The sequence below is a fragment of the Schistocerca serialis genome, chromosome 9 (genome assembly GCF_023864345.2).
Source record: "Schistocerca serialis cubense isolate TAMUIC-IGC-003099 chromosome 9, iqSchSeri2.2, whole genome shotgun sequence".
NCBI classification, from domain to species: domain Eukaryota; kingdom Metazoa; phylum Arthropoda; class Insecta; order Orthoptera; family Acrididae; genus Schistocerca; species Schistocerca serialis.
In genome coordinates, this window is record NC_064646.1 from 394,871,171 (window position 1) to 394,943,259 (window position 72,089).

At 43.3% G+C, this 72,089-nt stretch overlaps 2 non-coding genes across 2 annotated transcripts; both read right to left on the minus strand.

The window, feature by feature from the left end:
* Nucleotides 1-27,675: 27,675 nt before the first annotated feature.
* Trnal-caa (transfer RNA leucine (anticodon CAA)) lies at nucleotides 27,676-27,750 on the minus strand. The gene has a single exon. It is a non-coding gene; the product is annotated as a tRNA-Leu (tRNA).
* A 527-nt stretch (nucleotides 27,751-28,277) lies between these two features.
* Nucleotides 28,278-28,352, minus strand: Trnal-caa (transfer RNA leucine (anticodon CAA)). Its single transcript has one exon. It is a non-coding gene; the product is annotated as a tRNA-Leu (tRNA).
* Between the last annotated feature and the right edge of the window lie 43,737 nt (nucleotides 28,353-72,089).

The following is a 72,089-nucleotide window of genomic DNA, read 5'->3' on the forward strand; positions in this document are numbered from 1 at the left end:
GAGACTTGGATCCCTCCACTACAGATCAGGTGCCAACTACAGCTACTCAATTGTGCTACACACATTTGCACCTCCCCTAAGCATCCAAGCTACAATGACCTTTTTTCTAGTAGGGAAAAAATTGGAAATTTCTGGTAAGGTCCTATGGGACCAAACTGCTCAGGTCATCGTTTCCTAGGCTTACACACTACTTAATCTAACTTAAAGTAGGACAACACACACACCATGCACGAGGAAGGACTCGAACCTCCGACTGGGGGAGTCATGCAAGCGGTGGCAAGGTGCCACAGACTGCACGTCTAACTCGTGAGGATTCTAGTCGGGAGATCCACCTCCTACAGCAGAGACATAGAACTTGGGTCACAATTGCAGTTCAACTACAGTGTCTCGGCTCCGAATTCCAATTGTCCCCAATGTCGCCTATTGTCAGGAAGCAACTGTGTATGCCCCTTAGCACCTACCCCCACCTTGGATCTGTCTCAGTTTATCCTTCAGACCGAAAGATTCAGTTGACCCCTTGGTTTTTCGTTACCTGTCCTTGGCTGCCCTCCATGCATTTTCGGGTTTGGCTCAACAATCGATGGATGAACCAGTTTAGCATATACACATGCAAGGTGCAGCGAACTATGCTCCCTGCCGAATGGATGCAGCGTCTTCACTGATGAATTGGTGACCATGAAACGAGCCCTTCGACATGCTCATTCCTGCACTAGTAAGATTTTTCTAACCTGAAGCGAGTCTTTGAGTGGGCTTCAGACTATGGACCAGTGCTACTCATGCTATCCATTAGACAGGACTATCCAGGATCTTCTTTCTGACCTCCATCAAGCTGGACGGCCGGTTGTCATTGTTTGGACCCCTGGACATGTTGAGATCTCACGGAATGAACATGCCAATTGGTTGGTAAAGTTAGCTACTATGTTGCCGATTTTGGAAATGAGAGTCCCCGAACAGGACCTTCAGTCGACTCTAGACCATCAATTGCTGGAAGTCTGCAACTTGGAATGGTCCAAGATAGACTCCCCAAACAAACTGATGGCGATAAAGGATAGCATGTATCAGTCTTTCTTTCACAGTTTTCACAGGGAATCCACTGCCCTGATTGGCTACACATTGGCCACAATTGCCTGACCCATGGCCACATTCTCTGAACTGAGGACCCACTTTACTGCCAATGTGGTGTCCATCTGATGGTGGCCTGCATCCTACTAAACTTCCCAAATTTTGGCTGCTTTGCAGCGCTATCTTAAATTTCCTGACACAGTAACTCTGGAGGATGGCACCAAAGAGACTGACCTGGTTTTACATATCACATGCGAAGGTGGATCCTACTCATCTCTGTAAGATGGGGCATTTTCGCCACATTGACTGTCTGAGGGGTTGGATGGACACCAACCTGCTGTAGTCGAGAGGATCCATGGCGGCCCTTGCCCAGTGGCCCAGCCCAGATGCTACCCTTCCCATCTTTTTATTCTGCTTATTCTTTTATATTTGCCAGTTTTAATGTTTTGTCTTTCCTAAAATGTTATCATCTTGTCTGTGTTGCCGCGCGGGATTAGCCGAGCGGTCTGAGCGCTGCAGTCATGGACTGTGCGTTTGGTCCCAGCGGAGGTTCAAGTCCTCCCTCGGGCATGGGTGTGTGTGTGTTTGTCCTTAGGATAATTTAGGTTAAGTAGTGTGTAAGCTTAGGGACCTTAGCAGTTAAGTCCCACAAGATTTCACACACATCTGAACATTTTTTTGTCTGTGTTGCTCGTTTTCATGGGGTAACGGAGGGCGAGGTAGTCCTGGTTGGATGCAGAGGGTGTCTCTCCCATCCCATACCATGCCCTGGAGACCTTAAACTGCGTCCTGGGCAGAGTGGCTTTCCCATCCTGCTCTCTCTCTCACTCCTCTCCCACTTCTCCTTGTTTTTATCTCTACCTTATTGTATCTTTGTTACAGTAATAACTGGGAATTCTGATGGGAAGATCAGGTATTGGGTCACCCTAATAGAAGGGCTGGGGTGCCCACATAACTACTTCAGCGTTCATCGTCTTCAGTATATAACTCGCCTTCATTAAAGTCAAACGAGTTTTAAAGACATTGAACAGTAAAACTGACCAAGCAGACTTTAGAAAAATGACATTTAAATAGCTGCTACCAATTATGAGCCACTAACCATTGACTATACTCCAAAAGTACAGAATTTTGAAAACAATTAACCACAGTTATCAAAACTCACTGAGCTGTTCTCTGAACTAAATTACCTTTAAACAGCTGCCATTAATTATGAATCAACTGTCATTCAGTAGAAGGCAAAATACACGATTTTAAAAACTATTAACATTCACTGAATACACACCTACAGTTAAACAATGTTCACTAAACAGATTTTAAGCAAATAACTTTTAACCAGCTGCTATTAATTATGAGCCCACTGTTATTTAGCAGACAGCAAAATACAGAATTTTAAAAACAATTAACTGTCACTGAAAAGGCAGTTACAGTTATCCAAAATTCAGTGATCAGTTTTTCACCAAATTACTTTTAAACAGCCGCTATTAATTATGAGTGATGGTTGCATAAACCCTACAGAGGAGTGACAGGGGAGGGAAAGAGCAAGAATTAAGGACATGCACAGAATTTACCTAACTTGGAAACGATGGCCGCCGACCTTCCATTTCTTAAGTCTGCAGGAGACCAGACCTTCACTAGCGTCGAACTGGCCAAACAATCGCAAGTCGCTGGTGTGTTTTCCAAAATACCATGCTCACTCATGAAAACCACTTCGCAGGAAAGGCAATAACCGACAATCGAACCACCCTCGGCACCCTCACAGGAGCCGATTAGTTGTCTCACGTACCATCCAGAACTCCAAAACTCTCGCCGCCGCCCCCCCCCCCCCCCCTACTTCCCCGACCGAATCACGCACCCTCAATGCCCAAAACCTTCCTGCTTCTTGGCTTTTGTCTCCACTGATGGCGCCACCAAAGTACCTACAAAGTTATCCAGACAAAGACCGTCGAAGAAGCCGAAATCGATAGAAGGCTGAGCCTACACAGCTCAACCTCAGCCACTGTAACTCAATGATACCCCGCTGAGGTTTGGCACAATGGGTAGAGAGTAAAGATGGGGCTAGCTACCGGCTTTAACTTAATTAACATGTAGTCTAGAGATCTTCCCATTCAACTGATCACAGAACAAGATATTAATTGAAATGATAAATCTTAGAATTTTACAGGGGCCTATTAAATGGTGAGCCAGTTTAAGAGCAGGGACTGCTCCAGCCCTGGCTCTGACGCTAAATCTACACACAAACACATGCTCTCCGACCTTCCCCTTGTGCTCACTCCTGCCAGAATTGTAACTAAGTGCCTCATGCCTATGTGCGAGCTCTATATCACGCCTCACTCTCTCCCAGCTACGTTGGGTGTTTGGGAGTGACCCGCTCAGGGAGCAAATTGTCAGTGGCCCAAAGATGACTTTTTTTTTTTTTTTTGTCATCAGTCTGCTGACTGGTTTGATGCGGCCCGCCACGAATTCCTTTCCTGTGCTAACCTCTTAATCTCAGAGTAGCACTTGCAACTTACGTCCTCAATTATTTGCTTGACGTATTCCAATCTCTGTCTTCCTCTACAGTTTTTGCCCTCTACAGCTCCCTCTAGTACCATGGAAGTCATTCCCTCATGTCTTAGCAGATGTCGTATCATCCTGTCCCTTCTCCTTATCAGCGTTTTCCACATATTCCTTTCCTCTCCGATTCTGCGTAGAACCTCCTCATTCCTTACCTTATCAGTCCACCTAATTTTCAACATTATAGCACCACATCTCAAATCCTTCGATTCTCTTCTGTTCCGGTTTTCCCACAGTCCATGTTTCACTACCATACAATGCTGTACTCCAGACGCCATCCTCAGAAATTTCTTCCTCAAACTAAGGCCGGTATTTGATATTAGTAGACTTCTCTTGGCCAGAAACGCCTTTTTTGCCATAGCGAGTCTGCTTTTGATGTCCTCCTTGCTCCATCCGTCATTGGTTATTTTACTGCCTAGGTAGCAGAATTCCTTAACTTCATTGACTTCGTGACCATCAATCCTGATGTTAAGTTTCTCGCTGTTCTCATTTCTACTACTTCTCATTACCTTCGCCTTTCTCCGATTTACTCTCAAACCATACTGTGTACTCATTAGACTGTTCATTCAGTTCAGCAGATCATTTAATTCTTCTTCACTTTCACTCAGGATAGCAATGTCATCAGCGAATCGTATCATTGATATCCTTTCACCTTGTATTTTAATTCCACTCCTGAACCATTCTTTTATTTCCATCATTGCTTCCTGGATGTACAGATTGAAGAGTAGGGGCGAAAGGCTACAGCCTCGTCTTACACCCTTCTTAATACGAGCACTTCGTTCTTGATCGTCCACTCTTATTATTCCCTCTTGGTTGTTGTACATATTGTATATGACCCGTCTCTCCCTATAGCTTACCCCTACTTTTTTCAGAATCTCGAACAGCGTGCACCATTTTAAATTGTCGAACGCTTTTTCCAGGTCGACAAATCCTATGAAAGTGTCTTGATTTTTCTTTAGCCTTGCTTCCATTATTAGCCGTAACGTCAGAATTGCCTCTCTCGTCCCTTTACTTTTCCTAAAGCCAAACTGATCGTCACCTAGCGCATTCTCAATTTTCTTTTCCATTCTTCTGTATATTATTCTTGTAAGCAGCTTCGATGCATGAGCTGTTAAGCTGATTGTGCGATAATTCTAGCACTTGTCAGCTCTTGCCGTCTTCGGAATTGTGTGGATGATGTTTTCCGAAAGTCAGATGGTATATCGCCAGACTCATATATTCTACACACCAACGTGAATAGTCGTTTTGTTGCCACTTCCCCCAATGGTTTTAGAAATTCTGATGGAATGTTATCTATCCCTTCTGCCTTATTTGACCGTAAGTCCTCCAAAGCTCTTTTAAATTCCGATTGTAATACTGGATCCCCTAAATCGACTCCTGTTTCTTCTTCTATCACATCAGACAAATCTTCACCCTCATAGAGGCTTTCAATGTATTCTTTCCACCTATCTGCTCTCTCCTCTGCATTTAACAGTGGAATTCCCGTTGCACTCTTAATGTTACCACCGTTGCTTTTAATGTCATCAAAGGTTGTTTTGACTTTCCTGTATGCTGAGTCCGTCCTTCCGACAATCATATCTTTTTCTATGTCTTCACATTTTTCCTGCAGCCATTTCGTCTTAGCTTCCCTGCACTTCCTATTTATTTCATTCATCAGCGACCTGTATTTCTGTATTCCTGATTTTCCCGGAACATGCTTGTACTTCCTCCTTTCATCAATCAACTGAAGTATGTCTTCTGTTACCCATGGTTTCTTCGCAGCTACCTTCTTTGTACCTATGTTTTCCTTCCCAACTTCTGTGATGGCCCTTTTTAGAGATGTCCATTCCTCTTCAACTGTACTGCCTACTGCGCTATTCCTTATTGCTGTATCTATAGCGTTAGAGAACTTCAAACGTATCTCGTCATTCCTTAGTACTTCCGTATCCCACTTCTTTGCGTATTGATTCTTCCTGACTATTGTCTTGAACTTCAGCCTACTCTTCATCACTACTATATTGTGATCTGAGTCTATATCTGCTCCTGGGTACGCCTTACAATCCAATATCTGATTTCGTAATCTCTGTCTGACCATGATGTAATCTAATTGAAATCTTCCCGTATCTCCCGGCCTTTTCTAAGTATACCTCTTCCTCTTGTGATTCTTGAACAGGGTATTCGCTATTACGAGCTGAAACTTGTTACAGAACTCAATTAGTCTTTCTCCTCTTTCATTCCTTGTCCCAAGCCCATATTCTGCTGTAACCTTTTCTTCTACTCCTTCCCCTACAACTACATTCCAATCGCCCATGACTATTAGATTTTCGTCCCTTTTTACATACTGCATTACCCTTTCAATATCCTCATACACTTTCTCTATCTGTTCATCTTCAGCTTGCAACGTCGGCATGTATCCTGAACTATCGTTGTCGGTGTTGGTCTGCTGTCGATTCTGATTAGAACAACCTGGTCACTGAACTGTTCACAGTAACACACCCTTTGCCCTACCATCCTATTCATAACGAATCCTACATCTGTTATACCATTTTCTGCTGCTGTTGATATTACCCGATACTCATCTGACCAGAAATCCTTGTCTTCCTTCCACTTCACTTCACTGACCCCTACTATATCTAGATTGAGCCTTTGCATTTCCCTTTTCAGATTTTCTAGTTTCCCTACCACGTTCAAGCTTCTGACATTCCACGCCCCGACTCGTAGAACGTTATCCTTTCGTTGATTATTCAATCTTTTTCTCATGGTAACCTCCCCCTTGGCAGTCCCCTCCCGGATCCGAATGGGGGACTATTTCGGAATCTTTTGCCAATGGAGAGACCAACATGACACTTCTTCAATTACAGGCAACATGTCCTGTGGATACACGTTACGTGTCTTTAATGCAGTGGTTTCCATTGCCTTCTGCATCCTCATGTCGTCGATCATTGCTGATTCTTCCGCCTTTAGGGGCAATTTCCCACCCCTAGGACAAGATAGTGCCCTGAACCTCTATCCGCTCCTCGGCCCTCTTTGACAAGGCCGTTGGCAGAATGAGGCTGACTTCTTATGCCGGAAGTCTTCGGCCGGCAATGCTGATTATTTATCAAAATTTAGGCAGTGGCGGGAATCGAACCTGGGTCTAGGGGTAGCGTCTTTGATTCATAATCAAAAGATTACATAAGGGAGATTTAATCGGATAGGCCAGGATTACTGAGGCTGGAGTGACATTGATGGCCTCATACTGGGTGGTATAAAAAACAAAATAACAAGACTTGACCATGGAATAGGTAGGCCCAGGCGTTTTTGGGGCCTAGCATGAAATATTATCAATGTGACCTTCAAATTACTATGAATGCTGTCAGCAAAGGGGCGGCTGGGGGTATTAAGGAGTAGTGATAACATGTCTAACGCCATGATCGAAACAAAATCTCCGGAATTCCCTAGATGCAAAAGCCAGATCATTATCATTTACTAGGGTGCTTGATGGTCCAAAGATGGCAAAGATTTTGGTAAGAAGTTGTACAGATATACCACTAGCGAAACCGCAGCTAAAACGGGAATAACCGTCCACAACCACCAAAATGTAACGGTCCCCCCTCCCCTCGCTGGGTACGTGGAAGGGATCCTAGGTAGTCCACAAAGAGATGTTCCATGGATCTGTTCTCAGGAGTAAGCTCTAGAAGACCCTTGTTTGCATAACTTACAGTCTCCAATTAACTGACGTACATACACACACATTGACGTTCAGGCCACATGTTGTCTAATTTTGGTAAAAGTCTTATAGAATCTAGATGACTGCCCACCACGGAGCTATGAAAATACCTAAAAACAGCAGAAACCAATACCTGAGGCAAACAAATTTAAGATAGAATATCATTATTGAGAACATACCCGTCTATGTGCTCGCTTTTGAAAAGCCTCTCTTTATTGAGATAATATGGGAATCTTCTTCCTGTCTACCCTTGAGATCTCAAAAGAGTTCAGGAACTTCAGTTAGAACAGCGCCGCACAAGGCAAGTTTTCCACCATCCACAGCATTTTGCAGGGAGCCGCAGTCTTCATACGTGGGACTTAAAGCGTCGGCTACGCTGTTGTCTGGACCCTGTATACGATAAACTTTTAAACGAAATTAGAAGATGCGGACTGCTGAACAAGTTTTAAAAACAGTCAACAGTAAAACTGATTGAGCAAACTTAAGAAAAATCACTTTTAAACAGCTTCCACTAACTATGAGCAACCAATAATTTTAAAATCGATTAACTACATTAGCAGAATTCACTGAGGAATTAATTAAATTACCTTTAAACAGCTAACATTAATTATGACCTCACTTTCACAGAATATACAGCAAAGGTACAGAATTTAAAAATAGTTAACAGCCACTGAATAGTTAGCTACTGTTAACCAAAATTCGTTTATCAGATTTTAAACAAATAGTCTTACACGGCAGTTATTAAATATAAACCCACTGTTACTCAATAGAGATCAAAATACAGAATGAAAACAAACAATTAACAGTCACTGAATAAGCAGTTACAATTAGCCAAAATTGATGATTAGACTTACGCAAATGAGCTTCAAACAGCAGCTGTTAGTTATGGAACCACTGCCTTTCAGTAGAGAGCAAAATACAGACTTTTAAAAAGAATTAACATTCACTGTGTAAGCAGCTACAGTTAGCCAAAATTCACTGATCAGATTTTAAGCAAACGACTTATAAACAAGTGTCATTAATTATGAACCCACCGTTATTTAGTAGACAGCAAAACACAGAATTTAAAAAAAATCAACAGTCACCGAATATGCAGTTACAGTTATCCAAAATTCACTGGCCAGGTTTAAAGATAATGACTTATAAACAGCGGCCATTAATTATGAGCACACTATCATCCAGAAGACAGCAAAATACAGACTTTTTAAATCAATTAACAGTCGCTGAATAGGCAGCTACATTTAGCCAAAATTCAGTGATCAGTCCTTAACCGAATGACTTTTATATAGCTGCAATTAATTATAAGTGGTGGTTGAATAAACACAATAAGTGAAGGGGGGAAGAGTGATAGGTACGGACATACACCGAAGTTACTTGACTTGGACAGGATAGCTGCTGTCCTTCTACTTCTTAAGCCTGAAAGATACCGGACTGCCTTCACTAGCGTCGTACCGGTCAAATAACTTCCAAGTCGCTGGTGTGTTTTCTAAAATATCATGACCATCCACGGAAACTGCTTCACAGTGCAGGCTATAACTGACCGTCAAACCAGGCTCAGTGCCTTCACAGGAACCGATTTGTTCTCTCATGTACCATCCAGGACACAAAACCTCTCACACACCCCGCCAACTCGCTCCGCACACCACACACTCTATGCCCAAAACCTTCCTGCTTCGTGGCTTTTGTCCCCACAGATGCCGCCACCAGCGTACCTCCAAAGTTATCCAGACAAAGATCGTCAACGAGGGACAAAATCGACAGAAGTTCTACCCCGCACAGCTCACTCAGGATTTGTTCAAAAATGGTGCAAATGGGTCTGAGCACTATGGGACTTAACTTCTGAGGTCATCAGTCCCCTAGAACTTAGAACAACTTAAACCTAACTAACCTAAGGACAGCACACACATCCATGCCCGTGGCAGGATTCGAACCTGCGAGCGCAGCGGTCGCGCGCTTCCAGACTGTAGCTTTTAGAGCTGCGCGGCCAACAGGGACGGCCTCAGGACTTGTCATCCATATCCCTCTCCTGAGGATTATTCCTGGTTCGATACATATAGGATGAAGGGACTGATGACCTCGCAGTTTGATCCCCTTAACTCCAAACAACCAACTCTTAAAAATGTTGTTTTTAGAAGGATTATTTTTCGTTTCCGATGGTTCAAGGCCTGGGACATGTCCATCTGCTTATTGGTGAGGGGTATCTGCCTCCACAAACGGTATCTAACTTTTAGTTCTTGCCTATCGTGACGACTTTTTTCTAGAAATTTTCCAATGACGTGCTTTGAATACCCACCATAATGAACTTCCAGTTCTCGGATGCTGTGAGTCATTGAAAGTCCCCTGCAGAAGTAATTAGCCATGTTGCCTCTATAGCCGTTCATAATTGCGAAAGTATTGCTGGTGCAGGATTTTGAGCATGAACTGACCTCTCGATTATGTCCTATAAATGTTTGATGGGATTCAAGTTGGGCGATCCGGCTGGCCTACTCATTCGCTCGAATTGTTCAGAATGCTCTTTAAGCCAATCGCGAACAAATGTGGCCCTGCGACATGCGCATTGTCATACAGAAAAATTCCATTGGTGTTTGGGAACCTGAAGTCCAAGAATGGCTGCAAATGGTCTCCAAGTTCCGAGCATAACTATTTCCAGTCAATGATGGGTTCAGTCGGAGCAGAAGATCTAGTCCATTCCAAGTAAACAAAGCCCACATCATTATGGAGTCACCACCAGCTTGCACAGTGCCTTGCTGACAACATGGGTCCACGACTATGTGGGACCTGCGCCACAGCTGGTCGTTCGCATCTGCCGCAAGGGAAACACCTAGGGATCGGCCTGGGGCAACCCGTCACACCACAATTCGCCGGCCGATGCTTGAGCTGAAACAGCAACCTCTGGCAACGTGGAGTCTACCACTAATGACAGCAGATTCCGCTGCGGCCTACATAGCAACCTGCCGTCACTGAGGCCATAGAGCTACGAAATATCTATTGAACAATAAATTGGGTAAGAATTAATCTTGTTTTATTGGCATCTGGCTACGCCACACAGATCCTCAGGCCACGTACCCTGACAAAGCATTAGGAATTCCTGTCCAGGAGTGGGCGACAACTATGTTTGTTATTTAATCTAGTTACGTGTTATATCTCACCACGTTACTGTTTTAGTGGCTAACATGTCAGTCCGTTGTTACTTATGTTAATTCACTCATTTATTACTTTCGTTGTTACTTGTATTACTTAGTTCATTTATTACTTGCTTTATCATTGCAAGAGTTCTTCGGCTATGAAAATTTTTCTGTCATGGTAGGTGTTTCCTGTTGCTATTGTTCATACTACTAATATCATATATAATTCGAATAATAATAATAGTGTTAGTTCCAGCACACGAGTAGGCGACCCCTGCAGTTATTATTTTATCTGGTTGTATTCTACATCTCGCTTTGTACTGTTATAGTGGTTACATGATCAGTTAGTTGTTATTTATTTTACTTTTGTCCGTTTATTTCTTTCGTTCTTACTTATTTTACTTTGTTCATTTATTATTTTCGTTGTCACTTATGTTACTTTATTCATGTTTTACTTTCTTTGTCATTTCAAGGACTCTTTGGATGTGAAAATTTTCCTATGATGTTGGAAGGTTGCGCTTGTTCATTCTAATAATTTCTTTATATATATATATATATATATATATATATATATATATATATATATATATATATATATATTGTAGGAAAACTAATGAACAACAAAAAAATAAAAATAATTATGAAAGATTAGGGTATAATGTTCTTTCAGCATCATCAGATATGGAGCACAAGGCAGGATTGGGCAAGGGTGGAAAAGGATGATGGCCGTGGGCTTTTAAAGGAACCATCCCGACTTGTGCCTTGAATAATTCCGAAAGATTATATAAAACCAAAATCTTTATCGCCAAACAGGAATTTGAGCTGTGCTCATCCTGAATACGAATCTACAGCCTTAACCGATGTGCTTGATCACTCCATCAGCTGTTGTGGCTTAGTTAGGACGGGGAGGGAGTAGTAGTTTATGGAGCTCATGAGAGTGTGTCGTTCGCTTAGTTTGTTAGTCCACAGCGAAGTCATTTTTCCGATTCTCTCTCAATAGCTCTACAGATCTTCCTACCATAGTAAAAATTAGTGATTAGAGATCATTCAGAGTAATTCTTTATATTTTCAATGATTGCTTTTGTTCTGTGTATAATAATCGTAAAAGGGACAGACCATGGTAAAGTGTTGGAGGATTTCTTTGTTTCAAAAAAGGCTTGCTACAATTTACCGATGGGCAAATGTTGACAAAATTGCTTTCTATTGTCTACTATGCGGGTTTATCGATTCGTGAAAGGTTTAGCAAGGGCAAGCTGAATCTTTCATGCTGTGCCCTTTGCGTCGCTTAGGTTTGTTGATGCTTACACTCGATTCAAAGTGGGCGGTTTCCCTGGTGACGACCCGTGTGCCATGAGCTGGAAAATCAATTTCGACGACATTGAAAGCGTGCCAGGACGCTGCACATAGATGGGATCCTAGCGCGCTGGTTTCTTCTCCTTTCCTACATTGTTACACAACACCTGGGCAAATGTAGTGGCTCACAAAAGTTTATTCTAAAAACTATGCAGCAAATGTGAGCGATTTTGTTTATTCGTTTACTGCACATCGTGGAATACTTAGACTATAGATAACATGTCCCTGTCTCTGCCATGTTGAGCTTTGAAACCAACATCAAATTCGCGTGATGAGTTTCTGTTAGTATGCGCCATGTGAAGTGGAGCGGACAGTTGCAATTCTCTTATTTGTAGCTGAAATCAAGCATTGACTATAACAGTTAAACCTGTTGTGTTGCTGTTACACATTTAGTAGTAGAGTAAAACTAATTTCTTCGAAATTTCTAAATATTAATGCGATGGTTATCGTTTTTACGCGTGACCAGCGGGAACATTGTAATGAGAGTTCTTCTTATTATTCAGTGAATATTTTTCTTGCGCCGTGAATTTTTCGGTTCACCGCTTCCACAGGAGTAGAAGACAAAATATCAGGTTAGCAGGAAGCATTAGTTTTCTGATGAATCTTCAACAGCACGTGTGAAATGTCCAATAATGCTTTCATAAGAAATCAATCCTTAAGTTATGTGTTATGACTTTTATTTCATCCAGTATAGATACCGAAACAATATCAACATAAGAATGTTAGAAAACGTTGATTAAGGAAAAAGTTACTGTAGTGAATTAGATATTAATAATCAACTGTCTAACAATCATCATTCAGCGAGTTTTGTATCTAAGGCCCAACATACATTCTAACATTCAAAAAATGTGTTAGAGAACATTTTAACATTCGTAAAATAACTTTACCTATGGAAAGGTATATTACTTGCTTTCACACGTCTCTCGATACAACCAAACGCTGCACGAGATTTCACAAGATTTTTAACATTGTGATAAAGTAACATTTATTGAAAATACTACAGTAAAGATAAGATTAAACAGAACAGTAATCCAGAAGTTACCTAGAAACTGATGTCATCACTAGACGGATGATATATATATTCGTTTCAAGATAAGGACATCACGGGCAGATGACCTAATATGGTTTAGTCTTTTAATTCTTTTCCGTTTACTCTCTTCTTAAATGCGGCCACATCTAATACAGCTAATAAATGCCTATTTATAAGCTAATTCTAACTTGGTAACTCGTGTGTTGCGGTATTTAATTCGTCTACATCCAACCAATTCTACGTATAATTCCTGTCACACTGTTTACGTATGATATTCTGTTGAGCAACATTTTGTTCTTCCCATAAATTTCATTTCCGCGCTTTTTACTTAGGAAAAAGCTCTTTTTGATATGTTCTGGAGTCACTCAAATTGAGAAGCGCTAGTAGAGCCACTGTTTTGCCTCGTTCCTTGTCTGTTCTTATTTTTTTATGTATTGAGGATTTTGCCACATATAATTTCGAATCTAATCATTTCCACATCTAAATCAAAATTAATATTGTGTAGGCCACTTTGGCAACCCAAAAAACTACAATACAGTACTCGTTCCAGAACCATGTGGTTCACATAAAATCTCGTTTACGTCGGGATATTTACCCTCAGGAGCCGTCACCTTAAAATTTTAGAGATCTCAGTAACGCAGTCTTTACACAGACGTTAAAATTCATAAAATGCAGATTCTAAGTCATCTCCATTTTCCAGTAGTTTTTTATCATATCATCAATCATTATTTTTCCCTACATCTATTATAATATTTTATTCTTTCTGAGCCTTTTTTCCTTGTGATTAGTTACTGGGATTGTCCCTATTCGCTATATTTGTTTGAAATTTGAAATGGCACTCAGAAATGTGTGACTGTGGACTTATCAAGAATCCCAAGCACGTAATAGTAGTTTGCCTGATTATGCCAGATGCTGTGAAGCAAGTTTCTTCGAAAGATTTATGTAACATCCTGAGAGGTCCACAGCTATGTTAAAGAGTGGACACAACGGCGCGTATAGTTTCAAAAATAGAACCCAGAAACTTACTTGTTTGGCCTCTTGTCAGTCATTTACATTGGTCTGTACGTAAATGTTAGCAATACATATTTAGATGTTTTGTACAGAGTTATTATTAGGTTGGCGCATAAGGCGGTAGGGTTTTTTTCTTAAGTAATGAACACAACAGATGCACATGTAACAGAGAATTTAGTCATCAACAATATTTTGTCCTCCGCCATTTACAACAATGTGTCAGCGCTGTAGTAACTTAGCTGGGCCGCGACAGCGGAAATTGCGTGGTTTTGAGGAGAAAAACTCGTCAAGCCATGTTCGGAGCATATTTTCATGCGAAAGGATGTTCCTTGAAGGTTGTTAGATAGAGAGCGGAAAAGGTGAAAATCTGAGGGAGCAAGATAGGTGAATAAGGTGGGAACGGAATGACTTCCCCAACCCAACTGCCGTATAGCGCTTTTTGTCAGTCTAGCAGAATGCGGGCGGTCGTTATCGTGGAATAGCATCACTTCACGCATTCTTCCTGGTCGTTGTTCTTAGACTACGTCTGCAAGACGTGTCAGTTGTTGACAGTAAATGTCATCAGTGATGGTTTCATCTCGGGAAAACAATTCGCAGTACATCAAACCATCGCTGTTCCAGCAATGGCATAATACTATCTTTTCCGGATGCATACAAGTATTCGTATAGGGAGTTGCTGCTTCGTTTGGGCTCAGTCATTTCTTTCCTTTCCTTACGTTAGCACAGAGACACAGTTTGTCATCACCAACAACGATACAGGATGGGAATGGTCGGTGTCGTTCACGAGCCAATTGATGGCGCGCAGGCAGAGGTGCTTGTACGACCATCCGCCGATTTTTGTTATTTTGGCTTAGGGCACGCGATATCCACACACCCGATTTTTGAACCTTCCCCATTGCATGCAAATGTCGCACGACTGTGGAATGATCACAGTTCATCAAAATTGCTAGTTCTCAAGTAAAGTGACATGGATCATTGTGTTCCGATTTCTCCACTTGGCATTCTATGTTCTAGCGTTCAAAGTTCCACTCATTATCTCCAAATGACAAAAATGACAATATGTAAAATCAAATAGCAACAGTGAACTACAAATGAATGGGAAATTCATTGAGAAGCCCCACATGTCCATTTTTTGACAGAATTGCATTATCTACGATTTTGTACTTTAAATATGCAACCCGATCGTGGTATAGGGAAACCCCATACGTTCTAGCATTTTTTGTATTGTTATGCAGCAATTGTGTTACCTTAACTGAAGATAAACACCGTAAGTACAAAAGATATGGGCTTTCTCAAAATTTTAAATTGTCAGTACTGTTTTAAACAGAGAGAATAGGCGATATTGCCTCTTACTCTTTGGTTTAATGAGTTTAAGTTGTTATTTGTGGAAAATGTCAGACAGCAGTGATGCTAATTACAAACGTCAGGGAGTATTGAAAAAAGAAAGAATGCACTGGTGCTTCCGGAACATATAGCCATAAAACCAGCAAAAGTGAAAAATGGAACATAGACAAATTGGAAAGAGAATAGACTTCAACCAAAATATAACGGTTATGGCTGTTATGGCTGCAGGTAAGTTATAACTTGAAGCTCGGTATTGCTGCAAAATTAAAGTTTAAGTAATTCTGTTTCTAGGTGTCGGATGAAACGGACAACAACTAAGATAACGCAGAGCAGCGAGATAAAATTATCCACTAAATTTATTGGCTTCCAGACAAAAAAATGCAGTATGAATTCTTTCAAGGAAGTTAATCCAGTGGCAAGAAAGAAGCCTAGAAGTGATAAGGAAATAGGGAGGAAGCAACCAAAATGACAGTCACACACTTATTGGTTTCAGGTTTGTAAAACTGCCTTCCAAAGTATTTTTGGTGTCAGCAGTGACCGAAAAAGGCGCCTATGCAGTCTGTTGACAGTCGGTAAATCTCCACAAGATAACAGGGGAAAATTTCGTCCTGAAAATGTGAAACCAGTGGCTTTAATAGCGCTAATAAAAAAAAATCACATCAACTCACTGTTAGTCAGGAAAGCACATTATACCAACGTAGAATGGAATTACCTTGGCCCTAAACTTCACACGAAGATTATGTGACAGATGTTCGAAAACATTAAACTGTATATTCAAGTTAACTATCAATTTTATTTGAAAATTTTCTGTGTACATTTGAATTTAAAATTTGGACAACCACAAGTGGATACGTGTTGCACACGCGAAGAGCTCGATGTAAAAATCGAAAGTCCGCCTCTGAGTGATGCTGCTAAAAGGGCAGAAATAGCTGAGTTAACAGTGCGCAAGAAGTGTGCTGGTAAGTTATTCAAGAAATTTCATGCAGCTAAAATGAAAATAAACCTATTCTACACATTGCAGACCTCGCGTTTGATTTTATGCAGAACCTAAATTAGCTTCAGATACGTTTTACTCACGTCACATTTCGGAGAAGTCTTTAACGTCCACGACTTACAGAATGGAAGAGCCAGGTTTTATCTCTATCATGAAGAAATAGCACAAAAAATCCCCAATAAAGTCTGTTCATTTCTTTTCGATTATATAAATGCAAATGTTGGACAAGATGTTAAACACCTTCTTTTGTTATCCGACTCTTGTGGAGCCCAAAATACAAACCATACAGTGGTGAGATTTTGTTCAATGCTTGTAGCACAGGGAGGATTTCAGTTCATCAACCGTCGCTTTCCAATAAGAGGCCACTCTCACCTTATTTGTGCGATAGAGATTTCAGCATCCTGGAAAGGAAAATCAGAAAAGTGGACAGGATATATTTGCTGAAAGAATATGCAGAATTAATAATAGAATCGAACACAAAGATGAATTTTGAAGAGAAAATATCAAAAACAGAAGAGGTGCTAAATTTTCAGAAATGGTGCACGAAGTTATACCGAAAGAATGCTAGTTCAGTTGAAACTCAAGGTAGGGCTACACATAGAAATAACAAACAGCACTTACGTGTAACATAATTCATTAAGTTCACGTATCCACATAAAACTCTTGGTGTTGTTAAATTTAGGCCTTGATGGGGCAGAAGAGCACACGTTCCAACTGGCTGTTTAGTCAGGCTTATCAACGTCATGTGCCCATAAACGAGAAGAAGATGCATGACCTAAAGTCATTTCTACCATTCCTACCAAAAGAAGACACCATCAAGAATTTCTATTCTGACATATAGAACTGACCAAAAGGTATCAAAAAATGAACCATGTTGTTGCTGTTGTGGTCTTCAGTCCTGAGACTGGTTTGATGCAGCTCTCCATGCTACTCTATCCTGTGCAAGCTTCTTCATCTCCCAGTACCTACTGCAACCTACATCCTTCTGAATCTGCTTAGTGTATTCATCTCTTGGTCTCCCTCTACGATTTTTACCCTCCACTCTCCCCTCCAATGCTAAATTTGTGATCCCTTGATGCCTCAAAACATGTCCTACCAACCGATCCCTTCTTCTAGTCAAGTTGTGCCACAAACTTCTCTTCTCCCCAATCCTATTCAATACCTCCTCATTAGTTACGTGATCTACCCACCTTATCTTCAGCATTATTCTGTAGCACCACATTTCGAAAGCTTCTATTCTCTTCTTGTCCACACTAGTTATCGTCCATGTTTCACTTCCATACATGGCTACACTCCATACAAGTACTTTCAGAAACGACTTCCTGACACTTAAATCTATACTCGATGTTAACAAATTTCTCTTCTTCAGAAACGATTTCCTTGCCATTGCCAGTCTACATTTTATATCCTCTCTACTTCGACCATCATCAGTTGTTTTACTCCCTAAATAGCAAAACTCCTTTACTACTTCAAGTGTCTCATTTCCTAATCTAATTCCCTCAGCATCGCCCGATTTAATTTGACTACATTCCATTATCCTCGTTTTGCTTTTGTTGATGTTCATCTTATATCCTCCTTTCAAGACACTGTCCATTCCGTTCAACTGCTCTTCCAAGTCTTTTGCTGTCTCTGACAGAATTACAATGTCATCGGCGAACCTCAAAGTTTTTACTTCTTCTCCATGAATTTTAATGCCTACTCCGAATTTTTCTTTTGTTTCCTTTACTGCTTGCTCAATATACAGATTAAATAACATCGGGGAGAGGCTACAACCCTGTCTCACTCCTTTCCCAACCACTGCTTCTCTTTCATGCCTCTCGACTCTTACAACTGCCACCTGGTGTCTGTACAAATTGTAAATGGCCTTTCGCTCCCTGTATTTTACCCTTGCCACCTTCAGAATTTGAAAGAGAGTATTCCAGTCAACATTGTCCAAAGCTTTCTCTAAGTCTACAAATGCTAGAAACGTAGGTTTGCCTTTTCTTAATCTTTCTTCTAAGATAAGTCCTAAGGTTAGTATTGCCTCACGTGTTCCAACATTTCTACGGAATCCAAACTGATCTTCCCCGAGGTCCGCTTCTACCAGTTTTTCAATTCGTCTGTAAAGAATTCGCGTTAGTATTTTGCAGCTGTGACTTATTAAACTGATTGTTCGGTAATTTTCACATCTGTCAACACCTGCTTTCTTTGGGATTGGAATTATTATATTCTTCTTGAAGTCTGAGGGTATTTCGCCTGTCTCATACGTCTTGCTCACCAGATGGCAGAGTTTTGTCATGACTGGCTCTCCCAAGGCCATCAGTAGTTCTAATGGAATATTGTCTACTCCCGGGGCCTTGTTTGGACTCAGGTCTTTCAGTGCTCTGTCAAACTCTTCACGCAGTATCTTATCTCCCATTTCGTCTTCATCTACATCCTCTTCCATTTTCATAATACTGTCCTCAAGTACTTCGCCCTTGTATAAACCCTCTATATAGTCCTTCCACCTTTCTGCCTTACCTTCTTTGCTTAGAACTGGGTTGCCATCTGAGCTCTTCATATTCATACAAGTGGTTCTCTTCTCTCCAAAGGTCTCTTTAATTTTCCTGTAGGCAGTATCTATCTTACCCCTAGTGAGACAAGCCTCTACATCCTTACATTTGTCCTCTAGCCATCCCTGCTGAGCCATTTTGCACTTCCTGTCGATTTCATTTTAGAGACGTTTGTATTCCTTTTTGCCTGCTTCATTTACTGCATTTTTATATTTTCTCCTTTCATCAATTAAATTCAATATTTCTTCTGTTACCCAAGGATTTCTATTAGCCCTCGCCTTTTTACGTACTTGATCCTCTGCTGCCTTCACTACTTCATCCCTCAGAGCTACCCATTCTTCTTCTACTGTATTTCTTTCCCCAATTCCTGTCAATTGTTCCCTTATGCTCTCCCTGAAACTCTCTACAACCTCTCGTTCTTTCAGTTTATCCAGGTCCCATATCCTTAAATTCCCACCTTTTTGCAGTTTCTTCAGTTTCGATCTGCAGATCATAACCAATAGATTGTGGTCAGAATCCACATCTGCCCCTGGAAATGTCTTACAATTTAAAACCTGGTTCCTAAATCTCTGCCTTACCATTATATAATCTATCTGATACCTTTTAGTATCTCCAGGATTCTTCCAGGTATACAACCTTCTTTTATGATTCTTGAACCAAGTGTTAGCTATGATTAGGTTATGCTCTGTGCAAAATTCTACAAGGCGGCTTCCTCTTTCATTTCTTCCCCCCAATCCATATTCACTTACTATGTTTCCTTCTCTCCCTTTTCCTACTGACGAATTCCAGTCACCCATGACTATTGAATTTTCGTCTCCCTTCACTACCTGAACAATTTCTTTTATCTCGTCATACATTTCATCAATTTCTTCATCATCTGCAGAGCTATTTGGCATATAAACTTGTACTACTGTAGTAGGCATGGGCTTTGTGTCTATCTTGGCCACAATAATGCGTTCACTATGCTGTTTGTAGTAGCTAACCCGCACTCCTATTTTTTTATTCAGTATTAAACCTACTCCTGCATTACCCCTATTTGATTTTGTATTTATAACCCTGTAATCACCTGACCAAATGTCTTGTTCCTCCTGCCACCGAATCATGTGAGAAGTATAACGCCAAAGAGAATGAAGAATAGCCATAATTTATTTCATTTTTGTTTATATTACCCAATAAAGTATGAGTTAAATACTGATTAATGTTTATTTATCAGAAAATAGTGAGAAAATCCACATGTTCTCTAATTAAATTGTAATATAACATCAAAAAAAGATATTAAGATTGCCTACAGAGCATTGGCATTCATCACTACTTTAACGAAAAATGAGAAGAAAAATGAAATTTCGGTATAATTTTAAGACCTGGAGTGTTTTTTTTCTGTCTCTCCTGAAAAGTTTAGTTTCTTGGACATGTGGGGTATCTCAGTATTCCCAATCAAATAAGAAATGACATTCTATGGATAAGAACTTATGCACCAACCTAACATAAGTACTGTGTAGAATTTACTGCCAGAATTACGAACAAAGTAGCGGCAACTCGCACGGACTTCCGAAGACTCGAGTGCTACCAGAACACACATCAAATAGTGTGTGCCGAGCAGAGTACTGTAGTTACTTAGGTTAGAAGTCACAAGAAGGGACTAGCAAGACTAGACGTTTCTCAGAGACAGCTGTGAAACCTTGAAGTGTGCAGGATATAGATAAAATAGTATACAAATAAAGGTTTAGTTTCTTGTCTTTATACCCATTTCATTTCATGTCATTTTATTGTGCTCTTTATGCTATGTTTAACATTTTATTTTGCTATAAATAACTTTGTGATTGTAATATGTACAATAATAGGCTGTAATGTAATGTCACTTACGTGTTAAACGACATGCAACAGGGAATCTTAATGCAATAACAATAAAAATAATAAATCAAAACTACGTCTCATGAGCAAGACGGCTAACAGTGAAACAAATAATGCCCCTATATCACGCAAGCAAACCATCATGATGACATGCGTAAGGAGCAAGAAAAAGAATATATGTTGATTACAGGCACCTGCTCGTCTATGGAAAATATACACTCCTCTCACGAGAAACGCCGTTGTCCTACATATCGCACAGGTTAAAAAAATTCCGAAGATATTCACAAAGTTATGAATCGCAGTAACAGCCACTGCCAGGCATCATTAAAAAGAAAGTCGATTAATCTGTAGTCTAGTTTTCAAGTCTCATTAATCACCAGTGATAAGCTTAATTAAAAATTTGGTAGAGTTTATGAGTGTGTGGTACGAAAGAGAAACCACTGCACTTGTCTGAAAAGCTGACGTCTGGAGAACAACAAAAAATCGAAGTCTGCTCTATATGTACTTCGTTGCCGCAGAGAGCGACGGGTTAACGCTTAACAAATTAAGTTCAAAAATGGCTCTGAGCACTATGGGACTTAACATCTATGGTCATCAGTCCCCTAGAACTTAGAACTACTTAAACCTAACTAACCTAAGGACAGCACACAACACCCAGCCATCACGAGGCAGAGAAAAATCCCTGACCCCGCCGGGAATCGAACCCGGGAACCCGGGCGTGGGAAGCGAGAACGCTACCGCACGGCCACGAGATGCGGGCAACAAATTAAGTGCCTGTAGACTTCAGCTGTGGGAAAATAGCAGAAGGAAACCTTAAATAAGAAAACAATAAAGTATTTTGTCAAGAGAGATGGTAGTTTCTGCTGTTAAGGAAACTGTTCACACCTTGTAGGTAGAATTTTTTTTTACACTTTTTTGAGAAACCTAGTTCGTGTCCTTCAGACTATCTTGTAAAGCTGTATCAACCAGAGATACATCTTGTTTGTACCATGTAACGCACAGGAGGTGAAATTAAACTGCATGAAATCGAATCTACGTATGGTGTTGGCGACAGTTGTGTAGTACAGCAACGTGCATGCGTGTGGTTTTTATGCAGACTACTACATCCATTTTAGTGATTGGCTGGCTGGTTCTCAATTAGCACGTAAACAAAAACGCTTGAATGAAAACATACAGAACAAAGGATAGATGTTTTTAGGGTGTACACGATGTTTCATCTCGACTGAGGTGTCGCCGTGGAAGCGTGTTCAAGGAAAACAAGGTTCAAATGAGCGTCCGAGTACACAGATTCAGGTTTACTGCAGATCCCCTGACTCCAATCTGACCTACTGTCCCGCCTCTAAACATCTCGACGTCGATGGGACGCATTGCTCAAGTCTGTCTTTCCTTCGTTCTCTAAGGTGACATTATGAAAAGAGTTATCAACGAGTTAACCTCGTAATAGCGGGAAAGAAATTGAAAAACTGGCGTTGTATTGTTACCTGCTTTTCTTTTATTAGCCATAGAATATGATATCTCCTCCTGTACTCGGTGTTTCTGTTTCATTTGGGAACTCCACAAGCGCTCCTGTAAGCGATCGCGCCTTCCTACTCTTTCCCCCCCCCCCCCCCCTCCCCACACACACACGATTGGCTCTGTGGCGTAGCCAGAGGAAATTTACCAACGACCTCCGTCCTATACGTGAAAGCGCGCCCTGTTGTTACGGTGCGGAAACGACGCAGTAGCAGACCAAAAGCACTCTGTTGTGTAAGGCTGTACAACGCTGTTACCCTAGCGTGGCGCGTAATAGCTGCAGCTGTTGACTTGCAACGGATGTCGCGATCGCAGCTCGTCACCGGAATTAGAAATCCAAATCAGAGATGCAACAGGTCAAAGAAAGTGCATGGATGGCTCAGTTTGGACAGTCTTTTTACACCTGTAGCTTTTGCTGTGAATTTCTTGATAAATTTATAGCTATGCATGCGACTGAATGCGCACCTAATTATGTTCCAAAGTGCTGCGCATAAGAACGGGATTTTTCCGTTCCCATACCTCGGGTGCCACTGCTAATAAAAAGGTAGGGTCAAGTGTTTTGTATAATCCATGGGCTAGGGGCCATTTTTATACCCGACAGAAGCATCGTCTCAGTAGTATATCACATACGTCCTCATGCACAGGCAAACGGAACAAATCGGTCCGCGCTTTTTGTATTTGATGTGGTCTACGGTGGGCTTGATCGGACTTACGGAGGCGCCATTAGTTCATGGGTGATTCCTTGGGAAACTCCACAAAAAGGGATTTTTTACTGTATTTTTGCAGCCCCAGCAGACCAAAATCCAGTCGAGGATTCCAAGACGTCTGTGCACAGAAATGTCTAAAATTTCTACGATATATTCCTGTTATCCCAGGCTCGAACAACGGTGAAAATTTTCTTAATATCTTCATCTGTTAACAAGATACAGAGTTTCAAAGTTATCCTACTTGTGCAGGTAAACCACACACGTAAAATCCGGTGGGAGGCGAAAACGCAATTTATAAACTGACGTAGCAAGGAGAAATATGCTATAAAGTGTCTCCGTTATCATCTGGGAACGCCATGTTGTGGTACTGAAGCACATGCAGAAATGTTTTGCAAGTAAAATACGGTCTGAGGTGTAAAATTAGTTTTGCGGTATTTCAGTTTCACACAAGTAAACTATCTAAACTTTACTGACCAATACATTCCTTCTATATGAGTTTCAATGCCCTGCTGCAGCAGGGAAAAAAGGGGAACTGGCAGAAAAATGCTCCATTCGGAGCACACAAAAATGTGAATGTTCTTGTTTATTTAAAAGATTCTAACTTAAATGTGGGGCACCAGCTGCTTCATTCTACCCTCTCAGCACCTTTAAAAAATTTCCCAAAACATTTAGCATGCGAACATATCCGAGTTTTTTAATCTGATAGAGAAGACGACATTGGACAGTGGCAGAGAGACGGAAAAGTAATGAATACTGGAAGATAGTAGACACTGGTTGTGTTATAGAAAGAGCGGATGAGACAATGGCAGTCTGAGAGAAAGAGCAGGGGGGGGGGGGGGGGGTAAGATGGGACAGGAATAAAGAGAAACAGAAAGTGGAAGTGGCTAAGAGCCAGTGATACTGAGGAACAGAGACTACGTCAGTGGCAACGAGACACAGGAGACAATGACTGAGAAACACAAAGAGATAATAACAATAAGTTGGGCTGAATGAGTGAGTGTGAAAGGTCAACTGGGATTGGATTGGTACGAGTGACATACAGAAGTGGGCTAGTGGGTGTGAGTGAGCTACAGTTAGGGGAGCTTTTGGGAGTTTGAGGTGAGTTGTATGTTAAGAAAAGAGCGAAAATGTTCACACACCAATATTTTTTGGAAAAACTTTTAAAGGTGCTGAGGAAGGTAGAATGCGGCAGCTGGTACCCCACTTCTCAGTCAGGGTCTTTTACATAAACAGGAATATATTCGCATTTTTTATGCTCCGAAAGGAGCATTTTTCCGTTGGTCTTACCAAAGTTGACAAGTTGTTAACTTTACACAGTCGAGTAGTACCTGGTACACAGGGCGAATGAAAGAAGTAAACCAAAGGAATACGAAAGTATTCAGAAGCAGCAGAAATGAGATTACCGACAATATTAATATCAGATACTGGAAAAATGTAGTAGACGAAATAAAGGAATTCCGCTGCATTGGAAGCAAAATGACGCAAGACGGACGAAGCAAGGAGAGTGTAAGAAGCAGACTAGCATAAGCGATGAGGGCGTTCCTAGCTAAAAGGAAACTACTGGTGTCAGACATAGGCCTTAGCTTGAAAAAGAAATTTATGGAATGTACTCCAAGAGTACGATACGCATACAACTGAATAATGGGTTGCAGGAAGACAGTAAAAATTGAAGCGATTCAGACGTGCTGGAAATATCGGAAATTGAGTGGACCGATAATGTAAGTACCGAGGCTCTCTGTAGAATCGGCAGACAGAGGAATATATGGTAAACACTAACTAGAAATTGGGATGAGGTGATAGGCAATAAGGGCAGAAATTATAGATGGAGATGTAGAGATATTTAAGGACGCTGGATGTAATACTAGACTGAGGTGTAAAGATTGGCAAAGAGAGAAAACAGTGGAAGGTCGCATCAAATCAGAAGAAATTTGACTCAGAAAAAGAAAAAAAACGAGGAACAGAAACTGCTCTTTATCGTCCGCTCAACACACGAATGTAATAGAACATAAAATCGGTTCTACTGGTACAAAGTAGCGTTCGCTACATACTGTGCAGTCACTTGTGAGGTGTGTATGCAGATGTAACTGCAGAAGGACTATAAGAACAAGATAAGAGTGGTGAAAGCGTCTGCGCGAGCACGAGGACAATATTTTTCGTCCAGGGGTCCATTCGCGAGTGAATCCGGAGAGAGAGGACCAAGCAGTGGTATCTTGCACCCTCCACAATGCACCGTACGTAATATTTCATTCATGTATCAAGATATAAACACCTACTTCTTTCGTATATTTTTTGTGTACCAAGATGAAGCAAATGGGAAGATTCGACGCTGGTGGCACAAATAATCAAGGCAAACTTGGTTGAACATCTTCAAGAATTGTGACGTCACATTTTGCACCTACAGCCTGAAGACTAGTTTTGTGGCTAGAAATGCGTCATCGTGTGTAAATAACTTCATAATCACATACATAAGTGTAGCATTTCTTCTGCTCATCGTCTCTGTACAGCAGTTTTTGCTCACGCAGGGAAGGAAGTCAGTGCTCGCGTTACGAGTCGTGAAAGTCGGGACTCGAGGTGACGAAATTTTGTCGGTGTCAATACAAAGCCTCTGGAGATGTCCCCTTGGGACGAAAACGGGCCAGTTCGTGAGAAACAGCGGTTCGAAAAGGCGTGTTAGGTGCCTGTTTCAGATAAGACACCTATACGCCGCTGCTTTGTGGCAAGGTTCGCCGTAATGGGGCTGGTGTTCGCCCGCTTCACACGAAACTACTACTTCCAAATCGATTTTCACCGTCGCATACCAGTGCTGCCTCAGTCTACAAAGTGAAACGGAAAGTTCCTTTCGCTGTAAGCAGGGAAGATTGCGCTACTTGTAGACAGAAGCTAACAGGGACCTAGTAGCAGGGCATCTGTTTGAATTAGCAAGTATTTTCGGGCTGTACAAGCAGCTCCTGCCATACAATTTAAAGTACACATTTAAAGCCCGACAGTGGCACCAAACTTAGTGTCACGTACTTATGGATGATACAGAAAATGTTATTGAGGGTAACAAAGCAAAAGCAGTAATACTGAACTCTGTTTTCAAATCTTTCTTTAGACAGGAAAATCCTTAAATCTCGAACCACAGCAAAGATAAGGGATGTTTATAATAGTGTCAGGGGAGCTGAACCACAGCTGAAATCGCTAAAATTGCTCCAGGTTCCGACGGAATTCCTATCAGTTTCTGTATAGAACTGGCGTCCAAGTTAGCCCTCTGTTAATCACAATACACCTAGATCCCCTGAACGAAAACCCCTTGCCCTTTAGTTGGAAGGTAGCACAGGTGTCAGCATTGACCCATAAAACTTCTGTCCAGTGTCTTTGACAGCCATCTGTTGGAGAGTCTTTGCCATATTTCAAATTCAAACGTAATGATGTATCTCGAATGGAATGACTTCCTGCAAGCCAACCCAAACGGAGTTTTCAGACTCAGCTATGCAAAATTCATCTCGTAGTTTCATAATATGATGCAGTATTACTTCACTTCGGAAAGCGCTCGACTCAGTACCGCAGCACCGGTTATTAATGAAAATACCATCATGTGGAAGTATCAAATGAAATTTGTGGCACTGGATTTAAAATTTTTTAGGTAGGGAAGACACACTATGTTGCTTTGTATAGAGAGCCTATGACGGATGAGGCAGTAACTTCAGGCGTGCCCGAGGGACGTGTGTAGGGACCTTTGTTGGTCACAGATTAGTTTCACGCACGGCAGAACACCATGGAAATACAGATCTACCTGGCTGGCAGACGCACGTAGACAACTGCGAACGATCCACCGTAGAAAATAGGTACGTACTGCAACGCCGTACGTGTCGCTTCCGTAGGACCACGAAGACAAGATTAGAATAATTACAGTGGCCAGGTGCATCTAAGGGATTATTCGTCTCGCGCTACATCATAAACGGAACGCAAAGAAACATTAATAGTAGTGCAAGAACAATTGGAGGTGCCGCCTGTCAAACAATTCACAGTGATTTGCAAAGTATATGTAGACGCGTCCACTGATAATTTTCCACGTCGTATTGTACAGGGAGGATGAGGACTACTTCTACCCACTAGTATCGAATACTAATTGATTTAATTTATTTTAGCACAAGTAGTTAAGTACATACGACATGTGATCAAAAAGTAACTGGATTTTTTAAAATTTCGGGCTTTATACATCCGATTTTCAATTTTTTAAATTGTTGGTACTCATGTTCCTGATGTGTGTTTGCATTTTCAGCTGTTTTGAATATTTACTTTATTAAACTTCCTGGCAGATTAAAACTGTGTGCCCGACCGAGACTCGAACTCGGGGCCTTTGCCTTTCGCGGGCAAGTGCTCTACCAACTGAGCTACCGAAGCACGACTCACGCCCGGTACTCACAGCTTTACTTCTGCCAGTACCTCGTCTCCTACCTTCCAAACTTTACAGAAGCTCTCCTGCGAACCATGCAGAACTAGCACTCCTGAAAGAAAGGATATTGCGGAGACATGGCTTAGCCACAGCCTGGGGGATGTTTCCAGAATGAGATTTTCACTCTGCAGCGGAGTGTGCGCTGATATGAAACTTCCTGGCAGATTAAAACTGTGTGCCCGACCGAGACTCGAACTCGGGGCCTTTGCCTTTCGCGGGCAAGTGCTCTACCAACTGAGTTACCGAAGCACGACTCACGCCCGGTACTCACAGCTTTACTTCTGCCAGTACCTCGTCTCCTACCTTCCAAACTTTACAGAAGCTCTCCTGCGAACCATGCAGAACTAGCACTCCTGAAAGAAAGGATATTGCGGAGACATGGCTTAGCCACAGCCTGGGGGATGTTTCCAGAATGAGATTTTCACTCTGCAGCGGAGTGTGCGCTGATATGCAACTTCCTGGCAGATTAAAACTGTGTGCCCGACCGAGACTCGAACTCGGGGCCTTTGCCTTTTGCGGGCAAGTGCTCTACCAACTGAGCTACCGAAGCACGACTCACGCCCGGTACTCACAGCTTTACTTCTGCCAGTACCTCGTCTCCTACCTTCCAAACTTTACAGAAGCTCTCCTGCGAACCATGCAGAACTAGCACTCCTGAAAGAAAGGATATTGCGGAGACATGGCTTAGCCACAGCCTGGGGGATGTTTCCAGAATGAGATTTTCACTCTGCAGCGGAGTGTGCGCTGATATGAAACTTCCTGGCAGATTAAAACTGTGTGCCCGACCGAGACTCGAACTCGGGGCCTTTGCCTTTCGCGGGCAAGTGCTCTACCAACTGAGCTACCGAAGCACGACTCACGCCCGGTACTCACAGCTTTACTTCTGCCAGTACCTCGTCTCCTACCTTCCAAACTTTACAGAAGCTCTCCTGCGAACCATGCAGAACTAGCACTCCTGAAAGAAAGGATATTGCGGAGACATGGCTTAGCCACAGCCTGGGGGATGTTTCCAGAATGAGATTTTCACTCTGCAGCGGAGTGTGCGCCGATATGAAACTTCCTGGCAGATTAAAACTGTGTGCCCGACCGAGACTCGAACTCGGGGCCTTTGCCTTTTGCGGACAAGTGCTCTACCAACTGAGCTACCGAAGCACGACTCACGCCCGGTACTCACAGCTTTACTTCTGCCAGTACCTCGTCTCCTACCTTCCAAACTTTACAGAAGCTCACCTGCGAACCATGCAGGACTAGCACTCCTGAAAGAAAGGATATTGCGGAGACATGGCTTAGCCACAGCCTGGGGGATGTTTCCAAAATGAGATTTTCACTCTGCAGCGGAGTGTGCGCTGATATGAAACTTCCTGGCAGATTAAAACTGTGTGCCCGACCGAGACTCGAACTCGGGGCCTTTGCCTTTCGCGGGCAAGTGCTCTACCAACTGAGCTACCGAAGCACGACTCACGCCCGGTACTCGCAGCTTTACTTCTGCCAGTACCTCGTCTCCTACCTTCCAAACTTTATTGTTGATAGTTGAAAGTGTTATACATGTTTTCGAGCACTCTGCGAATTTTCACTTTCGAAAAAGATGGATCAAAGAATTTGCATTAACTTTTTGTTTCTAAAATCGAATAAAGTGTAGCCCCGCATTCTAAATGTTGACTGTGGCTTTTGGTGAATCTACTATGAGTAAGACAAAACTCTGCAAGTGGTATAAACGTTTCAAAGAGTGTCGAGAAGGCGTTGAAGACGACGACCGCCCTGGCCGCCCTAGCACGTCAATTACTGACGACAGTGCGGAAGAAGTAAAGGAAATGTTCTGGAAAATCGGCGAATCACCATCAGAGAGGTTTTCTGATGACGTCGGCATTTTTTCGGATGTTTTGGGCATGAAACGTGTAGCAGCAAACTTTGTGAGGAAGTTGCTGAATTTCAATCAATAACGACGTCACTAAGACACTGATCAGAAATTGCTGAATGAAGCCGACAACGATCCAGAATTTCTAAAGAAAATTATAACAGGTGACGAAACACGTATATACGGGTTTAACGTCGAAACTAAGACCCAATCGTTCCACAGGAACCTGCCTGGAGAGACCGAAAAAAAAAATTCGACAAGTTCGGTCACATGTGAAGGTTCTTCTCACTGTTTTCTTCGATTACAGTGGGATTGTGCACAGGAGCTCCTGCCTCGTGATCGTACGGTCAATAGACAATACTGTATGGAAGGTCCGCACCGTTTGTGTGGAGCATTCCGAAGAAAACGACCAGATTTCTGGCATAAGCACGCGCGGCAGTTACATTACGACAATGCTCCCGCTTACACTTGTGCGTTAACGAGCATTGCGCTCTCATTTAAATATATAGAGATTTTCGCGTTGTGTGGTATCGCGGGACTTGGTCTCTGAGTGGTGAGCAGCCGCGCGCTGGGTGTGAACTCTAACTTTTCTTGTAAATATCGAGGTGGAGTATTGGACTTGGGTTTCGCGATGAGACTGTGAATGATCTGTGTCAAATGGATATGCGCTCGAGTGTAATAGTAATTCTAAATACGACCACTTTCGCTATTAGTTTTCTTTCTGAATAAACATTATCCTAACCAAATCGCAACTGTGTGGCCTACATCATTTATGCTAAGTGCCCGATATTATTGTTACAGTTATTGTATGTTACATTAACTTTGTTTCATACATTTTCGCAAACTTGGCATCAGCCAGACAATTTAACCAAAGGGTCACAAGTGTCTAATTTAGGGCGTGTAATGAGGCACGTGCGGTTCAACCCTTAGACGAGTTTGAGCGAAGACAATTCGACGAAGAGGAACCGCGTGTGAGCCCGAACATCTTCTGGATGTTTGGTTGAGCACTTCAGTGCATGTTCGTAATTTTTTTTACAAAAACCAAAACCGTTATGTTGCCGCAGGCATCGTATTCGCCGGACATGGACCCTGCGACTTGTTTCTATTCCCGGGGCTGAAGAGAACGATGAAGTGACTTCGTTTTGTCACCAATGATGAGATAAAAGCAGAATCGCTGAGGAAGCTGTACACCATAAAGAAAAGTGAATTCCAGAAGTTCCAAGTTTGGAAAAAGCGCTGGCACATGTGTATTATATCTGAGGGCGACTACTTTGAAGGGAGAAAAGTTTATATTGATGAACAAATAAAGATTCTTTAAGAAAAACGACCGATTTTGAAATTTATTCTTAGTCTCCGCAACTCATGTTCTACATTCTTTGATGAGGCTTCGTGCATTAAGAACAATGTTTCTTGCTTTCAACGACTCGTGGCCACATTAATGACAATTTGCGGAGCATTGCGAGCTGTTCATAACAGCAGTTTTTACTGCATACTTTTATGTATGTTCAAAGGTGGCTACACTGAGTCACAGCGCCAGAGATTGCGCCAAAGATTATTATTCCGCCGCCTTCACTGGTGCAGTAGTAGTTCAGAGGATGTCGAAGGCAGTAGTAATTCAGAGGATGTTGAGTGAAGTAGTTGTTCTGTTGGGCGAGAGAGTAGATGCTGTTCGGTTGGTGTAGTGTATAGATGGAAGATGTTGCAATGATCACAGTGTATTTCTCGTCAATATATATTGAGGTAAAAAAAAAAAGTATTACAGATTTCTTTAATGACAATGCCTCTTGGTCACAGGTTCAGTCAACAAAGCATCTGGCTCGTGTCCATGTATTAGACTTGTAATTCTCGTTTCTATGTGCAATTATAGTATTTCTGGTTTTTCAATTAGTTCATTGTAAATGGTGTTTAAAATATCTTGTCGTATTGAGGAAGAACGTAGCCAGATACATGTACGTTGAGTCACACTACCACACACAGAACAGTTACACTTGTGCTTTGTTGTTTCGTAGCTTTTATAGTTGCAGGGGACTTATTTAATCAATTGTGTTAATGGAAATTTCTTGTCACTCTTTATTTTTATTTTATGCAGACAGATTGCGTGCTAATACTACTCAGGGCCAACCGGTTACGAGACTTCGTAACCAGACACACAGCTACTAAAGTTATTGCATTTATTCATTATTTTTTTAAATTAAGCCCCCATGCAATGTATTGATCGAAAATATATTATTGGACTGAGTTTCAGGGATATCTATTATCTTAATATCCGGGAATGACGAATGATCTGTCACTGAACCTTTGTCAACGCATGCCGTTTCTACATGATGAACGAAACTGTTACAGTTACAAATACCCAGTACGATAAAGAGATTGCCTACGTCGAATTTAGGAGCTCTGGACGCCAGTCCAGTACAATGAGAATCATCCTGTCTTCCTTATTTGATGACTTTTCATTATGCATACAATTGCATGTACCAGTACAGATACCAGGGTTAGAAAACTTTTCGCAAGTCACCCCATGCTAGCAAAGTATGTGATCTATGTGATAAGAAACAGAACACAAGAAGGCCTCGAGCACCACTTTTGTCACCTGACAAAGGAGCACAGTAAATTAAGGAAAATCGTACATACAATGATGATCTTGTTCACATATTAATATAATAAATGCGGTACTGACCAGTTTTCTGATATAATTTGTGTTTCAGTACTATTTATATTTTACAAAAAAAAAAACGTTCAAATGTTTGTGAAATCTTATGGGACTTAACTGCCAAGGTCATCAGTCCCTAAGCTTACACACGACTTAACCTAAATTATCTTAAGGACAAACACACACACCCATGCCCGAGGGAGGACTCGAACCCCCGCCGGGACAAGCCGTGCAGTCCATGACTGCAGCGCCTGAGACCACTCGGCTAATCCCGTGCGGCTTATATTTTACATTTCGTGTGTTTTAAATATCTGAATTCTTTTCTTTCGCGTGCGTTAACGTTGACATAGGAAACAAATCAAAATTTACAATGGTCTGCAAGGCAAGGAAGTGCACATCACTCCACTCCTGTTTATTGGAGCCATGCATAGCATAGCCCAGTGCGCGTCAGAATGTTATGAGAAAATAACACGAATACAAAACTGTGAGACGGAATTTCGTGAATAGCTAGAAGAAGTTACGCGATACAGGATGAAATTCTCGTCAAATAAAAGTGAAGTGGTAAGAACAACACGAGACAAGAACAGACATGACTGTAAAATTTCGGGAGGAGAGATACTGCGAAAGTGGAGAGCTGCAAGTACTTCGGTATCGTGGTCGTGTAAGATTGGAGAAACGATATAGGGAAAAATAAAAAATATAGGAATGTAGGAGGCTTTTTCAACAGCGCAAGAAGCCTAGTTCGAAAAAAAAGAGTTCCGCATTTGCAAAAGTGACTTAATCATACAAGACTCACTATGCTACACTGAAAGGGCCCGGGATCGATTCCCGGCCGCTTCGGAGATTTTCTCCGCTCGGGGACGGAGCGCTGTGCTGTACTCACGTTCATATCGTCATAATTGACATTCTACTGTTGACATGGCTGTATTGGCGCGTCGCGAATGTCAATAAATTAAAAAAAAAAATTGTACTGCGGAAACTTGGGCGGTAAGGAAGGGGATAGGAGCAGAATACAGCCCTCTGAAATGAAGTTCCTGAGGAGCAGAATTGCAGAGGAGCAGAATACAGGCCTCTGAAATGAAGTTCCTGAGCAGCAGAATTGCGGTGAAGTGAAGAAACGGAAGAGACCTACTAGAAGAGAAGCATATACAAAATACAATAGAAAGATCAAGATTGTACTAGTATGGTGAGATGAGAGCGATAGAAGGAAAAAGAGTAGCAAGTTGTTCGACAGGAGATTAGTTAGTTAGTTACGTGTTCCATTGATCAATAGCACGGAAAAACCGTTGTGATGTGGAACGAGTCAAATGCACAAGAAATGCGCACAGGAAACAAGGCTTTTTTTTACATTATAGTGTTATATATAAATATTTCTATTATCTATCCCATTTCCTTAGGTGGCACAAAATGCATATTTATTTACTCATGTTCAAGAATTCATCTATGGTATAGAAGCAGTTGTCAAGGAGGTATGATTTCAATTTGTTTTTTAAACTATTTCTCCAGATTTATTTACTCATGTTCAAGAATTCATCTATGGTATAGAAGGAGTTGTCAAGGAGGTACGATTTCAATTTGTTTTTTAAACTATTACTGCTGTCTGACAGACAGTTTATTTCATCTGGTAATTTATCAAAAAGTTTCGGGAAAAGAGACTGACTGGAAGACCTGGAGACGGATGGGAGAAAGGAACACGTGAAGATGTAGAGGGGAATGCAAAGAACCGGAGTGTGGTGGAGGAAGAGATAAAAAAATTATAGCTAAATAGAAGATCACGGAGAGACTTATGTTTCTAGCAGACCTGACACGGTGCTGGAAACCAAAATAATGATGATGTGCATGAAAGACCACCAAGTCAAAATGATTACATGCAAACATGTCGACTAAGTCAAATGAAAAGCTGGAGCAGCCAAATCAAAATTAAGCATCGGTAAAGTATTTAACTTTTTATGCAAGGGTTCCTGTTAAAGGACATATTTTTGCGCTATTCTTTATGGCTTTAGTTAATTGTCTAATTACAGTCTTTAAGTTGTAACTTGTATGATCTTGCTTATTTGTTGTCGCTGACACATTTCGCGTAAACAAGTATTTGGTTCAAATGGCTCTGAGCACTATGGGACTTAACATCTGTGGTCATCAGTCCCCTAGAACTTAGAACTACTTAAACCTAACTAACCTAAGGACATCACACACATCCATGCCCGAGGCAGGATTCGAACCTGCGACCGTAGCAGTCGCGCGGTTCCGGACTGAGCGCCTAGAACCGCTAGACCACCGCGGCCGGCAAAACAAGTATTTGGCTTTGTTTTATTTATACTTTGGGGTTTGTCGTGCTTATTCTGATTTGTATGGATATGTTAACGGGATATGTCATAAGTTAAAGTAGTACGCATGCAGAAGACGAAAAAGCAGATTAGTTTGAGACTTTGGATTCTATGTACGGCTGTGAGGATAGATATATCAGTTCCAATATCGAATTGTGCCATCTCCATTACAGCACTTGCATCTTTTTACTACGTTGTTTTATTCGTAGGAAGACGCTGTAAGTGCAGTGATAAATTTGTAGTGAAGAACGCGAATAGAGCGGCTCTAGAAATGTTCATTTATACACGAGCGGAGAGCACAAAGCTAAGTTCAGTAACGGGTGGCTAGCCGCAAGCTGACGGTGGCGTGGGGTGTTCTTGGAAGCGTGCGAAGCAATGTTGTCTGTACTACGGTCGGAATGGGCTAAGACTAACCCTGACGCCTCAGGGTGTGTACTATCAATTGATCCCATATTTTATCATCTTGTGCTATTAATTTCTTTTTCCCTATTTTCATTCAGAATCTGCTTAGTTATACGATCTACTCATCCGATCGTAAGCATTCTAATGGACCACCACGTTTTAAAAACTTCTATTCTCTTCTTGTCTAAATGGCCTATCGTTCACGTTTCACTTCCATACAAAGTTACCCTTCACAGCAATACTTCAGAAAAGACTACTTGACACTTAAATTTATATTAGATGTTATAAATTCCTCTTTTTCCGAAATTCTTTTCCTGCTATTGCCAGTCTACATTTTTTTATCTTCCCTACGTTGACAATCATGAGTTATCATCATCATCTTCGTTTCCCCTCTATCCAACATCTGATCGGGTTGGGGTATTAATAGTACTTCGCTACTTTACTCTGTCTTTCCACCATTCTTCTTCCACAATTTGGTTCCGCAACAGGTTTCTCCTCCTTAAATTCACCAAGAGTTATACAGGGTGGTCCACTGATCGTGACTGGGCCAAATATCTCACGAAATAAGCGCCAAACGAAAAAACTACAAAGAACGGAAGTTGTCTAGCTTGAAGGGGGAAACCAGATGGCGCTATGGTTGGCCCGCTAGATGGCAATGTCATAGGTCAAACGGATATCAACTGCGTTTTTTAAATAGGAACCCCCATTTTTATTACATATTCGTGTAGTACGTAAAGAAATATGAATGTTTTAGTTGGACCACTTTTTTCGCTTTGTGTTAGATGGCACTGATAGTCACAATCATATGGCTCACAATTTTAGACGAACAGTTGGTAACAGGTAGGTTTTTTTCAATTAAAATGCAGAACGTAGTTATGTTTGAACATTTTATTTCGGTTGTTCCAATGTGATACACGTACCTTTGTGAACTTATCATTTCTGAGAACGCATGTTGTTACTGTGGTGTCACCGCCAGACACCACACTTGCTAGGTGGTAGCCTTTAAATCGGCCGCGGTCCGTTAGTATACGTCGGACCCGCGTGTCGCCACTGTCAGTGATTGCAGACCGAGCGCCGCCACACGGCAGGTCTAGAGAGACGTTCTAGCACTCGCCCCAATTGTATAGCCGACTTAGCCAGAGATGGATCACTGACAACTACGCTCTCATTTGCCGAGACGATAGTTAGCATAGCCTTCAGCTACGTCATTTGCTACGACCTAGCAAGGCGCCATAGCATTTGATATTGAGATTATAACATGTACCGTCAAGAGCGATGTACACCAATTGTGGATTAAAGTTAAGTATTCCAACAGCTACGTACTTTATTTGCTAGACTCAAATCCTTTAACTGTTCCAGACCTCACGCCAATCTGCGTGAGCTTAAAAGCGTGCATTTCGGCCTCCTCTAGCAACACGGTGTTGGCTCTTCTGCCAACACATCAGTTACAGCGTGATTACCTGTAAATACCACATTAATGCAATAAATGCTCAAAATGATGTCCATCAACCTCAATGCATTTGGCAATACGTGTAACGACATTCCTATCAACAGCGAGTAGTTCGCCTTCCGTAATGTTCGCACATGCAATGACAACGCGCTGAAGCATGTTGTCAGGCGTTGTCGGTGGATCACGATAGCAAATTTCTTCAACTTTCCCCACAGAGAAAAATCCGAGGACTTCAGATCCGGTGAACGTGCGGGCCATGGTATGGTGCTTCGATGACCAATCCACCTGTCATGAAATATGCTATTCAATACCGCTTCAAACACACGCGAGCTATGTGCCAGACATCCATCATGTTGGAAGTACATCGCCATTCTGTCATGCAGTGAAACATCTTGTAGTAACATCGGTAGAACATTACGTAGGAAATCAGCATACATTGTACAATTTAGATTGCCATCGATAAAATGGGGGCCACTAATGCTTCCTCCCATAATGCCGCACCATACATTAACCCGCCAACGTCGCTGATGTTCCACTTGTCGCAGCCATCGTGGATTTTCCGTTACCCAATAGTGCATATTATGCCGGTTTACGTTACTGCTGTTGGTGAATGACGCTTCGTCGCTAAAACAGAACACGTGCAAAAAATTTGTCATCGTCCAGTAATTTCTCTTGTGCCCAGTGGCAGAACTGGACACGACGTTAAAAGTCGTCGCCATCCAATTCCTGGTGCATAGAAATATGGTACGGGTGCAGTCGATGTTGATGTAGCATTCTCAACACCGACGTTTTTGAGATTCCCGATTCTCGCGCAATTTGTCTGATACTGATGTGCGGATTAGCCACGACAGAAACTAAAACACCTACTTGGGCATCATCATTTGTTGCAGGTCGTGGTTGTCGTTTCACATGTTGCTGAATACTTCTGTATTTTAATTTAAAAAACCTACCTGTTACCTACTGTTCGTCTAAAATTGAAAGCTATATCTTTGTGACTATACAGCGCCATCTATCACAAAGCGAAAAAAGTGGTCCAACTACAACACTCATATTTCTTTACGTACTACACGAATATGTAATAAAACATGGGGGTTCCTACTTAAAAATACGCAGTTGATATCCGTTTGACCTATGGCAGCGCCATCTAGCGGGCCAACCATAGTGCCATCTGGTTTCCCCCTTCAAGCTAGACGAATTTCGTTCTTTGTAGTTTTTTCGTTTGATGCTTATTTCGTGAGATATTTGGCCCTGTCACTATCAATGGACCACCCTTTAAACTTGTTGCTAACTTAGATAATGATAATAAATACGATACATAGTAGCTTGTGGATGTATTTTAAATTTAAATTAAAAGTGTGTTTAATGGAAGAAACAAGAGAAGGCTATTTGACTTAAATATGCTGTGATAGTTCTTCCCTTTATACCTTCTGCGTGTATGCTTACATATGTTGTCTTGACAGTGATGATACTTAATTTAATGTATCGATTAGTTATGTTAATAATGTGTTTCCGTACTTAAGGTGACAGTGGAGATTGAGAGTTGATTTAAAATGTCATAGTCAACTGCATCAGGTGCGATGGCTCGGTAAAACTTCGAGCCTGTCACACCTGATGCAGCAGAAGGAGAAGAAATGTCGCATCTTCAGACAGAGTTACATGCTATGAAATGGTATAAAAACAGCTATATAGAGAGTTACATTTTCATATTGATTCGCCATTGTAGAACGTTCGCTAACTGTAACTAAGTTTGTATGTTTATCTCGTCTTCACTGCGTGTTTGTGATATATAGCGTCCAATTCCGTGTCTGTACTTGTGTCTGTGTCGTTTGCTATGTACTGCTGGCCTGTCCGATGTGGGGCCTGAATTATTCTAGAGTATGGTCTCTCCTGTTTGTGCGCCGCATATACAGGGTTATTCACGAAGATATGCAAATATTTTAATAGGTTATTCTACAAGTAAAACTAAAGAAAAAAAGTTCAGATAAACATAGGTCCGCAAATGTTTAGTTATGGAGTTACGGCTAATAAAAGATTTGCCTGAAATTTAGCAACTTCGCTAATATGTAAGCATCGCAAAACTGTACAAGGTTAAACTAAAGGACGATTTCAATTTGTTTTGTTGGTCTGGTGAATCTAATAAAACATGTCCCAGACGTGTATCTTCAGTAGTTTTCCAGAACATCAAGGAAGCTAGGATTATTATACAAGTAAATTTTTTTACTTTCCATTAATAATGTAGAAACGTTTATGTCATTGTTGGCAGTCGTTTCCTAGCCTTGAAACGAGTTAGTTTTATATATTGTTCGGTGAAAGAACATAATAACAACAGCGTATTTAAGTCAAACCACATAGTAACTGTTGTGAAACAGAGATGCCGTTCAAATTTACGACAGGGGAATACACCAATATGGTGTCTATTTATGGCAAATGTGATGGTAATACTACGGCTGTTGTTAACGAATAACGCGTACGTTATTCAATCCGGAGGATTCCGAATGCACGAACCATTAGCGGAGTATTTCGAATGTTGCGAGAGACAGATTTTCTACCTAGCGTTGCTAATCGGTACGAGCGCTCGATGCGGGAAGACGATGATGAGGATATTATTGGTTCTGTTCAAAGTAGCCCGGGTACCAGTACACGACGGTATCTCTCAACAATAAGCCATTTCAAATTCCACGGTATGGCGTACACTGAGGTACAATAATCTGTATCCTTACCACAAACAAAAAGTGCATTATTTACATCCGGGAGATCCTGCCCTCCGCTAGGTGTTGTGCAACTGGTTAAGTACTAATCGGCGGCTGCACAAATACATTTTATTTCCTGATGAAGCATAGTTTACTCGATATGGTATAAGTAATTTACATAACGAGCACATATGGTCTGAAGCAAACCCACATGCAACAGTGGAATGCAACTTCCAGCAGCAATTTAGCATAAACTTTATTGGACCATTCATTTTCCCAGGACGTCTAACTGACGAGACGTACTTACAATTTCTTCAAGAAGGGATGCCCCGCTTTCTCGAAGATGTTCCACTTGCTACGCGATTGTGAATGTATTTTCGACATGACGACGTGCCTCCACACACCGTATAAAAAATGTCGTGTGGCTTGAGCCTCCTATCAGTTAGACCGGTTACTGCACATTTAAATGCGCCTTTTCCCCAGAAATGCACTGGTCGTTGTGCTACAGGTCAGTGGACACCCAGATCGCCCGATGGACTTTTTTGTGTAGGGATGGATGAAGGACACAGTCAATACACGTGAGGCATCACTTGCTCTCATTATGAATGCAATAGGCGAAATTAAGAACTTCATACACGCGCAGCTAAATGCATTGAACTCGGTGGCAACATTTTTCAACATTTATTGTGAATGTGTTGTGAAATTGTATTTACGCTGAACAACTTCCTTGACACTGAGCTTTGTTTTTTCCGGTTTAGCATTAATTCACGTGCACTATGGTACTAATAAAAGCAGATTATCTGACCCAATCATACAGTTTCAGTTAACGTTATTACCATTAGTTTTCCAAAATTAAATTCTCTTCTGTTGAAAGCTTCGTGCAACAGTCTGCAATTTAAAAAACAGATTGGGCCAAGTAGTTAATAAATAAAAAATTTTACTATATTACGTCTTTTCTTCTCTGGGTGTTCTGGAAAACTACTGCAGATACAAGTTCAAATGGCTGTGAGCACTATGGGACTTAACTTCTGAGGTCATCAGTCCCCTAGAACTTAGAACTACTTAAACCTAACTAACCTAAGGACATCACACACATCCATGTCTGAGGCAGGATTCGAACCTGCGACCGTAGCGGTCGCGCGGTTCCAGACTGGAGCGCCTAGAACCGCTCGGCCACACCGGCCGGCGCAGTTGCAAGTTTGGGACATGTTTTCTTAGCTTCACTAGATAAATAACAACAAAATAAATGGAAATCGTGCTTTACTTTAACCTCGTATAGTTTTCCGATGGCTTCATATTAGCGAAGTTGCTAAATTTGAGGCAAAATCCTTTATTAGCCGTAGCTCCGTAACTAAACATTTGCGGACCTATGTTTATATGAACTTTTTTCTTCAGTTTTACTTGTACAATAACATATTAAAATATTTGCATGTCTTCGTGAATCACCCTGCAGTGCCCGCGATACTTCGGACCAGACTGGACTGAGGATTTCGTCGCAGACAGAACTCAACGCGTCATTGTCATTCTTAACGTAACAAAATCGGGGGGGGGGGGGGGGGGGAGTAGGGGGGGGCGTAAACCGGCCGGCGGCTGGAAACTACGAGGTGGTTATGATGTCGATGACCAAGCACTTGCAGTTGTTGTTGTTGTTGTTGCGGTCTTCAGTCCTAAGACTGGTTTGATGCAGCTCTTCATGCTACTCTACCCTGTGCAAGCTTCTTCATCTCCCAGTACTTACTGCAACCTACATCCTTCTGAATCTGCTTAGTGTATTCATCTCTTGGTCTCCCTCTACGATTTTTACCCTCCACGCTGCCCTCCAATGCTAAATTTGTGATCCCTTGATGCCTCAGAACATGTCCTACCAACCGATCCCTTCTTCTAGTCAATTTGTGTCACAAACTCCTCTTCTCCTCAATTCTATTCAATACCTTCTTATTAGTTATGTGAGCTACCCATCTAATCTTCAGCATTCTTCTGTAGCACCACATTTGGAAAGCTTCTATTCTCTTCTTGTCCAAACTATTTACCGCGCATACAAGACTACTCTCCTACAAATACTTTCAGAAACGACTTCCTGATACTTAAATCTAGTGTAAATACGGAGAAGCTTGGCGGCTGTAGACACAACAGGTGACGCCGCCTCCTGGCAGTGGGGCTCTGCTCTCGCGCTGGTCCGCAGCGGCGGCTGCTGCGCCTTTCATCGCCGGAAGTGCTGGCCGTGCCACAGGCAGCGCGATGTCCAGGAAGCGGTCACGCCCACTCCTGGAGGCTCCAGCGGGGGGCGGTTCTCACGCCAGGTGGCTGCCGCGGCCGGCGTGGGAGGCGCCTTCCGGAGCGCGGAGAATGTGCCGTCGGGGGCACGCGAGGCGAGGCGTGCCGGTCCGCCAACGCTAATGTCGCAGACCCGCCGCGGCTGTATTAGCACTCGGCGGCTGGCCTTGCCTACGTCCCGGCACGCCAGGCTGCACAGATGACGACGCCGTAGATCAGAGACATTTCGGCGCGCACCCCGCACCCTCCGCTTCTCACCGTCCTCCAACCACAACACTAGTATATTTTCGACTTCTACATCTACTTCCATACTCCGCAATCCACCATACGGTGCGTGGCGGAGGGTACCTCGTACCACAACTAGCATCTTCTCTCCCCGTTCCACTCCCAAACAGAACGAGACGAGGGAAAAATGACTGCCTATATGCCTCTGTACGAGCCATAATCTCTCTTATCTTTGTGGTCTTTCCGCGAAATGTAAGTTGGCGGCAGTAAAATTGTACTGCGGTCAGCCTCAAATGCTGGTTCTCTAAATTTCCTCAGTAGCAATTCACGAAAAGAACGCCTTCTTTCCTCTGGAGACCCCCACCCGAGTTCCTGAAGCATTTCTGTAACACTCGCGTGATGATCAAACCTACCAGTAACAAATCTAGCAGCCCGCCTCTGAATTGCTTCTATGTCCTCCCTCAGTCCGACCTGATAGGGATCCCAAACGCTCGAGCAGTACTCAAGAATAGGTAGTATTAGTATTTTATAAGCGGTCTCCTTTGCAGATGAACCACATCTTCCCAAAATTCTACCAGTGAACCGAAGACTACTATCCGCCTTCCCCACAACTACCATTACATGCTTGTCCCACTTCATATCGCTCTGCAATGTTACGCCCAAATATTTAATCGACGTGGCTGTGTCAAGCGCTATACTACTAATGGAGTATTCAAACATTACAAGATTCTTTTTCCTATTCATCTGCATTAATTTACATTTATCTATATTTAGAGTTAGCTGCCATTCTTTACACCAGTCACAAATCCTGTCCAAGTCATCTTGTATCCTCCCGCAGTCACTCAACGACACCTTCCCGTACACCACAGCATCATCAGCAAACACCCGCACATTGCTGTCCACCCTATCCAAAAGATCACTTATGTAGATAGAAAACAACAGCGGACCTACCACACTTCCCTGGGGCACTCCAGATGATACCCTCACCTCCGATGAACACTCACCATCGAGGACAGCGCACTGGGTTCTATTACTTAAGAAGTCTTCGAGCCACTCACATACTTGGGAACAAATCCCATATGCTCGTACCTTAGTTAGGGGTCTGCAGTGGGGCACCGATTCAAACGCTTTCCGGAAGTCAAGGAATATGTTATCCGTCTGATACCCTTCATCCATGGATCGCAAGATATCATGTGAAAAAAGGGCGAGTTGCGTTTCGCAGGAGCGATGCTTTCTAAAGCCGTGCTGATGCATGGACAGCAACTTCTCTGTCTCAAAGAAATTCATTATATTCAAACTGAGAATATGTTCGGCGTTTTTAATTTTTGTCAACAGAGGGATCGAACAGGAAATATGGAAACACCGTGCGAAATGAATGCTTTAAAATAAATGCAGATGCCACCCAAGCTTGTAGGTTGCGCTGCCGTATTTGGTCACGTACGGCACCTCTACAGTGACCTCAATACATTGCAAGTGTTGGCTGTGGTCAGAATAATGTTCTGTGTAGTTGTGAGTGCGTTATAAAGTACCTAAGTGAATTGGAACGTGGGCAAATTGTTGGTGCTCGTATGGTGGGTGATTCCGTAACCAAGGCAGCCGAACTGTTCTTTTTCAAACGCCACCGTATCGATCATAACATACGCACGGAAAGTGGAAAAACATCATTCGCGAAATCACAACGAGTACGAAAGTGAATGTTGAGTGATCGTGACAGAGGGTCATTGAAGACGACTGTGACGAAAAAAATAAATCAGTACAGAACTGAATGTCACACTCCCGAACCCTGTCAACACAAAAACAATACAAAGGCAGCGCCATAAGCTGAGAACTGCAGAGAGAGAGCTGGAATTCCAAAAGCCATACGTCAGTGATGCAAAACCCGTAACAGGAAAACGTGATACTGAAGCCACAAAACGCGGACTATCGACGAATGGAAGACAGTCATTTGGCTGGATGAGTCTTGTTTGTCACTGTTGCCACTTTTTGACAGAGTTTACGTCCCAAGTGTGAAACACGGTCGTGGTTCGGTGATGTTTCGGGGAGCCATATCGTGGTATCTACATCTACATCTATATGGATACTCTGCAAATCACATTTAAGTGCCTGGCAGAGGGTTCATCGAACCACCTTCACAATTCTCTATTATTCCAATCTCGTATAGCGCGCGGAAAGAACGAAGACCTATATCTTTCCGCAAGAGCTCTGATTTCCCTTATTTTATCGTGGTGATCGTTCCTCCCTATGTAGGTCGGCGTCAACAAAATATTTTCGCATTCGGAGGAGAAAGTTGGTGATTGAAATTTCGTGAGAAGATTCCGTCGCAACGAATAACACCTTTCTTTCAATGGTATCCAGTCCAAATCCTGCATAATTCCTGTGACACTCTGTCCCGTATTTCGCGACAATACAAAACGTGCTGCCTTTCTTTGAACTTTTTCGATGTACTCCGTCAGTCCCATCTGATAAGGAGCCCACACCGCGCAGTAGTATTCTAAAAGAGGACGGACAAGCGTAGTGTAGGCAGTCTCCTTAGTAGGTCTGTTACATTTTCTAAGTGTCCTGCCAATAAAACGCAGTCTTTGGTTAGCCTTCCCCACAACGTTTTCTATGTGTTCCTTCCAACTTAAGTTGTTCGTTATTGTAATACCTAGGTACCTACCTGAATTTACGGCTTTTAGGTTAGACTGATTTAATGTGTAACCGAAGTTTAACGAGTTCCCTTACACTCATGTGGATGACCTCACAGTATTCGTTATTTAGGGCCAACTGCCACTTTTCGCACCATTCAGATATCTTTTCTAAATCGTTTGGCAGTTTGTTTTGGTCTTCTAATGACTTTATTAGTCGAATAACGACAGCGTCATCTGCAAACAACCGAAGACGGCTGCTCAGATTGTCTCCAAAATCGTTAACATAGATAAGGAACAGCAAAGGGCCTATAACACTACCTTGGGGAACGCCAGAAATCACTTCTGTTTTACTGGATGACTTTCCGTCAATTACTATGACCTCCCTGACAGGAAATCACAAATCCAGTCACATAAATGAGACGATATTCCATAAGCACGCAATCTCACTACGAGCCGCTTGTGTGGTACAGTGTCAAAAGCCTTCCGGAAATGCAAATATACGGAATAGATCTGAGATCCCTTGTCAATAGCACTCAAACACTTCACGCGAATAAAGAGATAGTTGTGTTTCACAGGAACGATGTTTTCTAAACCCATGTTGACTGTGTGATACTTCATGGGCCCTACGGTTACTGTGCAACACCTCTTTGTTGCTCTGCAAGATCGCATTACTGTCAGGGATTATGCTACCATTTCCGAAATGTGGTCCATACCATGGTACAATGTTTATTCCCCAATAGTTACGATATGCTCCAAGAAGGCAGAGTCCCTGGTCACACAGCTCGCATCGCCCGGAACTGGTTTTGCAAGTAGGAGGATGAATTTTGGCGTCTCCCCTGCTCATCACAGTCACCATATATTCTTGGGGCTCTGTGGTCTTCTTCGGAGAGAAGCTTGCGTAATCACTGCCCACCTTCATCATCGTTAACTGAATTTGTCACTATTTTTCAGGAACAGTGGTAGAAGATTCTTTTGAGAATCATACAGGACCTGTATTTATCCATTCCGAGACGACTGAAGCAGTTTCCATAGAGCATATTAGGCGTGGTATGTGACTTTTTGTGTGTGTTTCCATACTTTTGTCTACCTCCTGTAACTTTGTTGCTATAGCAAATCAAGATAACTCATTATAAAAATGTAAGCAATAATGGGATTACTTAAACGAAACATTGTTGTTGTTGTTGTTGTGGTCTTCAGTCCAGAGACTGGTTTGATGCAGCTCTCCTTGCTACTCTATCCTGTGCAAGTTTCTTCATCTCCCAGTACCTACTGCAACCTACATCCTTCTGAATCTGTTTAGTGTACTCATCTCTTGGTCTCCCTCAAAGATTTTTACCCTCCACGCTGCCCTCCAATACTAAATTGGTGATCCCTCGATGCCTCAGAACGTGTCCTGCCAACCGATGCCTTCCTCTAGTCAAGTTGTGCCACAAATTTTTCTTCTCTCCAATTCTATTCAATACCTCTTCATTAGTTATGTGATGTACCCATCTAATCTTCAGCATTCTTCTGTAGCATCACATTTCGAAAGCTTCTATTCTCTTGTTGTGTAAACTATTTATCGTCCACGTTTCACTTCCATACAAGGCTACACTCCATACAAATACTTTCAGAAACGACTTCCTGACACTTAAATCTATACTCGATGTTAACCAATTTCTTCACAAGCGCTTTCCTTGCAAACGAAATATACTCTTTGAAATTCTGAAAGTATCAAGGATAAAATACAGAAAATGAAAGGCTATCCACAACTGGTACGGAAACAAGACTGTAGTTATAAGAATCGAAGGACATACAAGGAAGCAATGGTTTTGAAGCGAGCGAAGACAGGATTGTAGCCTATCACCGATGCTCTTCCATCTACACAGGGTGTTACAAAAAGGTACGGCCAAAGTTTCAGGAAACATTCCTCACACACAAATAAAGAAAAGATGTTCTGTGGACATGTGTCCCGAAACGCTTAATTTCCATGTTAGAGCTCATTTTAGTTTCGTCAGTATGTACTGTACTTCCTCGATTCACCGCCAGTTGGCCCAATTGAAGGAAGGTAATGTTGACTTCGGTGCTTGTGTCGACATGCGACTCATTGCTCTACAGTACTAGCATCAAGCACATCAGTACGTATCATCAACAGGTTAGTGTTCATCACGAACGTGGTTTTGCAGTCAGTGCAATGTTTACAAATGCGGAGTTGGCAGATGCCCATTTGATGTATGGATTAGCACGGCGCAATAGCTGTGGAGCGGTACGTTTGTATCGAGACAGATTTCCAGAACGAAGGTGTCCCGACAGGAAGACGTTCGAATCAATTGATCGGCGTCTTAGGGAGCACGGAACATTCCAGCCTATGACTCGCGACTGGGGAAGACCTAGAACGACGAGGACACCTGCAATGGACGAGACAATTCTTCGTGCAGGTACGATAACCCTAATGTCAGCGACAGAGAAGTTGCTGCTGTACAAGGTAACGTTGATCACGTCACTGTATGGAGAGTGCTACGGGAGAACCAGCTGTTTCCGTACCATGTACAGCGTGTGCAGGCACTATCAGCAGCTGATTGGCCTCCACGGGTACACTTCTGAGAATGGTTCATCCAACAATGTGTCAATCCTCATTTCAGTGCAAATATTCTCTTTACGGATGAAGCTTCATTCCAACGTGATCAAATTGTAAATTTTCACAATCAACATGTGTGGGCTGACGAGAATCCGCACGCAATTGTGCAATCACGTCATCAACATAGAGTTTCTGTGAACGTTTGGGCAGGCATTGTTGGTGATGTCTTGATTGGGCCCCATGTTCTTCCACCTACGCTCAATGGAGCACGTTATTATGATTTCATACGGGATACTCTATCAGTGCTGCTAGAATATGTGCCTTTACAAGTACGACACAACATGTGGTTCATGCACGATGGAGCTCCAGCACATTTCAGTCGAAGTGTTCGTACGCTTCTCAACAACAGATACGGTGACCGATGGATTGGTAGAGGCGGACCAATTCCATGGCCTCCACGCTCTCCAGACCTCAACCCTCTTGACTTTCATTTATGGGGGCATTTGAAAGCTCTTGTCTACGCAACCCCGTGCTCGTATTGTGGACGGCTGTGATACAATACGCCATTCTCCAGGGCTGCATCAGCGCATCAGGGATTCCATACGACGGAGGGTGGATGCATGTATCTTCGCTAACGGAGGACATTTTGAACATTTCCTGTAACAAAGTGTTTGAAGTCACGCTGGTACGTTCTGTTGCTGTGTGTTTCCATTCCATGATTAATGTGATTTGAAGAGAAGTAATAAAATGAGCTCTAACGTGGACAGTAAGCGTTTCCGGACACATGTCCACATTACACATTTTCTTTCTTTGTGTGTGAGGAATGTTTCCTGAAAGTTTGGCCGTGCATTTTTGTAACACCCTGTATTCTTGAGCCTCTGTGGTCTGCTATGGAAAGAAGGGTGCGTGATCGCTATCCGCCTTCATCATCGCTACCTGAACTTTTCACTATTTTGCGGGAAGAGTGGTATAAGATTGTTTTGAGAATCATACAGGACCTGTATTTATCCATTCCGAGACGACTGAAGCAGTTTTCGTAGAGCATATTAGGCTTGGCACTGTGACTTTTTGTGTGTGTTTCCATACTTTTGTCTACCTGCTGTACCTCTGTTGCTATAGCAAATCAAGATAACTCATAAAAATGTAAGCAATAATGGGATTACTTGAACGAAACATTGCTGTTGTTGTTATGGTCTTCAGTCCAGAGACTGGTTTGATGCAGCTCTCCGTGCTACTCTATCCTGTGCAAGCTTCTTCATCTCCCAGTACCTAGTGCAACCTACATCCTTCTGAATCTGTTTAGTGTACTCATCTCTTGGTCTCCCTCAAAGATTTTTACCCTCCACGCTGCCCTCCAATGCTAAATTTGTGATCCCTCGATGCCTCAGAACGTGTCCTGCCAACCGATGCCTTCTTCTAGTCAAGTTGTGCCACAAATTTTTCTTCTCTCCAATTCTATTCAATACCTCCTCATTAGTTATGTGATCTACCCATCTAATCTTCAGCATTCTTCTGTAGCACCACATTTCGAAAGCTTCTATTCTTTTGTTGTGTAAACTATTTATCGTCCACGTTTCACTTCCATACAAGGCTTCACTCCATACAAATACTTTCAGAAACAGCTTCCTGACACTTAAATCAATACTCGATGTTAAAAAACTTCCTGGCAGATTAAAACTGTGTGCCCGACCGAGACTCGAACTCGGGAGCTTTGCCTTTTGCGGGCAAGTGCTCTACCATCTGAGCTACCGAAGCACGATTCACGCCCGGTCGTCACAGCTTTACTTCTGAAAGTATCTCGTCTCCTACCTTCCAAACTAGGGCAGAAGTAAAGCTGTCAGGAGCGGGCGTGAATCGTGCTTCGGTAGCTCAGATGGTAGAGCACTTGCCCGCGAAATGCAAAGGTCCCGAGTTCGAGTCTCGGTCGGACACACAGTTTTAATCTGCCAGGACGCTTCATAATCTGCCAGGAAGTTTCATATCAGCGCACACTCCGCTGCTGAGTGAAAATCTCATTCTGAAATCTCGATGTTAACAAATTTCTCTTTTTCAGAAACGATTTCCTTGCAAACGAAACATACTCCTTGAAATTCTGAAAGTATCAAGGATAAAATATAGAAAATGAAAGGCTATTTACAACTCGTACGGAAACAAGACTGTAGTTATAAGAATCGAAGGACGTGCAAGGAAGCAATGGTTTTGAAGGGAGCGAGACAGGATTGTAGCCTATCTCCGATGCTCTTTCATCTATATAGTCAGCAAATTTCGAAGGAAAGCAAAGAGAACTTGGAAAAGTGGATTAGACTCCAGGGAAATGAAATAAAAACTTTGAGGTTTGCTGATGAAAGTGTAATTCTGTTAGCGACAGCAAAGGACTTGTAAGAGGAGTTTAATAGAATGAATACTGTCTTGAAAATACGTTATAAGATTAATTTCAGGTCAAGTAAAACATTAATGGATTGCGGCCTGATTTACAGGCTTGTTGGATTTGGAAACGCGGCATCAAATGTCGTATACTGTAGATGAATTTTGATTTTTGGGTAGCAAAATAATTAATGGTGGTTGAAGAAGAGAGCCTATAAAACGTAGAGTAGTGAAGAGAAGCAGTAACAAATCCGAAGATTGTTTTGACCATCACAGTGCTTTTCTAGGCATGGTCCTGTTGGAGGTGGTATGGTGTTGCCTTCCTTCGACCTCTGGACTGTCTTATCTAAGAAGTTACAGGGGGACCTACAGTTTGGCGTGGATTCCGAACCACGGTGCAACTCGCTATTTTTTCACATCAACAAACACTGAGAGGTGAAATAAACGTTGCAAGTGGCACACAAAAATGCTAGGACAGACCGTTGATCGAAACTGAGACCTTTGAATTAGTAATCTGGCATTTTCTCATTTTTAAAATAAAAAAACAGTAGATTTATTTTCGACCCCACAAAAAACAGCAACAAAAATTATTAGCTTACAATGAAGTGACACAAATAAGGCGACATGTGCGGGGGAAGAATGATGGTTGGTAACCTTCTGAATTGGCTCTAATTTAAGTTTAAATTAAGTTTAATAAACAGCAAGAGCGTATGTTTCAAGAAGAGTCAGACAACATATTACTTGCTTCCAAACAACTCGAAAATGACCATTACGGTACAGGCAGAAATTTCAGCTCATAGCCGGCCGAAGTGGCCGTGCGGTTAAAGGCGCTGCAGTCTGGAACCGCAAGACCGCTACGGTCGCGGGTTCGAATCCTGCCTCGGGCATGGATGTTTGTGATGTCCTTAGGTTAGTTAGCTTTAACTAGTTCTAAGTTCTAGGGGACTAATGACCTCATAGTGCTCAGAGCCATTTGAACCATTTTTTTTCAGCTCATAATGAGGCATACCGACAGGCGTTAACTTGGCACGAGTGTGAAATGTCGGTGTATGCAGTCACCCAACTAAGAAATAAAAAATGATTTATTTACTTTCCAAGTGATTCTATTGACACGTTATTTTACCAAATGTGGAACGCAAAACCGTCACCATAGCGCTCAAAGTATGTATTTGCAGACAGGTATTTCTTTCTGAAAACCCATCAGTTACTGTATAACACAGCTTGTTAAGTACCGTCGGTTTTGCTTTTATAAAAGTGTTTTGTTAGGCACTGCTGGTTGTAATCGAGGTAACACAATTTTTGTGATGCGGTTTTCCTGTTTGTGATTAATTTCTCTGTGCTACAATGAAGAAAACTCAAAGACACTTTTCTAGTTTGCTTTCGCGGTCATGGCACTGATCTTTTGTGGTTCTGTCCCATTTACTCCGCTTTATGATCCAAAATTTCTGCTGGGAGGACGGTACAAAGTCTGAGAGGCTTGTGCAGTCATCGTAATAAAGTGCAGGGTTTTGTGCACAAACCTCTCGATTATGCTCCTTAAATGTTGGATGGGATTCATGTCTGGCGATCTGGGCGGTCAGATAATTCGCTCGAACTGTACGGGATGTTCTTCAAACCAATCGCAAACAACTGTGGCCCAATGACATAGCGCATTAGTGTTTGGGAACATGCAGTCCATGAACGGTTGCAGTTGGTCTCCAGGTAGCCGAACATAGCCATTTCCAGTCAATGATCGGTTCAGCTGCATCAGAGAACCCAGTTCACTCCATGTTAACGCAGCCCACACCACTATGCAGCCACCACCAGCTTGCACAGGGTCATGTTGACAACTTGGGTCTGCTTCACACTCGGACCCAATCATCTTTCCAATGACATTGGGACTCATCTGACCAGCCCACGGTTTTCCAGTCGCCTAGGGTCCCACCGATATGGTCACGAGCCCGGAGAGGCGCTGCAGGCGATGTCGTTCTGTTAGCAAAGGCACTCGCGTCGGTCGTCCGCTGCCATCGCCCATTAACATCACATTTAGCCGCACTGCCCTAACGGACACGTTGACTGTACCTCCGACATCGATTCCTGTGGTTATTACATGCAGTTTTGCTTGTCTGTTAGCACTGACAAGTCTACGTAAACGCCGCTGCCTTCGGCCGTTAAATGACGACCGTCGACCACTGCATTGTCCGCGGTGAGAGGTAATGCCTGAAATCTGTTATTCTCGGCACACTCTTGACACTGCGGATCACTGAATATTGAATTCCCTAACGATTTCCGAAATGGAATGTGCCATGCGTCCAACTCCAAATATCCTTCTGCGTTGAAAGGCTGTTAATTCCCATCGTGGGGCCAAATCACGTCGGAAACCTTTCCACGTGAATCACGTGAGTGCAAACGACAGCTCCGGCAATGCATTGCCCTTTTATACATTGTGTACGTCATACTACCGTCATCTGTATATGCTTGTCGCTATTCCATCACTCTTGTCATCTCAGTGTATTTTAGTTTAAACATTTCTGAAACAGAACTCTAAAACCTCCTGCAGCCGTTCAGTACTTATTGACAATGCTAGTTTGTCAAGGCTTCATTATATTGAAGCGACCTCACACTGTCAATAATACTGACAAAAACTGTCAGTTGACAATGCGGTTTTACAAGGTTAAGATGTCGAACATCCCAAAGCTATTCCATAACTTGCAAGCAACAGAAAACAATGAAAAAGAGGAAATGGGTCCGAGAATGGTTGGAAAGAAAGGGTTGACTGGTCGTGTATTAATTTACTGACTGAAATCAGAACCACAGGCCCGAAAGATTCATAAATTATTTTCCGGTAACTTCAAAATGGCTCTGAGCACTATGGGACTTAACTTCTGAGGTCATCAGTCCCCTAGAACTTAGAACTACTTAAACCTAACTAACCTAAGGACATCACACACATCCATGCCCGAGGCAGGATTCGAACCTGCAACAGTAGCAGTCGCGCGGTTCCAGACTGTAGCGCCTAGAACCGCTCGGCCACTCCGGCCGGCTTTCCGATAAGTCTTGCTTCGCACTAACAGTTATTAATGTAGATACGAGTTAAAATAGAGAAGTAAAAATAGTTAATGAGAGGGGCAATCCCGGTGACAAGAGATTAGGAGTAATTCTGAGATATCTGGCAACAGACAGGTCATTCTAATGCTCGAAGTATGGAAGTTTAAATCTGTAATATCAACAAAAACAATCACTAAAATTCTGTGGAAATCTGTTAAGCAGTTGTATCTGCCTGACAAGGTATGTTCAGGCAATTGACGTAAAATATTTTTTTGCGCTTTTTGATAATTTTGTGAAACTAAATGTGTTTCGCAGACCTCTCACTAGCATTGCAGCTCTATGACGTATTTTTCGAAGTGGAACCGTGTTTTCAAAAGCTGTGTAATTCACCAATCTATACTGTAATTTCAAATTAATAAGCAAGCAGTGCCATCCTCCTTCAACCATTCTATAATGGTATATACAATGATTACCCTTGCATAGGCCTATTAAAATTGTTTTGTGTTAAATAACTACTTAAAAATGGAATATAGGGTATGACATACACATAGGCGAGTTGAAAACTTAAACAACGCACAGTAATGCCGTGTGGCTGGTTCATGGATCTCTGTCAATATCTGAGTGAAGAATATTGTCAGACCGTCAATGCTTGAACTTACACGTTTAGTATGCATTGACAGTACTAAGAATACTTTGAGGGCCATCAATACTGTTCGTCATTATTTCTGGTATTAACAATGATACGTCAATATGCGCCCTCACAACATTACTGAATGTAGGAGGGCTCCTTCAAAATACACAAGAACTGTAGATTGTATTTAAAAAACGAATAGTCTCGGTCATTATTTGAAACTGACCATATCCCCTAGTTACAATATATTAGCAATTGACAATGACAACGTATTTTACTTAGTCATTCAGATTTTAAGCTATCATACAAAAATTAAAAACGTTTTTCGCTTCAAAGTTTACTTTAATAAAATTCCTTTATTGTTCTTTGTTAGTTCTGAGGTGTCTGCTATTCAGTAGATAGGACGAAAATGGGTCCTCTATATCTGCAGAGAATTTTTTGGCCGTTCAGAGCAAAACATTGGAAAATAAAGTTTGAATAATTAAAAGTCCTAACCCAAATCTGAATAATTAATTCATTGCTTTTCATTCACTTAACGGCAAAAGGAACCAGTAACGCTTTGGCAGAAGCGAGCTACAAGGAAATAATATTGCTGTCCGCTGTAATACGACGGTCCGTCAGTGATTGATGTACTGGAACTACAAACACTCGAGTTGCATTGTATGACTTTTCCTCTATGTTGGTTACACGCATTGTGACAGTGTCAGCTTATCGTTGGCCGTCCGTCTTTGTCACTACATTCAACTGTCACAAAATATGAAGTAGATCGATAGTAATTTTTCCGTAAGCCCAAGTTACAACGTCTCGACAGTATGTGTGATGACATTAACTACAACCAAGAAGATTGAAATCTGCGTCACATCTGACACGCAGCATCCTCATTCTGGCGTATTACAGAATCGTCATCAACCAGTCGCCTACGGCATTTTCGATAATCCTGTCAGATGCATCGTCAGTATGCTTTCAGTTTCCGCTGTCTGCGTCACATTGTGGAAATGTGGTGTAACATTACTAAAACTCAACCACGACTTCCGAAATTACATGAAATTATTATTATTCTCCTGTCGGAAACACCTTTCAACATAGATGAGCTTTACACAGAAATGAAAAAGTGTTTAGCAATAGTATGGTGCATCCAGTATCTCTTGAAACAGTTAGTCTTCCGTAGAAGATGGTTGCTACTCCATCGTGACGAAGCCGCACCAGGAGGGAATTAGCAAAATAGCACGGAAATCGGTAGGTGTAATGTCCATGTACAGACAAACAAATGTTTACAACTTAAGATCAAATTGATGATTTATTCTAGAGAAAGAGATTTACCAATTGAGCAAGTCAATAACGCGTTGATCCAACTCTGCTCCTTGTGCTAGCAGTTAATTCGGTTTGGCATAGACTGTTTGAGTTTTTGGGTGTCCTCTTGAAGGATATGGCAACAGCCTTGCCACAGTGGATACACCGGTTCCCATCAGATCACCGAAGGTAAGCCAGTCGGGCGTGGCCGGCACTTGGGTGGGTGACCATCCGGGCCGCCATGCGCTGTTGCCATTTTTCAGGGTGCACTCAGTCTCGTGATGCCAATTGAGGAGCTACTCGACCGAATAGTAACGGCTCCAGTCAAAGAAAACCATCGCAACGACCGGGAGGGTGGTGTGCTGACCACACGCCCCTCCTATCCACATCCTCAGTGAGTGTGATACGGCGGTCGGATGGTCCCGGTGGGCCACTTTTGGACTGAAGACGGAGTGCTTCTTGAAGGATATCGTGCCAAATTCTATCCAATTGGCGCGTTAAATCGTCAGAATCTCGAGTTAGTTGGACGGCCCTGCCCATTGGGCTCCAAATATTCTCCATTGGGTAGAGACCCGGCAATCTTGTTGGACAAGGTGGGGTTTTGCAAGCACGAAGACAAACAGTAGATCTGTCAAGCACGAAGACAAACAGTAGAAACCCTCGTAGTGTGCTGCCGGACATTATCTTACTGAAATGTAAGCCCAGGATAGTTTGATATGAAGGGCAACAAGACGTGGCGCAAGATATCGTCGACGTAATGCTGTACTGTGAGGGTGCCGCGGATGACAACCGAAGGAGCCGTGCTATACAATGAAATCGCAACCCAGATCATGACTCCTGGCAGTATGGCCTTACGGTGGCCGATAGTCAAGTTGGAATCCCAGTGCTATCTGTGTCGTCTCCACACACATCTTCGCTGGTGATTCAAAGTGGGACTCATCACTGAAGGCAAATCTGCCCCAGTGAATGATGTTTCAGGCCTAAGACGTGTCTGGAGGCGCCCCACACAGCACTGGAATACCATCCTGACTGTCGCTCGCAATACGGCCCAACAACCAGCAGTGACGATCTGGGGTGCCATTTATTTTCATAGCAGGAGCCATTTGTTTGTCATCCGTTGCGTCCCTACAAAACAGCGGCACGTCAACGATATTCTACGTCCCATTTTGTTGCCCTTCATGGAAAGACATCCTGGGCTTACATTACAGGAAGATAATATTTGCACACACGCGGAGAGAGTTTCTACTGCTTCTCAACGTGCTTGCGAACGCTTTTATATGATTGTTGAAGTATGGAGCCAATGCATCAGCATACTCCAAAAGGAACCTAATTTTTATACAGTCTGGACCAGAAGACTTGCTTTTATTAAGTGATTGAAGTTGCTTCACTACTCCGAGGATATTTACTTCTACGTTACTCATGTTGGCAGCTGTTCTCGATTCGAATTCTGGAATATTTACTTCGTCTTCTTTTGTGAACGCATTTCGGAAGGCTGTGTTTAGTAACTCTGCTTTGGCAGCACTATCTTCGATAGTATCTCCATTGCTTCTTGCCGCGGAAACTGTTATAAGCATCTCGCATTGAAGTCCGCGCTAAATTTCGAACTGCTGTAAGGGATAGCCAATCTTGGGGATTTTGCGACTGTTTAAATTTGGCATGTTTGTTTCGTTGTTTCTGCAACAGTGTTCTGACACGTTATGTGTACCAAAGAGGTTCAGCTCCGTCGTTTGTTAATTTATTTGGTGCAAATCTCACAACTGCTGCCGATACTATTTCTGCGCATTCAAGTCACATCTGGAATATATTTACATTATTAATTTTAAAGGAGTGGAGATTGTCTCTCAGGAAGGCGTGAAGTGAACTTTTATCTACTTTTTTGAATACATATATCTTTGGTTTATTTTTGGAGGATTTGGGAGTTACAATATTCAATCTCTCTACGACAACCCTGTGTTCACTAATCCCTGTATCCGTTGTGATGCTCGTTATTAACTCAGGATTATTTGTTGCCAAAAGGTCAAGTGTGTTTTCACAACCGTTTACTATTCGCGTGGGCTCATGAAATAACTGTTCGAAACAATTTTCAGAGAATGCGTTTAGCACAATTTCGGATTATGTTTATGCGTACCTCTGGAATTAAACATGTATTTTCGCCAACATATCGAGGGCAACTATAATTTTATGAGTCAGGTACGTGTTCGAAATTAAACTCAAGTTTTCTTTGAACCTTTCAGCAACTGTATGATCTGAATTGGGAGGTTCGTAAAAGTATCCGATTATTATTTTATAACGGTTGCCAACAATGACCTCTGCCCATACAAACTCACAGGCAGTATCTACTTCAATTTCGCGACAAGATAAACTACTTCTAACAGCAACCATCACGCCACCGCCAACCGTGATTAGCCTATCCTTCCGGAACAGCGTTAGGTTCTTCGCAAAAATTTCGGCTGAGCTTATCTCCGGCTTTAGCCAGCTTTCAGTGCCTGTAACGATTTGAGCATCAGTGCTTTCTATTAGCGCTTGGAGCGCTCGTACTTTCCCAACACAGCTACGACAATTTACCCTTTGTAAATGAAGCCCTTCTTGTATTTCCCTGAGACCCTCTGAACTAAAAACCGCCCAGTCCACGCCACACAGCCCCTGTTACCCTCGTAGCCGTCTCCTGCGTATAGTGGAACCTGACCTATTCAGCGGAACCCGAAACCCAACCACCCTTTGGCGCAAGTTGAGGAATCTGCAGCCTACACTGTCGCAGAACCGCCTGAGCCTGTGATTCAGACCCTCCACTCGGCCCTGTACCAGAGGTCCGCAGTCGGTCCTGTCGACTATACTGCAGCTGGTCAGCTCTGCTTTCATCTTGCAAGCAATACTGGCAGCCTTTACCACTTCTGTTAGCCACCCGAAACCAGAGATAATCTTTTCTGATCCAGAGTGACACACATCATTGGTACCGACGTGAGCAACCACCTGCAGTTGGCTGCACCCTGTGCTCTTCATGGCATTCAGGAGGACCCGTTCCACATCTGGAATGACTCCGCCCGGTACGCACACGGAGTACGCATTCGTTTTCTTTCCCTTCTTGGTAGCCATGTCCCTAAGGGCAATGCCGCACTGGGATGCCACGGCATCTCTGCCGGTGCGGCTGGGCTGCCAGCAGGGACGCCACGGGGTGGGGGGGGGGGGGGGGGGGGGGACTCCTTCAGTCTGCGCTCGCTCAGTGTCGAAATGGACGTAGAGGAGCTAGTAGCTAAATATAACTTTACTTTCGTAGACGTCGGAGCTTATGGAAAAAGTAATGATTCGGCAATTTTCAAAGACAGTTTGTTTTACAAGAAACTAATGAACAATTCCCTGAAGATACCTAAAGCTTCACCACTGACAGAAAAACATTCAGCTGTTTTTCCTTATGTGTTGGTAGGAGACGAGGCTTTTGGCACGAGTCAAAATTTGATGCGTCCATACGGTGGAAATAATCTTAGTTACGAGAAGAAGATCTTCAATTACAGATTATCCAGGGCTAGGCGTTATGTGGAATGTGCCTTTGTTATCCTCTCCAACAAGTGGAGAATCTTTCATCGTCCACTAAATGTGGGCATTGATTTTGCGCAAGATATAGTTAAAGCTTGTTGTGCTGTGCATAATTTTGTATGTGCAAGAGATGGATTCGTCTATGAAGACTCACTTGAAGTTATTGGTATTGAGAACAATGAATGTACAGGCATTCAGGCAGAAGCGGTCGATCTGCACTTGCAGTGAGAGACAAATTTTCAGAGTATTTTGTTAATCATGATCCCCTCAAGTGGCAAAGTACTTACGTTCAGTAAACTTTAGTAATGAAAAATAAAATGTTTTTGAAGCACTTACCGAGTTCTTTCTTCACTTCCAAAGACGATTCTTTTCCTCCGAAAATATCAACAACTTGTTCCCAACACGTTTTTTTCAGTTCGCGGTTCGAATAATCCACGGATGATGTGTCCCAAATTGCTGGTCTCGCCTGAATTTCACATATACAAGATTCCGCATAGAAACTATCCATGGTGGCACGCATGCAGAACTGCAACGAAAGTGAGCACAGGTGAGCGGCAGGTAGCGCGTGGCAGGTGTGCTGGCGTCCTGGTGCGAGAGCTCCCGTAAGCCGCCCTGTGTTTCAGTGGCAGAGGCTTGGAGCGGCGGGTCTGCTGCCAGCGTCAGGTGGATGCCAGGTGCGGGAGGCCCCACTGAGCCCCATGTATTGTATCGGGCGTCTCTGCCAGCAGAGATGCCGTGGCATCCCAGTGCGGCAGGGCCCTTAGGGGCCCCATAACGCGCCTAACGTTGGAGCTCTCAACTATCAATAATCCCACCCTCTGTGATTGCCCGGATCTTGCAGGCTGAGAGGTTTTCTCTGAAACAGGACAGGCGACAGCATCTGGCTCAGCGACAGTGTCAGCCACAGACAGCACCAGGAACCTGCTTGTCAGACAAGCCGGGGAGGCCTTACGTGCGGCCGCCTAGGAAGTCTTTCGCCGTCTACTACGCCCCGGAACGACCTCCCACTCGATCACAGGTGAGGGGTCAGCCTCAGTGAGAGCAGTACCTGGGCTGACCACTGGTGAGGACCGATCGGAGACTCTGACGCGCTGGACGTCCGCTGGATCCCCACGGCCGGCCCACAACAGTGGTGCCATCCACTGCAGCCTCAAGCTGTGTAACCGAAGCCATCACAGCCTGAAGCTGAGAGCGAAGTGTCACCAACTCGGCTCGCATCCGCACGCAACAATCGCAGTTCCTGTCCATACTAAAGACCATGGAAAACCCAACTATGCAGATAAACTGACTACTGGCACGTGCTGCGCAACTCTACTGTAGACATTGACGAAAACGAGGAAGCTGTGTCTAATAAATTAGATTAACCTAACTACCGAAGCACTCAGGTGAAAACTAAATAATTCACCCCGATTAGGAACTTGTAATGTCACAAAATTGGTTTACTTTCCGACGCAAACGAAAATGCGAGAACTATGGATATTAGATATTAAATAAACGCGTAGAAACCAAAGAAACTAAACTATTTAAAGCACACAGATGATATTATAAAATTCGTCCCTGGTTAAGAACTCGTAAAAGTAACAAAATCGGTGACTTCCCTGTCGCTGCTTGAGTATCGGTCGGCTACTGCTACTTGACTTAGGGTTTATTTGCAATTCATACTGAATTCCTTAAAACTGAGAGTACTCCCATGCTTTACACCTATATACGAGACCTATTCAAAAAGTAACTTCCGATCGGCTGCGAAATGGAAACCACTGTGAAAATCCATGAGGCTTTTCACGCCCATCGATAGCGTCACGTCGCTCTTTTCAGTTCTAAGCGCACAGTGACCACGTAAAGATGCCTAGAAAACAGTGTCTCTCGCCAATTACGAGGGCCCGATGAGAAATTTTACCTGAAGCTATGCAGCCCACATAACATAACTGTCATGCCTTTCCTTCTTCAAGACAATTCTCAGCTGCATTTTGCAAGGGAAATGAAGACGCTCCTGCAGCGTTTTCAGTGGGAAGCGTTTGATCTCCCACAACACAACCCGTAATTGGACCCCTTTGAGTTTCAACTCTGCTAACATGAACCGCTGGCTAAGAAGACAACATTTTGGCATAGACAATGAGCTGATGACCAGAGTAGAGAATTACCGAAAAGCACTGGAGGCTGCCTTTTATGACGAGGGTATTGGAAAGTTGGTACAGTGCTATGGCAAATGTGTTTGTCGGAGCGGCGACTGTGTATATGAGTAGCTGGAAGTTGTAGCTAACTCTTGCAAATATATTTTTTTTTTTAATTTCAGATTGGTTTCCATTACTTTCCGAATACCCCTTCTATTCCGGAGAGACAAATGTCTGTCTGTAGTTTGCTAACTAACCGCATTACTTTGATATTGTAATGAGTTTCGTTATTTCTCAGATAAAAACCGCACAGCTGCTAAGTTGGGCGTTAACTAGTTTAGGCTATAATATTACGAAACAGATTCTCATTCTGCGATTATTCAGTGACGTCAGCTGCTTGCTTGGTCGCAGAATGCGAGTCTATTTTGTAATGTTTACCATAGCTGACGTAAGTGACAGTGACTGTTCCTTATACAGACACTGTATAAACACAGACATTGTAACCATCAGTGATGTACTGTCATAGGTTGGGAGGCGTTTAAGGGCAGTAGACAGAACGCTTTCCGCTGTTTCAGTCTCTGCGTTGTATGTGACTAGGACAAGGCCGTCACATACTAGAGGGTTCTGGAGCCTGAGAATACTCTCTAGTCATTTGTTTGGGTTTTAAGAAAAACTGGAGCCATTAGGCTCTGTCAGGCTGTTCTGTCTTTCTGATCTTCCTTCAGGTGGAGTCGAGTAAAAATCTATGATACTGGAAAAGAGTGGCGATGGCCATAATTAATCTACTTGCAGTCCTTTGTTGAAAAACATTGGAAATATTGTGAATAGTGGTGGAGCTATCGCCTTTCTCAGAGTCTGTACGTTATTGTTACAAGTTACGTGCACAGAAGACAAAACGCGAGGGCGACTGATCGCCCACTTTCTCGAGAATCCAGAAACGGCAGGTGCGGCGTACAGAACACCTGCTCGGGCTACGGGGCAGGTGCGCAAATTTTCTGCACGCGGCCTGCGCTCTTTTTGTTAGGACCCCCTGTCCACCTGCTCTTCTTTCGAAGTGATTTTTTTTATCGTCAGTCTTGTGACTGCTTAGTGTGACCCGCTAAGATTTTCTCTCCTGTGGCGACCTCTTCATCACAATGTGGCCCTTACATCCCAAGTATTCAATTATTTATTGTATATATTCCAAACTTTGTCTTCCCACAGAATTTTTGTATTATAAATTTATAACGACTCCCACTAATACCATGGAAGTTGCTACCTGCTGTTCAAACACGTGCCTTATCACCATGTTCCTTTTTGTAGTTACTGTTTTTCGTAAATTTCCTTCTCGTCATGTCTGTGGAGAACCGCCTCAGTCCCTATCTTCCCAGTTCACCTAAAATCATACAGACGAGAGAGGTTGCTAAACTGAGTACCTTGAGACGACCAACTAATGGTCGAAAGTGAATATTTAGTTTTTTTTATCGACATAACGAACTGTCCGCCTCCGTAGTGTAGCGGCAGCGTAACCGCCAATCACGCAGGGGACCCGGGTTCGATTCCCGACAGGGGACTGAGTGTTGTGTGTCCTTCATCATCATTTTCATCATCATTGACTCGCAAGTCACCGATATGGTGTCACCTAAAAAGGACTTGCAATACGGCGGCCTAACTCCCCCGAATGGGGCCTCCCGGCCAACAATGCCATACTTTCATTTCATAACGAACTTAAAGCTTGCAGTTAAAATGAAGCTAATAACAACTGTTCAAAATGACGGCTGTCGGCCTCAGTGAGTGTGCACTATCAGATCAAAAGTATCCGAACACCTCCTAGGTAATGCGGAATGAACCACTAGATGTCACGGGAGGCGGACCCGCCAGTGTGAAAGAAATCAGAAGTATCGTGTTGTAGTAGAGACTCTAACAGCAGAACAAGTCGCTCAGGACAGCTCAGTGACTTTGAAAGCTGACGAGTCATTTGATTTTACCTTAGTAACAAATCATAAGCGATATTTCAGCCCTTCTGAAGATTGAAATGTATTCGGAAACTGCGAATATGGTACCACCACAACTACACAATTTAGTGGAAACAAAATATTTGCCGGACTGGGACTCGAACCCAGACTTTTCCGCTTTACGTGAGCGGCCGCTTTAACTGCCATTTTTTTTTAGTTGATCTGTTAGTTATTGCTCGTTGTGTTTGTTCGGAGCGGATGTCCAATGACACCCGCTCAAATTCATCGTTGATCCATTCACTCAGGTTTTTTTTTTTTTTTATTATTACAAAAGCAACTAACCATCGGACCGGACACGCTGAGTTACTGCGCCGGCCAGCTTGAAACTTCTTTATTTAGATGTGTGTGTCTGTACTTAAATTGCAGACTGACTGAGAAGATGAAACTTCTACGTTATTTAATTCTGAAACAGCTGAGTAAAACTGTACGTACTCTTTACTTTTTCTTATCACGTCAACACTGACCCACAATATTCTAGCGCAACGCAATCCGACTGCTCGAAAAGAAGATAACCTGACGTCAAATAATTAATTCAAAAGAATGGTCCTGACTAAAAAGAAATCGTAACAATAACCTACACATTTCACTAAGCACTTACCTCACAAAAATCTTCATTACGCGAACTACTGTAATGCAGCGAGCGGCAACACTGCCAGCTAGATAAAAGATTCTAACTACTAAAGCCACTAAATACTAATAGGCATGTGGTTAGCAAAGGAAAGATTTTGTTGCAAACCAAATAATGTTTTTTTTTTATCTTAATAATGTGACATCCAGTTCAGACAATAATATAAATCGTCATTGACATCTAGTACAAAAGTATATAATCATGGATAATATTCAATCTCCAAGTCGAACATGTACAGACCGGTGGCCTACGCTAACACTTCAGACCTCTACCCTCCATCAATGCTAACTTTTCACATCTAACATCCATCATTGCTGGCGACTAACTTCCAACCGCCCAACAGTACTGGCGATTAACTTGCAACGAGTCCAACCAGCCACAGAGTCTCTTACAAAGAAAGCGCAGTCAGAGATCCAATGCAAAGCGCTACACAGCGCTGCCAACACAGAAGCAGCCCTCTTACGAGCCTCGGCTATGCGAGCACGTTCTCAAGACAGAACCAAACTTCCACACGTCCCCATGTCTGCTTCGTACAATTATATGATTCCCACACAGAGAGAGAGACTTACTTACTTTTCTCGCCAGGTTGACCTGGCTTTGGCATGGAATACATTAGTGCAGTGTCTGTATTTGATAGTGCTTGTAAAGGTCGATGCGAAGTTCCTTGGCAAATTGCGAATACGTTTCATGTTTTAATACGGCTATAAATCGTCAGCAGTGTCTGTTCCTTCGCACATGCATGCTTGTCCGAAGGAAGACTGCGTCGGACTTTACAGACACTGTCAAATTCAGGAACTGTACTAACGCCTTCTAAACCTGCCCAAGTCGACTGTTAGCGCTGTGATTGTGAAGTGGAAGCTGGAAGGAACGACCGCAGCTAACCCACGACCTGGCAGACCTGATGTACTGACGGACAGGGGGCGTCGGGTTGTGGAGAGTGGTTGTAAACGATCTCCTGAAATTAGCGGAAGCTACCAGCAGCTCACCGAGCACAATGACTGCGCGTATGGAGTTAAAAGGAATGGGGTACAATGGTGGAGCAACTATTCATAAGCCACACATTTCCGTAGTCAATGACAAGTGACAGGTGTGTAAAGAGAGACGCCACTGCACAGTGGAGCGCTGGAAGTAAGTTATTACTATTATCGTATGCATCAATTACAGTAATACACATTTAGCAAAACAAAGAAAAATATATAAAAATGAACACGTGAAATAATATACAGTACACAAGTTTTAAGACGGCTCAGACTACACTCGGATGTTGATGGACTCGATCCAGCGGAGTGCCTCGTGTGATGCTTGATGGAGCTTCTCAATGCCACCAGCGAAGCGTCTGATTGGACATTCATTCACAATGTGGCTCATTGTTTGGGTGTCACCACAGTCACACACACTGTCACTTGGAAAGCCCCACTTGTGCATGTTGTATTTGCACCTACCCTCTTCAGTCCGATATCTGTTTAACCGCACCCACACCTCCCTTGGTTGGTGGAAGCCTGAAACTGGAACTGTTGGATTGTCTACAAGTTCGTGGTTTCGGGTTCTTGAAGCTTGCCACTCACGTTTCCGCACTGCGTCCTGTGGATAGCATTTGGACTCCCATTTCATATGCTGGTCTTCTAGATTTGAGGCTTTTCCTGGGCAGTGATAGCAAATCGTCATGAAGAAGGATCGAGCTGATTTCAGAAACTTGCAGACAGAGGTTGCAAAGAGCAGCCTTTCGACGCAGGTCTGGTGGGCAGAGATTTGAAAGCCCTGGTAGCCAGCAAGTAGGTGTAGACCGGACTGTACCACTAATTACTCTCATAACTGAGTTCAGTTGGATGTCTACTTTCACTACGTGGGCGCTTCAGAGCCAAACTGGTGCACAGTATTCTGCTGCAGAGTATACCAGTGAAAGGGATGCTCCTCAGAGGACTGACGTGTTTGCTCCTTATGTACTGCCTGCCAGCTTTCTCACAAGGTTCATTCGTGTTTGTATCTTCTTGGCCAAGTTGGAAAGGTGTTTTTTGTATGTGAAGGTTCTGTCCAGAGTGACTCCCAGGTATTTTGGGCTTTCGTTGTACCTGACTATGCCAAGAGGACCGAACTGTGGACTGATCTTTGCTGATGAAAGGCGGTTAGAGAGGTGGAACAGACTTACCTCGGTTTTAGAAACATTTGGTTTCAGTCACCATGTCTCAAAATACTCATAAAGTTTAGTAAGGCTGTTCGTTAGGTGTTCGTCACATTCAGAGAGGTCTTCACTCTGATATGAAATTGCCAGGTCATCTGCATATTGAAATTTTCGGCAGGTCAAAAGCGGCAGGTCAGCTGTGTAGAGGTTGAATAACACTGAAGCAAGAACAGAGCCCTGAGGTAATCCGTCACTGAGTACATTCCATCTGCTTTTCTCTTCTCCTTGATGTACTTTAAACCGCCTATTGCTTAACATGTTACTTAAGAGGTTGCCTAGAGTTTTGCAAGGTATTGCTTTCAAAAATTTCAATAATAGGCCCTCACACCACACTGTGTCATATGCTGCTGACAGGTCAATGAACACTACTCCAGTTTTAAGTTTCTTTTGGTATCCAGATTCTATGTAAGTAGTCAAGGAGAGCACTTGTTCACAGCAGCTTCTATAGGGTCTAAATCCAGCTTGTTCAGGTGGTATCAGAGCAAGTAAGTGATTTGAAGTAAGTGATTTGGAGTGACAAACCACGCTGTTCCGTGAGGCAATCCGAAACAAGGGTTTGATTTTGGCGAATGCCTGTACAATTTTACCTGAGATCAGGTGTATTGCCAACATTGAAGAACGGAGGAAGTCGTTTTATAATATGGGGGTGTTTTTCGTGGTTAGGGTGAGGTCCCCCCGTTTTTGCGTATAAAGGGAGACGGAAGGCAGGTGGGCTTCAAAAATTCGATTTTTAGATTTTAGCATATTTGAAATGCCTGGTCTTTCTTGCGTGAAACAGTTTTTGTTTTATATAAATAGGACAATTTTTTCGTGAGATATGACGGTTTTCCTGACGCACGGTCTTTGCCTGAATGATCCTGACACTTGGTGCAAGTACAGGAGAAGTGCCAGATATGACCACAAACATTCTTTACCTGCATCAGTAATGAATGAAATTAAACCCATATTTAGAGACCTTTGTAAAGTTACCTTGTTACAGAAATGTCTTCATGGGAAAACCCAAAATTTAAATGAATCTGTGAATTTGGAACGGGTTACCGAAAACTGTATTTGTTCAGCTTACAACACTCAAGTTCGGTTGGTTGGTTGGTTGGTTGTTTTGGGGAAGGAGACCAGACAGCGTGGTCATCGGTCTCATCGGATTAGGGAAGGATGGGGAAGGAAGTCGGCCGTGCCCTTTCAGAGGAACCATCCCGGCATTTGCCTGGAGTGATTTAGGGAAATCACGGAAAACCTAAATCAGGATGGCCGGACGCGGGATTGAACCGTCGTCCTCCCGAATGCGAGTCCAATGTCTAACCACTGCGCCAACTCGCTTCAAGTTTGGTGTTTATAATTCTACACTCCTGGAAATGGAAAAAAGAACACATTGACACCGGTGTGTCAGACCCACCATACTTGCTCCGGACACTGCGAGAGGGCTGTACAAGCTATGATCACACGCACGGCACAGCGGACACACCAGAAACCGCGGTGTTGGCCGTCGAATGGCGCTAGCTGCGCAGCATTTGTGCACCGCCGCCGTCAGTGTAAGCCAGTTTGCCGTGGCATACGGAGCTCCATCGCAGTCTTTAACACTGGTAGCATGCCGCGACAGCGTGGACGTGAACCGTATGTGCAGTTGACGGACTTTGAGCGAGGGCGTATAGTGGGCATGCTGGAGGCCGGGTGGACGTACCGCCGAATTGCTCAACACGTGGGGCGTGAGGTCTCCACAGTACATCGATGTTGTCGCCAGTGGTCGGCGGAAGGTGCACGTGCCTGTCGACCTGGGACTGGACCGCAGCGACGCACGGATGGAAGCAAAGACCGTAGGATCCTACGCAGTGCCGTAGGGGACCGCACCGCCACTTCCCAGCAAATTAGGGACACTGTTGCTCCTGGGGTATCGGCGAGGACCATTCGCAACCGTCTCCATGAAGCTGGGCTATGGTCCCGCACACCGTTAGGCCGTCTTCCGCTCACGCCCCAACATCGTGCAGCCCGCCTCCAGTGGTGTCGCGACAGGCGTGAATGGAGGGACGAATGGAGACGCGTCGTCCTCAGCGATGAGAGTCGCTTCATCCTTGGTGCCAATGATGGTCGTATGTGTGTTTGGCGCCGTGCAGGTGAGCGCCACAATCAGAACTGCATACGACCGAGGCACACAGGGCCAACACCCGGCATCATGGTGTGGGGAGCGATCTCCTACACTGACCGTACACCACTGGTGATCGTCGAGGGGACACTGAATAGTGCACGGTACATCCAAACCGTCATCGAACCCATCGTTCTACCATTCCTAGACTGGCAAGGGAACTTGCTGTTCCAACAGGACAATGCACGTCCGCATGTATCCCGTGCCACCCAACGTGCTCTAGAAGGTGTAAGTCAACTACCCTGGCCAGCAAGATCTCCGGATCTGTCCCCCATTGAGCATGTTTTGGACTGGATGAAGCGTCGTCTCACGCGGTCTGCACGTCCAGCACGAACGTTGGTCCAACTGAGGCGCCAGGTGGAAATGGCATGGCAAGCCGTTCCACAGGACTACATCCAGCATCTCTACGATCGTCTCCATGGGAGAATAGCAGCCTGCATTGCTGCGAAAGGTGGATATACACTGTACTAGTGGCGACATTGTGCATGCTCTGTTGCCTGTGTCTATGTGCCTGTGGTTCTGTCAGTGTGATCATGTGATGTATCTGACCCCAGGAATGTGTCAATAAAGTTTCCCCTTCCTGGGACAATGAATTCACGGTGTTCTTATTTCAATTTCCAGGAGTGTATTTTATGCTTCAGTGATGGTGTAATCAGAAAAACTGAATATTTTGGAATTATTGGGCATAAAATCTAGTGGAAATACTGCAAAATCCTTGGTGCAAATAGATAAAGAGAGAAACCGCAAAGCTGATATTGCTAATTTAAAATGCACAAAAGGAGCCAGACAGAAAAGAAGAGGGACCAAGAGAAGAAAAGAAGATCAGTATGATTCACATGATGCTTAGTATGGAACAGGAAAATATTAGTGGTAAGTAATTCTCATCAGTAACTATACTAGAATTGCAATATTAAACTTTAAGTAGATTTTTCTCAAACCCACATTTTTTTTACTTTCAGGTACCATAATTTGATAAACTAATGGGGTTAGAAGCATGAAATTTGGTCAATTTGTACTGCAGATGGTAATAAGTTATTACAAGTACATTGAGAACCGCCAAACAATCAGAAACTGTTTTATAATAATTTATGTACAAAAAAAGTTAAATTTTACTAGTGAAAGAATGAAATTTTTTTTTCTTCAAAACCATAAGAGGTATTATGTTCATTGCACTTGTAAACTGGGCATACATGTTATATATATGCTGTAAAAATTTCATTGTTTTATCACTTATAGTTCTTTTGAAAAGTGTACCTATTGAATGGGTAAAATAGCATTGGCAGAATAGGGATAAAAATTGCCTTCCGTCTCCCCTTAATAAAAGGCTAAATGAGAAAGAATACAAGCATATTTTACAGCGTCGTGCACTGCATACAGCAGAGCAACAGTTCGGAGACGAGGACTATATTATCACGATAATGTACCCTAACATAAAGCAGCATCTGCGAGGCAATTGTTTGTGGACAATAATGTTCCTGAAATGGAATCAACTTGCCCTGAGTCGCGACCTGAACACAATGGCACATCTTTGGGATGAGACAGGATGTGGACATAGTTCTACACCCCAACGTCTAGCGTCATTACCTCCTCTGCTTTCAGCTCTTGAGGAAGAATGTGCCGCCGTTTCTCGACAGTCATTCGTATATCTCACTGAAAGTGTCCCCAAAAGACTTCAAGGCCTCATAAAGGCCGAGGGTGGTTACATCCCGCGTTAAAGCCTACTAATAGAAGTCCTGATACCTTTGATCAGATAGTGAATTACAACATAATCCACTGACAGGACTGAACCCTGGTTCGAAGTCATTTGGTCCCATTCTTAGCACTCGTTACTTATGAGAAGGGTGAAGTTGCTGCTCCATCAGTGCTCTCCACACGGCTTTATCCGAACTATGTACACTCCTGGAAATTGAAATAAGAACACCGTGAATTCATTGTCCCAGGAAGGGGAAACTTTATTGACACATTCCTGGGGTCAGATACATCACATGATCACACTGACAGAACCACAGGCACATAGACACAGGCAACAGAGCATGCACAATGTCGGCACTAGTACAGTGTATATCCACCTTTCGCAGCAATGCAGGCTGCTATTCTCCCATTGAGACGATCGTAGAGATGCTGGATGTAGTCCTGTGGAACGGCTTGCCATGCCATTTCCACCTGGCGCCTCAGTTGGACCAGCGTTCATGCTGGACGTGCAGACCGCGTGAGACGACGCTTCATCCAGTCCCAAACATGCTCAATGGGGGACAGATCCGGAGTTCTTGCTGGCCAGGGTAGTTGACTTACACCTTCTAGAGCACGTTGGGTGGCACGGGATACATGCGGACGTGCATTGTCCTGTTGGAACAGCAAGTTCCCTTGCCGGTCTAGGAATGGTAGAACGATGGGTTCGATGACGGTTTGGATGTACCGTGCACTATTCAGTGTCCCCTCGACGATCACCAGTGGTGTACGGCCAGTGTAGGAGATCGCTCCCCACACCATGATGCCGGGTGTTGGCCCTGTGTGCCTCGGTCGTATGCAGTCCTGATTGTGGCGCTCACCTGCACGGCGCCAAACACGCATACGACCATCATTGGCACCAAGGCAGAAGCGACTCTCATCGCTGAAGACGACACGTCTCCATTCGTCCCTCCATTCACGCCTGTCGCGACACCACTGGAGGCGGGCTGCACGATGTTGGGGCGTGAGCGGAAGACGGCCTAACGGTGTGCGGGACCGTAGCCCAGCTTCATGGAGACGGTTGCGAATGGTCCTCGCCGATACCCCAGGAGCAACAGTGTCCCTAATTTGCTGGGAAGTGGCGGTGCGGTCCCCAACGGCACTGCGTAGCATCCTACGGTCTTGGCGTGCATCCGTGCGTCGCTGCGGTCCAGTCCCAGGTCGACGGGCACGTGCACCTTCCGCCGACCACTGGCGACAACATCGATGTACTGTGGAGACCTCACGCGCCACGTGTTGAGCAATTCGGCGGTACGTCCACCCGCCTCCCGCATGCCCACTATACGCCCTCGCTCAAAGTCCGTCAACTGCACATACGGTTCACGTCCACGCTGTCGCGGCATGCTACCAGTGTTAAAGACTGCGATGGAGCTCCGTATGCCACGGCAAACTGGCTGACACTGACGGGGGCGGTGCACAAATGCTGCGCAGCTAGCGCCATTCGACGGCCAACACCGCGGTTCCTGGTGTGTCCGCTGTGCCGTGCGTGTGATCATTGCTTGTACAGCCCTCTCGCAGTGTCCGGAGCAAGTATGGTGGGTCTGACACACCGGTGTCAATGTGTTCTTTTTTACATTTCCAGGAGTGTATTTCATGGGACATTTGACTCGCCCTTATTGATGAATCTTCTGCCACAACACATCGCCTTTTGAGATTGTACAGCGTGAAAAGTTCTGCGACTAGAACCAACTCTCTGTGGCTTGAACGTACCAGTTTCTGGTAATCAATGATACGTTCCAGATAAATAGGGTGACACATGACTTTCCTCTGTACTTTCGTTATGCTTTCCGGGCGACACTGCTGCACCATACATTAGTAGCTTATCTATATGTCGCCTTTGATAGATGTGTGTTATTAAACGCAAACATTTTACAAACAAGTACTTCAGTCACACACGCATGCAGCCTCTCGTATCATCTGAGGCACAGATTTCTGCCCAGGACTTCCTTATTTAAAAAATAAATTAATTTATACATTATCTGGAACCACGTGACCGCTACGTTCGCACGTTCGAATCCTGCCTCGGGCATGGATTTGTGTGATGTCCTTATGTTAGTTGGGTTTAAGTAGTTCTAAGTTCTAGGGGACTGATGACCTCAGAAAAGTCCCATAGCGCTCGGAGCCTTTTGAACCATTTTAATATACACGTTAGTTTGCATGATTCAGATTTCTGGCGCCTTGGGGCGCTTTTGTTTCCGTGTGCTCGTGTCCTTGTTTTGTGAAATACATATGCACATTTTGTTGTTCGACTGTGAGGACTGAGATGGTAGGCGATATCTTAATAAACAGCCGAACTCCATCCCGTGCTTCAGCTGAAACTGTCCTCGTTTATAAGAGTTTACTACTTCCTTATTTCGACAGACTCATTAATTGGGCTGTACCAGGACTTTGCCGCCTGCACCACGACACTCATGTTATCTTATCTCCTTTCATGTTTACTCTCCAGGTAGTCTCGGCGACAGCTGATCTGCTCTGATGTACCAGCCGGACGCGTCACGTTTCTCGAACCTATCCTCGAGAGTTCAAATGGCCTGCCACACAAAACGACGAGCCACGTTGCTGCGGATCACTGTATACAGCCTGTCTGCTCTTGCCAATAACGTCTTTAGCATAGCGAAGCAGGCTTTTTATATCTCTTAGCGTAAGAGAGACGCAAACGCTTTTATGTCTCTATGTGACTTCAGATTTTTTTCGCATCCGTGGATATGGCCAGATAAGACAGTCGAAGACCTTTGATATTTCATTCTGAGTTGGGTCTTTTCCATAGGTGATGATTTCTGACACTACGAACTTTCGCTGTATCGTTCAGTATTGTGCGAAATTCCCTCGGGCTGCAATTGGAGCGTGTAAATGTTCTGGCGTGGAGTCAAAGAGAGGCTGTATGTCAAGGCGGTCCCAGAAGTCTTTTCTGATTATAAACAAGCATAAAGCAGAAATATGAGATACAGACACGTATCTGTTATCTTGAAGCGCAGGTAGCAGTTTCAAGTTTTTGTGCTCACACGTACAATTAATACATTTCGACGTGTGTCCCTTCGTTGCCTCAAGGATGTCCAGGCGGTATTCCAGTTCCACCCATGTGCTGGTCAACATTTCGTCAGGGATGGATGTTACGACGTCAGCAATTCTGCGCCGTAATGCTGCGACGTCGTTCTCTGGTGTTCGGTAAACCTGGTCCTTGTCCCAAAGGAAGAAATCCAGGTGTGTTACGTCCGGTGAACGCGGAGGGCAGTTGATGGTACCGCCATGTCTGATCCATCTTGGACTGACTTGTTGGGATTTCTCACGAAGGCGTCTCTCACTGTGTGAATTGTCTGCTTACTAGGACCAGGGCTGCTGATTCTAGCGAGCTCACAGACACTCCCTGTTCCCTTCAAGTTCGCATACCACATCTTGATGCTTTTAACATCTGATGGCTGTCTGTATTTGCCATCTGCAATCTTCTATGGACTGTTTTTGGTGACTGTATCTCGTGACACCAGAAGACACATTGTGATTTTTCCTGGTTTGAGTACATGCTTTTTGCAAATGATGTTCGATTCAGCTGTTGTTGTATCACTGGACCATGTAACAAACAAAGTAACAGTAAGAACGTGTGTACACAAAAACTTGTAGCCTTCAAAATGGTGTCGGTAACGAAGGTGAGGTTCAAGGCTAGAGATGTCACTGAGCTTATTTTGACGGAAAATCGGAGCATCGGAGATATTCATCGCTTGCAGAATATCCACGAAGATCTGGCAGTAAACAAAAGCACGGTGAGTCGTTGGTCGAGGTCTCTGCCATCAACGCAAAAAGGTCGCGCAAACCTGTCATATCTCCCGCGTGCCGGCCTACCGTACACAGCTGTGACTCCTCCAGTGTCGGAGTGTGCGGACACTCTCATTCGAGATGATATGTGGATCACAACCAAATACCTCGCTGCTCGACTAGACGTCCCGGTTGGTAGTGCTGACACACTCGTCCACCAGTTTGGGTACTGAAAGATGTGTGTTTGCCCGCTGGGTTCCTCCCCACCAAACAGAAGACCATAAAGAGCAACGAAGGGCTATCTAGTCTTAAAGAGCAACGAAGGAGTATCTGTGCTGAATTGCTTGTGCGTTACGAGGTTAATAGTGATAATTTTTCGCCGAACTTCGTCATAGGCAATGAAACATGGGTTCATCACTTCGAACCGAAAAGGAAACGGCAAATCCATGGATTAGCGCCACACCAC